The sequence below is a fragment of the Schistocerca americana genome, chromosome 3, assembly GCF_021461395.2.
Source record: "Schistocerca americana isolate TAMUIC-IGC-003095 chromosome 3, iqSchAmer2.1, whole genome shotgun sequence".
Classification (NCBI taxonomy): Eukaryota; Metazoa; Arthropoda; class Insecta; order Orthoptera; family Acrididae; genus Schistocerca; species Schistocerca americana.
Window position 1 is genome coordinate 660,977,808 of NC_060121.1, and position 72,089 is coordinate 661,049,896.

General features: G+C 42.0%; 1 protein-coding gene across 1 annotated transcript; it reads right to left on the minus strand.

Annotated features, from left to right (window-relative positions):
* Positions 1–16,892: 16,892 nt before the first annotated feature.
* On the minus strand, positions 16,893–41,735 carry LOC124606290 (trypsin delta-like). Its single transcript, XM_047138273.1, has 2 exons — positions 41,331–41,735; positions 16,893–17,422 (listed from the first exon to the last, which is right to left on the minus strand). The coding sequence occupies exons 1-2, from the start codon at positions 41,733–41,735 to the stop codon at positions 17,048–17,050; spliced, it is 780 nt and encodes a 259-aa protein (XP_046994229.1). The 3' UTR covers positions 16,893–17,047.
* Between the last annotated feature and the right edge of the window lie 30,354 nt (positions 41,736–72,089).

Consider the following 72,089-nt stretch of genomic DNA (forward strand, 5'->3'; position numbering starts at 1 on the left):
AGGGCTGCTTCAAAGACCTTTTGGAGGAGGCACAAGAGGAGGAAGAGGAAGCTGTACCATTGGAAGCTGTGGAGAAAGAACTAGAACAAGGAAATGACTCCGCTTTAAAGCTCTACAGGAGTTAACTACAGCTGACCATGCAGTAGTGAAGTATGCTGACAAAACCTAAATAAGACACGTGTGGGGAAGGTGCTCTAGTTTAATGCAGGTGAACCCATTTACAAGTTTTGGAAAAAAACTTCAGTGATCAATGGCCAAACCATATTCCAGACCTCTCCTAGAGATGACATCTGCTCAGTAGAAAAAAGTGATCTTGTAAATGTTCTTCCACGTCACAGCATAGGAAGAACAGGGGTCGTGACCTTTAACAGTGAATTCTTTAATTATTATTTGTAGTAATGTGTGTTTCAGTACATTTTGTTGTCATTTCTAGTTTTTTCATGATTGTAGTGCTTACAGTGAGGAGATACTCTACCACTTATGATTTTCCCCTCTATTGTAAGCTGTATCATGTGTAAATATGTACATTTTCACCCTTTAGTTTTTCTTTATCCTCATGGAATAAAGACTGATTTTCTATGATATAACATACTTGTATCGTATTTCCATGAGATCCACAAGCATCGTGACACATCAGGGCGTAAAAGTTGATAACAAAAAATTTTAACCGAGCAGTGGAGCTTCAGCCATAAAAATAAATGTCAGAATATGTACTATTGGGCGCTTCCCGCAGTATTACTCCCAACTAAAAAGAGAACTTTCACTAGATATTTTTGAAAAAGTTTTATGTTATCAAGAGTAAATTCATAGCAAAACTATCCATTGAATATATATCTTAAGAAAGGACAGACTCATTACCACAATTCAGAAAAATAAATTGGTATAACTCTACTAATAAAAGTTGTACGCTCATTTGGAGTAGATCTTCATGAATTTATCTGTGCACTTACCCCACTTTACCTTGCTTTCACAATTTCACATGTGTTCTTTATATCCAATTGAGAAGTTACTACCTATTTATTCAGCGTAAAATTGGTTACAAAAATCGCTCATGACTTCATAAATTTCATTATTCGAGAAATTTGAGATTTTTGTTAAGTGACAGTATTCTCGTTTGTAAAGTGTTACTAGTGATTGCTGGTGCAGAGCGCCATTTTCACCTTCGTGTTTCTAAAGATTTTATTGAGTTTTTCCGAATTTTGGTGAATGCATGTTGTTGTTACATGTTTTTTGTAAGTATTTCTTTCCTTAGCAGCGTTGTTTTTATATTGATGTTTTGTGCTTTTGGTTGTACACATTGAATGTATTATCTTAATACTATTGCTGGGTTAAAAGCATTCTGCTGTGCTATGTATAATTATGTTTCTATATTTTCTTTCTGTGTTGTGTCAGTGGCAAATGGGAAGTTGGCGATTTGGTTTGTCATTGATTAAAAGAATGCAAGTTAATGTGGTTTTAGGTGACAGGAGTGACTATTATTAATGATAATTTCTGTCATGGTAGGTTTTCTAGGCATCTCAAATCTCAGGTGTTTGTTATTATTGCTTATTGTTAGCTCCAGAAAGTTGATTGACTTGTTCTGTTCTACTTCTATTGTTAATTTTATTTTTGGATGTAAGCTGTATAATTTTGGGAGGGATCATGTCCATGTCATTTTCTTTACCAATTACAAGGAACCAAGTGTCATCAACGTGTCTGTGGTTGTATATAATTTTATCTAAAGTGGACTATTTTGAACTGAAAAATCCTTCTTCTAGTTGTGATATTCGCTATTTTTGGCTTAATTAAAACAGCAAATTCAGCCAGAAGGCAAATACTTGTTTATAAAGAATGATTAATATATAATAAGGCGTCGCATGGCGACGGTGGAATTTTCTAGATAATGTAATTCGTCGTCTTTGGGCGGCAATATAACCAGAAAAGTACTGATGGATATGCGATCCTTCACTATTTTGTTCGCTGGAGAACAAATGAAGCCTTGAGCGCTAAAAAGACTTTTACTGCTTTTCTCGAGTAAGACGGACGCAGATTTGTGGCGGTCTGATCTAATTATTTTTATTAAATAAATAAAAACGTGTTCCGTCTAAGTTTTGAGTGAAGTGTAGGAAGAAGAACTGTTGTAACTTACCGTGACGAAGCACGAGCGACTCAAGAGGACAATGGCTATATAAAAGAGCGCTCAATGGACATGATATGGACAGAAAAATCTACCGTCATTGTAGTATTAAGCTTAAGGTACGATATATGTTTTAGTTATAATAAATATTTGTTCTGGGAATACTGAATCATTTAGCAGTGCTCATTTCTATTATCTCCTCAGTATTATTTTCATTTTAATTATGCATTTTGCTAATATTACAGACTCCAAGATCAGCAGTCCAATGTGCGTGTTACCTTGATAAAAAGAAAACTGTTTTATCGTCTTCTTGCATCAGCTTTAATATTGAATTTCTCTTTTGTGTGATGTTACAGTTGTTTTTGCGCCCTTAAGAACTTTCTGGTCCCTTAGGAAATTTTTTTGTCATAACAATAACTTCACAACCGGGTATGATCGTATCTACGATCATGAAGTAATTAGAAAGACGATAACGCAACTTCTTAATCAATAGCACGCTAGTTGTGACTGCCTCAAGCCACGCGAAACCGCAAGTAAAAACTATTCACATCTCATAATGCAATATTTTATGACAATGGTCAATCCATGATTCTTACGCCAATTGTGATTGATAAAACAGTTAGTTAAATCTCAATTTGCAACTTTCCATTGAATAGCAACATCACTCTTATTTTGTAACATCACACTTGGCGCCCGAACAGGGACTTGACCAAAAATTAGTTCAAATTCTTGGAAAATTTTCTATGTGCTTGTGTTAATAAATGTTCTGTCGTTTCATGTACACATCGTTTCTCTGTGAGAATAACGGTCAATAATGCAGTTTAATTACCGAGAGAAAAGAAAAGAAAAGAGACGTGAATTTGCTGAGACAACATAGCGGTAATCAAGCCATCAAAAAGTAAGTCAGAATTTTGCATACGCAGTGTAGTGCTTCAGTAGCAACGTTGCTTTTCCAAGTCGATCCACATCCTTTCTATCTCCTTCCCGCTATAGAAAATCTGCTTTATTTTATCTTTCAAAGTAAAATTCTTCGTAGTCTGATAATAGAAATTATTTCTCCCCATTGTTAGTATACCTGTATTGCATTTTCAACATGGTGGATAGTGTGCGCAATTTGCAGTGAAGAGCATCTTCATTCATTTGTCTGAAACGGTTAGGTTCCATCTTGTCTTCTTGCCAGATAGAATTTCATTTGTTGCTCACGCGAGGGCGGTGCTCTTAGCGGACTCACCACGTCACTGACAAACGACGAAAGCCTTGCGTAGCACCTGATTTACTGACGAAAATGGCAGATAGTAAACAGAGACAGGTGACAACAGGAGACGGGAGTGAAGACGTTAATAGTATTCCATACCCTTTACGATCGCGAACGGTAGGTTCCCGTGTGAAAACTGAACTAACCATGTCTGTAACAGGGGAAAGTGACCCTGAAGTCCAAACTCGTGTTGCTGCAGCTACAAATGACCTCGGTGCGTTAATGGAAATGCTGAAACAACAGTTTGACGCAGTAAATGAGAATATAAAAACGCAAAATGACACTATAAAAACACAAAATGAGACTGTTAACGCCCGACTAGATGCTGTAAGCGAATCATTAAAAACAGAGCTAGGCACAATCAAAACATATCTGCGTAAAGAAATTACGGCTGAATTAAATACCCATTTGGGTGAGGTGCAAACTAAGATCAGTGATCAAATTCAGAAAATGCAGAAACAGGTGAAAAGTGAAATAGCTGAAGTATTTGGAACATTAAACACAAAAATTCAGGCAGCTACCAAAGAAATAAACTCAGTTAGAAATGCAGTATCTGACATTGAAGGTGTAGTAGAGGATCTGTCGAGGCAGATAGACTCAATCAATATCGAAGAACAGGTTAAGAGCACCGTGAAAGCACACGCGGAGGCATTGTCGGAACACTACAGTGAATGGATAAAGGGTAAAGATATTTTTATCGAAAAGAAGGTCAGGGAGGAGCTTAGGGAGACTGTCAAGGATGTAACTTATGAAATCTTAGCTGCTCCTGGTAAGTCGGGAGACACAGTAGTTTCTGAATTGGGACAGATTCGGAGGACACTTACACGGGATCTTCCCGAGTGGAAGCAGCAAGTAGTGGACGAAGTCAGAATGCTGAGAAACTGGGTAGAAAATCCGCACACACATACGCAAACTATAGGGAACAACTCTTTAGACGGTGACGAATGTCAGTCAACTCCTTATCGTTCACCGCCTGATTACATGCAAAACAACAGTCCTGTTGAGTCCCGAGTAGGGAAACTAAATGATCCGCCCACAATTGTGAGTTTAATGCAAGAGGAAAGTGTGATTAAGCATCGCACTTTTCCTGTTTTACATCCGCAGAAGCGAGAAATACACCCCATCGTGTTCCTAAAGAATTTTTCCGGCATATTTCCCAGGAGCTGGACAGACAGACAGCGTATTCAGTTCGTCACTGGCTTTATTTCTGGTGATGCAGCATTATGGGGAACGGAAATGGTAGACACGTGTAGGAATTATGAAGAGTTTGAGAAAATGTTCTTGGCAAAATTTTGGAGTAATGGGGTACAGCAAAGATTAAGGAAGGAGGTGTATGGTGCGGAAATTTTCAATGAGAAGCATGGAAGTCTCCGGCGATACTTTGAGAAGTATCTAGCAAAAATTAAATTCTGGGATTCTCCGATTTCTTCCAAGGACGTAATTATGATTCTCAAAAGCAAACTCCCTGTGTCTATTAGAGAGAAATTAGTAAATGTGTCCGAAGAAGACACGGATGTATTCCTTTCTGTGCTGGATTCCTTAGATTTAATTAGCGAGGATGTGCGCTCCAAGGTTGGCAGCGGCAAATTCTTCCCTGGCAGCCAGCAGAATGCATCGCACGCGGACAACAATGCGCCCAAGGAGAGAGCGAGCTACTGCGACCGCTGTTACCAACCTGCCAGCCGTTATGAAAACGCAAACGGCAATAACTTTAAACGGAAGCAGAAAACCAATTACAGTAATCAGCAGAGATACCACCCAATTTACAACCACCAGGTACAACATCAGTACGGAAACCCACCCTTTAATTCTGCGCCTGAGCAGTATGGAAATTCTCCACAAACTAGTGGTAATTTTTCAAATGGGCCAGTGTACAATCAAAGTTATAGGTCGAAATATAGCAAGTGGCATGGGCAAGGCGGAGGCCACCCAGCACAACATAAGAACAACTACTCACAGGATAGAGGACCGCGGAACAATTTTCAAATGGCACCAAATGCGAACTTTCCTTCACAAGGAAATGGTTTTGCCGGCAACCAAAAGATCGGGCGACATCAGCCTTCTCAAGTATTCTATTCACAAGTGAATGCACCCAGTGGATTTGACCCCTTTACACCGGCATCTGTACCACATAACCAGCACCAATATGAAACGGAACAAACACTTAAGGCCATGAATGACAAACAGGTTAAACATCCTGCGGAAAATTAGAGGCAGCGCCCTTCAGCCTCCTAGAGGTCGCTGCCGGTTCCAGTGGGGGTACTAACGAATACTCTGATTCTGAGTATGTTAATGCGATACGGTACGACCATGAGACCGACTTACGAGATGACCTTGCACCTGACCTAGAAGCTCAAGACATTAATGACATTTATGATGAACAGGTCCAGGCTTCGATTAAGATTTCTATTACTAACATTCCTGTCACAGCCATTGTTGATACAGGAGCAAACATCAATGTGATGTCATCATGTCGTTTCAGACAGGTGTCTTCTGTTTCAAAAGTTTTATCATTGCCGATTCAGGGTTGCTCCATATCGGGAGCGATTGGTCCATTGAAACAAAGAGTTAGTTTACAGACACAGCCTCAACTGCAGATAGAATCTGTTTTGGTTTCTTACCTCTTGCGTACTGGAAATTTCCTTGTGTGAACTGTTAATGATAAGTATTGTGTTGAACAGCACACTGACTACATGGTAACCGCTACTACATGTAAACTTTAAAGTATTAAATGTTAAGTATGGAAAAATTATTTATAGTAATGGACATTGAACTGATATTTCTTCAACAAGCTGAAGCAGGAAATTGAGGTTGCACCAAGAATTTCAATTTAATTTTAAGTTAGTAATAAGAAAAAAAATGTGCTTGCGAGGTGATTGCCCGGAGCTATATAAATATGTAAAGGTGAGAAATGGAGAAGGATGCGTAAATAAGCACTTCTCTCAAGGTACAAGAATATTTATAGATTTATTTTTAGTAATGTAAGTACTTGAAGTTCTGTAGTAAAAGCCCAAATTACCTGCTTAAAAAAAAGGGTACATGTTCCAACAGTCCAGACAGTGGACAGGAGTAGAAGAAATAGCTTAAAGTTCAGTTAAAGTGTGCTGTTAAATGGAAAAACAAGTGGTAACCCACATGTGTTCACGCAAGGAGACAATAAGCTGTAGTAAACTAAGTGAGGTGAAACACAGTACAAATAGAGGCAAACCATGAAGCATCAATAATGTAGCGTAAGTACTCCACGAGGCCAGTAATTGCTATGAAAGTAAACTATTTCCCTGTGATCTGAGCCCAATGTAAAGAGTATATGAGGAATGTTAGCTGACGAATTGATTTCAGTAGAATAAAGGTACTAAATAACCACACAGCAAGCCCCCTGTATCATAAATAAGTCCAAGTAAAGATCTTCAGAAGATTTGTAGTGTAATCTAGCGACCATTCAATACCCTAATTGAAGGCTAATCCAAAGAACAAGCAATTCAGTGATATTTAAACTTAATACTGACTATAACCAGAGTAAGACGTAGAAGCAGCAAAGCATGCTGTAATGAAAGACGTTGAAATTTATATATGTGCCTATGTTTATTATGATAATTTTATTTACATGCAGATTTTATTGTAAAAATGTCTCCTAAGACACTCCTCTTATGAAATCCATTTTCCTTGTGCCCGTTCCTTTTGATCCTGGTTCATTAACCCAGACCAAGGGTCGACTTGTAAAAGGCACGTGTGCTTCGAGGCAAAGCAGTGCTTATGAGAAATGAGACACGTAGCGTGATGAACTTCGCTAGCTTTGGTAATGTTTGTTATGGACCGGTTGCGTAAACCCAGTGAACTGTCGGTAATTCCATTCATGCGAAAAAAAAAAAGTAGACACGCGTTACCCTATTTTTTTTTAAAAACAGAGAACGATTGCTGAGTACATGAAGCGAAGAGGGAGAACTATTGTTATCCAGTCTGCCCTCAAATATAAAAAAATTTGGCAAGCACAAAGGAAAGCACAAAAAGAAAAAAAAAGATTCAGCGTTAAATGTGTACTCGTTAAGTAGTAGATATGCTGCGTGGCAGTAGAAAATGATCTTGGGTGCACTAAAGAATAAATGCAACGAGTGTTGCGAAACCTGTAGTTTTCATAATGAGGAGATGAGCACTTAAAAGAAAGTTTGAAAGAATATTTTTAGGTTCACTAGTGAAAGCAAATCTTGAGATATAAAGAGTCCATTCATAAAGCAGTTGTTCACTGGACTTAACAAAAGGAGTGACCATTAATTGTAAATATTAGCTCGTAAGTGATATTTTGTAAATAGTAGAATATAAGTCTTTCTATACCAGTGGAGGAAACGTGCAAAATTGATTGTTTTGTAAATGAACTCCATCGGCGAAGGAACTAAGCACGAATGCTGTGTGAAGATGCACACTAAAGTGCGACGTGCATAATAAAAATAACTGTTCACTGTATACTAGTGGTAGTGTTGTACTGCAAGTGTAAAAAAGAGAAGTCAAGGCTACGACAACAGGTGCAACGCAAAGTTCAGTGTTGTTCTAAGTGCAGCGACAGCTAAAACATTCGTCGTCACTTACCTGTGAGCCTCATGGGAGGCAGTTGACAGAGAAGTATGGAGGCAACTTCAGTGTCCGGCTCCTCCGATGGGAAACGCGCGCGAGGTGTTTGTATCGATGCACTCGTGTGATACGAAGTTCACAAAAAAAAAAAAAAAGGGAGCAATCGACGACCAGCAGCTCTGTTACAGCCTGAGCGCGAACGGATACTAAGTATTGGAGCTCACGCAACACTGTGCAGCCGCTGTGAGTGGCTGACGTGTGGGTGACGAAACAATCCAAACTTTAAACTGCTAACCGCCATGACTTCAATCGTACATACTGGAGGAAAGACATTTGTACACTTGTGTGACTACATTTTCATATGTCAATTAAGCAATTTTCTTGAGTTGAAGTTAAGATGAGTGAGAAGTAGATTGTTAGATTACTCAGACCTTAAAGCCATTAATACCGGCACTCCTGAACACTGCTAAAATGAATTATAATCCTGTCTCTTGATGGACAAAGAAAATGAATGTGCACTATAGGAAGACCCTAAACTCCAGACCAGTCCCGATCCTTAACAAATGTACCCAATAGGTTGTAAGTTATACTAATAATTTTCCACTTCTTCTGTTTCATATTGTAAATAAAAACCCGGGAAGCCACTTGAATTCCTGGCACCACAGTGGAAAGGACAGATGTACTGCATGATGAACGCCGTAGACAGCTAACACAGAAAGTGAAAGCATCACGAAGTGTAGTGCTACGTTATTAAACTGTAATTGAACCACAAGGAGTCAACAGATGCTCGAACATTGTCCACTCTAGTTTAGTGAAAATAAGCACTCACTGTACTCATGTATTAGTTGTTAAGCTCAAGAGAAAGTAATTCCTGAATTCTATCCCCTGAAGTGCGAAATGAACGTTCACTTATTGTTATAAGCAAATATGGACCAAACTTAAATATGCACATAAATGTTAATCTTGGTATTATGGAATGAAGTGACTGATGAACAAAGAATGAAAAACTTTATTTTGAAAAATGATAAATATCTGATATATGTTTATAAATGTGATTTCAATTTATGTACTTTGTACGCCAGTAACGTTATGTAAATGTCACACCAAAAATCACGAATATCTCATGAGGACATGAGGATCGAGGTAATCCTTCGGCATTCCCTCTCTCCTCATGGGAGGCAATGTGATATTCGCTATTTTTGGCTTAATTAAAACAGCAAATTCAGCCAGAAGGCAAATACTTGTTTATAAAGAATGATTAATATATAATAAGGCGTCGCATGGCGACGGTGGAATTTTCTAGATAATGTAATTCGTCGTCTTTGGGCGGCAATATAAACAGAAAAGTACGGATGGATATGTGATCCTTCACTATTTTGTTCGCTGGAGAACAAATGAAGCCTTGAGCGCTAAAACGACTTTTACTGTTTTTCTCGAGTAAGACGGACGCAGATTTGTGGCGGTCTGATCTAATTATTTTTATTAAATAAATAAAAACGTGTTCCGTCTAAGTTTTGAGTGAAGTGTAGGAAGAAGAACTGTTGTAACTTACCGTGACGAAGCACGAGCGACTCAAGAGGACAATGGCTATATAAAAGAGCGCTCAATGGACATGATATGGACAGAAAAATCTACCGTCATTGTAGTATTAAGCTTAAGGTACGATATATGTTTTAGTTATAATAAATATTTGTTCTGGGAATACTGAATCATTTAGCAGTGCTCATTTCTATTATCTCCTCAGTATTATTTTCATTTTAATTATGCATTTTGCTAATATTACAGACTCCAAGATCAGCAGTCCAATGTGCGTGTTACCTTGATAAAAAGAAAACTGTTTTATCGTCTTCTTGCATCAGCTTTAATATTGAATTTCTCTTTTGTGTGATGTTACAGTTGTTTTTGCGCCCTTAAGAACTTTCTGGTCCCTTAGGAAATTTTTTTGTCATAACAATAACTTCACAACCGGGTATGATCGTATCTACGATCATGAAGTAATTAGAAAGACGATAACGCAACTTCTTAATCAATAGCACGCTAGTTGTGACTGCCTCAAGCCACGCGAAACCGCAAGTAAAAACTATTCACATCTCATAATGCAATATTTTATGACAATGGTCAATCCATGATTCTTACGCCAATTGTGATTGATAAAACAGTTAGTTAAATCTCAATTTCCAACTTTCCATTGAATAGCAACATCACTTCTATTTTGTAACATCACATAGTGTATTAATACATTTATCAGCAATTGTACTTGCTAAGCAATTGCCCATTGCTACTCTGTGCAACTTTTGGTAAATTTTGTGTTAAAATTGGAAATAGTTTTGTGGTAGAGTGAGTTCCAGTAACTCAATCATTTCATACACTCCAATTGTAGATACGTTCCCTTGGCTTGTAAGGTTTTTGTTTAATATCTCGCCTGTTTCTGTGACTGGTATATCTCTGTAGAAGTTGGTTATATTGAACGATATAAATTTTCCTCCTTTGTGAAACTGTGTTTTTTATATTGTGAGCTAATATGCTAGAATTTTTATTGTTTATTTTTGTTGAAGGAATTTAACTTGATTATTAATGTACTAAAAGTTTTACTTAAGGTGGGCTATCAATGAATTTCAATATAAATCGTGCTGTGATCAATTTGGTATGTATTTTGGGTTTTGCTCTTGAGGATTTGGTTCAGGGGTTCATAACAATGCTTGATTTCTTATTTTGATATGAGAAGGTTACTTTACAATTTTGCGACCTTTGTTTGTCCTTTGCTTTGCTCCTGTTAGCTGGTTTATGGAGTATAGTTTTGATATTGTTATTTTTGAAGAAGCCTAGCATCTTTTCCACATAACTGTTGAATTTCAGAACAACCACAGTATTAAGCTCATCTGAATTCGCTGTTACTGCAATATGCGTCCTCAACTTACTGTTCCTATTTTCAAGAGTACACGCAATGGATACAATGTAACTGGATGAGTGTATATAGTGTGATTTGTGGTAAACATTATAAGATGACAACAACTGACAACTAAACTGGCGTAGATATGCATGGCACGAAGTTTTTTAATGTAGCGACAACAATATATCCACGTTGGTTGCTCTAAATTCATACGAGAATAGACAGTTCCCAAAACTACTTGTCAAAATAAAATATTCATAAAAAGCCTGGGTAAATAATGTCTGTATTTAGATTTAAAGACGCTGTGGGTCCCACCCAGAAGAAAACTAAAAAAAAAAGTATCTTGTCTTGTGAGTCCCAGCGAGGTTTCTGGCGTTACCTTTTGGATTCCTGGCGCCACTAGCTCGATCTGTCGTGTGATGTCCCTCTGGTCTGAGGCTACTAAGATCTTTGCTCGAGATTGTTGATGGGGTTGCGGTGGTGGTAACGGAGCGAGGAGGACGGTGTGTGAGTGTTTCGCCCGGCGAGTCAGGCAAGCTCTTGCGCAAGCGTCTTCGGCATGGAGTCCAGCGAGTGGTTGCTGGGCATATTTCTGGGCCGATTTGAATCAGTGGCTCATTCCGATTGCCATTTTCATGCGTAGCCTGCCCAGCCAGCTCTGGAACGTGGCACACTGATGAAAACGTTGAAGTCAGTTTCGCTGTGCTGAATACTGGGCCCGCTTTGTAACCGCCAAGCTTCAGCTTCGATTCGTGAATTTCACTTAAGTTTTGGATTTTGAGTCCTTAACTGTTATTTTCTTATTGATATCTATAGGTCTACTGCGATCACTGCGATTTCTTAGCTGATCTATTTCACTACCAGCCAGGCCCTTAAATTTTGGCTATTGTTTGGTTATCTTGAGTCGATACTGGCCTTGGTTGTTTGTTAATAGGATATCTTAAACTGTGTGACCCATGGTGTTCCCTGAGCGAGAGCAATAATGTGTTTCTCCTATGCTGTGGCAGGACTCCCTCCCCCAGTCGTCAAGCAGTACCTTGATTTCTGGATTTTAGCCGACCTTTTACTTAACTGAAGCTGTTACTATTGAAATCTTGCCTGTTGGTATTTTGTATTTTTACTTAACTGAAGCTTTTATCATTGAAGGTCTGCCTGTTTTCTATTTGCCGATTTTACTTAACTGAAGCTGAGATTATTGAAGGCCTGCCTATTCCCTTTTAATTGAGAGCCATTTCACAATTTGAGTTTTCTGAAACACTTATTAATCAAGGCCTATCTGGTTTTATTGCCTATTAGTGAGGTCAGATATCTTACTCTATTTGTCTTGCAATCAACTGAAATTGTGACTGTCAAAGACCTACCTGTTTCAGAGGTATTTGTGTCAATAAGGTAGTAACAGGAAATGACACATGATGCTACATGGGCCCTAACCTTTTGCCTTACATCCGTTTATCCATAATTGTACGTTCCCTATTATTTTAAACACATTTTCGACAATGTCTCCTCTCAGGATCATTGAAAAAACATCGTTATTTGACCCAACGTAAACAAATCACTGAACTCTTTTACTTTTCTGCATTATTCACTCTGACCTAGTTTATAGTATACATGCACATTAATTGATGCATGTCTCATGTCTGCACGAACTGTGAGTTGTGATTCGTAAATTATGACATTATTTGTGTGCATATGTGATGCAAGTAACCATCACATTTCGTTTTCTTTTTAATGTTTATTAACTATTTTACCCTATGCAATTCAGGGTTACTGACAGCTTCGAAATCTTCCTACTTTTTTCTGATGATGGTTTAGAAATTACAAACATTTTACTATTTACTTTAAAGCTATTAATATACATGTGACTTTAAAATTTTTCATAGAGAAACAAGGTTTATATTTTTTCATAATATTGGATGATAAAGCTGTATGACACAGATATAAATGTAAAGTCCATCTAGAGGACACTTGTTGAAATATAGAAGCTGCATTGGGGAAAAATTGTTTTGTAGGAGAAAGGTTCAATGAATTGTTACATGACTCTATAGACAACATGCACACAATAGAGCAAGGGGACTGAAATTTGTTGATAAGTGTTAAATGGGGGAGGGGTGGGCTTATCATTGCAAATCAGAGTAAATGAAGTATTACAACAGAAACTGGGCTACATTCAGAGAATGGAAAGAAAATTAGGAGGTGGTTGGGAACCTCTGAAGGAAAAAACGGAAAGGGGGTGGAGTATATTAGATAAGAAACTGACCTGGCAGTGGGAGATAGTTAAAAATTGCATTGGAAAACTCTTTCAGATGTCGAGGGAAGTAAAGACAGAGATGTGGGCTAAGTAGGATAACAGAAAAATCCACAGGACGTGTTGAGACCGTCGAGAATTAAGTGGTCCTGTTGGAGCTATTATATTGCTTTTACACTGAAATGGGAGACGAAACAAGAATTAGGAGTGATCTGTTGTGGGGAATGTTGCCTAATCAAGAAATGAACATATGACGGTTGTTATAAATCCTATGATGTTTCCAGAATGAGATTTTCACTCTGCAGCGGAGTGTGCGCTGATATGAAACTTCCTGGCAGATTAAAACTGTGTGCCCGACCGAGACTCGAACTCGGGACCTTTGCCTTTCGCGGGCAAGTGCTCTACCAACTGAGCTACCGAAGCACGACTCACGGCCGGTACTCACAGCTTCCAGTGTTGGAAGGTAGGAGACGAGATACTGGCAGAAGTAAAGCCGTGAGTACCGGCCGTGAGTCGTGCTTCGGTAGCTCAGTTGGTAGAGCACTGGTCCCGAGTTCGAGTCTCGGTCGGGCACACAGTTTTAATCTGCCAGGAAGTTTCAATCCTATGATGTGTTCGGCTCTTCAATATGAACTGTGTGACTTACTTGGACAGTTGAAATACTAATAGACTGCAATTGGAACATTCTTTCAGATTTAGTGGGAGACTTTTAGCTTTGCATCTAGAGAAATGTATGGGATAAATTTCATTTGTTGTAGTTTTGAATATATCTGAGGTTGGAACGCTGCAAAAAATTGGATGTTCCAATTATTATCACAATGAGCATTACAAACTATTACAAAAATAGATTTCCGCGTATTGGAAGGAAAAGTAAGTATGTGTTCTCAATGCAGTTAAGTAATGTGTGCTGGGTTTCCAATCCTGAATCGTACAACGCCTTTGTACATATAATTCAATCTGACAGTATATACGGAACGTATATTCTCGCTATACAGCTAGGAAGTTACTAGCTGAATTGGCGTACATCACAGTGACGGGAATCGAACTTTCAATCGCTAACGTGAAACACAAGACACTGAATATCTGTCTCACAGTTGTCACTCGCACTCAACACCACCATTTAAAGACCGCTGCCTACAAACTGTGGCTTGAAGAATGCAGAATTTGGCTGACGGTTGATGATCGTCGTAGAAAATTATGGAAGCGAACGTGTGCCACTCTATGAGTCGGGAATGCAATCCCGTGGGTTCAACAAGAAGATGTGTCTGTCGTGTTATGAGCCGCTGCAATGTACTAGCGTAGGAGGCCTCTCTGCTTCGTCTAGGATAATTCGAGGGTTGTGCAGCATTGCGATAGGAACTTTCAACACACTGTGCAGGTTTACAGTCAACTGTTCAATTACGGGTTTGGCTTTCAAAGCGATATTTCACAAAAACCCCGTACTCACCTTGTGGTCACCATTCTCTAGGAGGCGGGAGTCGAATGAATGGACGGGTTCGGCCTTCAAGGATATATATTTCACAAAAACCCCATACTCACCTTGTGGACACTGTTTTCCAGGAGGTGGGAGTTTAATGAATGGAATGGCCCGCACTATCTGCCAACAAGAACCTGACTGAGCGGCTGAAACTTCGAGTATGTCGTCGTGAAGCAATGGGTATAACTCAAGAGGGTGACCGTCGAAGAGTGAGACAGATCTGGGCATTAAAGTAGGTCTTGATCACCTTGTGTACAGTGTAGATCCAACCATGTTTCAACGGACGGTACTGAACAACACTGAATTGAATATCTTACCAGAAATCAGATTCTGAAGTCACAAATTGCCTCCTCTTTTTTTGTATTTCGCAGTAAAGCTACTTCTTTAGTTTCGTAAGATTTACACTTTCATTCCTTGCCCCACCTGCATCTAATCTCAGACAAGTTAACGTTGTGCTTGAAAGGTGCTCTGCTGAGGTGCTGTTTCCATTTTAGACATTTCCATTTTTCCCACTTTCGTGCATAAAATGGAGACATCCTGTAGAACACCCAAAACACACGATTAATCACTCACGCCGAGGAAAGCTGAAAGATTCCAGGTACCTTCGGAGTTACGCAGATGAAATGAAATGTCTTTTGAGCAGTTTGTGTAATACATTTTGGAACAACAGAACTCTAAATGTTATTTTATGGATTACATTTGTAAGGCGAAAGAATTGTTTTGTATGAAATATGAAATGTATAGACTAGCAAGTCCACAAATGTCATTAAGTACTTTCTGTGATAGTAAAGGAACGCGCAACCATCATATTTTTCTACGCCCAGTAAGGAGATGCCTCACTGTTTCGTATCGTCTCTTACTCTTTAGCTTTCGCTATTTAAACATCTATATGGATTGCTCTTACGAACCACAAATGTGCTTACGTTTATATAGAGTAACACCTTCCACATTTATTTCTTTAACAACCTGAGCGTATCACTTTATATTCTCTTGTAATTAAGCAGCTTTGTTTGCAGCTATTTGTGAAAGAAATGCAAAACTACTGAATTACACAATATATATAAATGACCTAGTAGATAGTGTCGGAAGTTCCATTCGGCTTTTCGCGGATGATGCTGTAGTATAAAGAGAAGTTGCAGCATTAGAAAACTGCAGCGAAATGCAGGAAGATCTGCAACGGATAGGCACCTGGTGCAGGGATTGGCAACTGACCCTTAACATAGACAAATGTAATGTATTGCGAATATATAGAAAGAAGGATCCTTTATTGTATGATTATACGGTAGCGGAACAAACACTGGTAGCAGTTACTTCTGTAAAATATCTGGGAGTATGCAGACAGAACGATTTGAAGTGGAATGATCATACACAATTAATTGTTGGTAAGGCGGGTGCCAGGTTGACATTCATTGGGAGAGTCCTTAGAAAATGTAGTCCATCAACAAAGAAGGTGGCTTACAAAACACTCTTTCGACCTATACTTTAGTATTGCTCATCGATGTGGGATCCGTACCAGGTCAGGTTGACAGAGGAGATAGAGAAGATCCAAAGAAGAGCGGCGCGTTTCGTCACAGGGTTATTTGGTAAGGGTTATAGCGTTACGGAGATGTTTATCAAACTTAAGTGGCAGACTCTGCAAGAGAGGCGCTCTGCATCGCGGTGTAGCTTGCTGTCCAGGTTTTGAGAGTGTGCGTTTCTGGATGAGGTATCGAATATATTGCTTCCCCCTACTTACACTTCCCGGAGAGATCACGAATGTAAAATTAGAGAGATTCGAGCGCGCACGGAGGCTTTCGGGCAGTCGTTCTTCCCGCGACTGGAACAGGAAAGTGACGTAATGACAGTGGCACGTGAAGTACCCTCCGCCACACACCGTTGGGTTGCTTGCGGAGTATAAATGTAGATGTAGATGTTGACATGGAGCCCGTCCGCCTGTGACATGATCGAAATACTGATTAGCAAATTATCAGATCTTTTTTTGTGCATCAATGAATCTGCAGTCTCTCAGAAGCGAAGTCCGACCTTCAATTAACCTTGCAACATAACGCGACTGACCGATCGCATTATGCACTCGCCTTTTCAGAATGACGTTGGGTCACGTCTGTAACTTTGCGTTTCTTTCCAACACCAGTCTGGAGTAATAGAAAGTCACAACAGGAACTAACAAGTACTACTCGTCTAATTTCAATTAACATTACTGAGTTGATGTTCTGCTGGGAAGTGGTGGGTGATTACGACTATATTCTTTACATTCTCTACCTTCCTTCCACATTCGGAAGCAGGCAAGGTAGGGGTTACAACTCAAAACCTAATAGCGACATTGATATGTAGGTGTGATGAGGAGACAGGTTTTACTAACAGTTTTATTTATTTCTTTATGCCAGAAAATTAATCCCTGGGGCATCCACAATAATGCATTTCTCAGAGAAGTTTCACAAGCCTTCATTGCTATCTCATACCCTGAAAACTTCAAGTGCCCTAGCGGCAGGGTCGAGTGTAACTCACCACACGCCTGTTGTTTCGCTGATCCAGGAGCGCAGAGCAGCGACGTTGGCGTAGACGCCCGGGTAATCGGCCAGAGCGCATTCGTGGCCCCAGGAAACGACGCCGTACTGCGTTGACCCCTCCACCAGGGGTCCGCCGCTGTCTCCAGAGCACGCGTCCCTGCCGCCCTCTGGATCGCCGGCACAGATCATGCGCTCCGTGATGTCGAGACCGAGGTTTGTGTAACTGGCGGCGCACGAGGCTCTGTCCACGATGGATGTCGTGACGGCCTGCAGGTGTTCGGCGGCCGGCCCGTCGTACCAGAGCGCGCCCCAGCCTGTGGCGGTCACCAGCGTGCCGGCTGCCGGCTCCGAGGTCGCTAGGCTCACAGGCTGCCAATATACAGGAAGTAAACATTCTGACTCAGATATCTGTGTTTAAGACCGATTACCTTCGTGTTTCCAGTGGATTTCATCTGAACGATCGGAATATACATAAACGAGGGGGAATCAAATGAAGAAACTTAAAAACATGATAAACAGAACGAATTTTCACTCCGGAGCGGATTGCGCGATGATTTGAAACCTACTTGCAGATTAAAACTATGTGGCGGACGGAGACTCGAACCTTGGACCTTCGCCTTTTTTTACCAGGCCGGCTCCTGTCCCAGTTGTTCATGCACAAAAAAGATCTTCGATCTGAAAATAATTATAAACTACAAAGCTATTAGGAATACTCCGATCATTTGCACTTTCATATATTTCAAGAAGCCGTACGGTTCTGTTGACCGATAACGCTTGTTCAACATTTTAGAAGAACGGAGACTCGACCACGTAACACTACGACTAATCAAACAGACATTGGCTGGCACAGTATCGAAAATTAAATTCATGGGTGACATCTCTGATCCCTTAGTGATCAAAATTGTAGTACGCCAAGGTGTACTGTTGTTCAACCTATTGCTGGACTAAGTAATGACGTAATGGGAAAAAGAACTGAAAATCCAAGGACACTGGAAACCAACACGACTAGGAAAATCCCAGGACAAAGAAATTTCAAACATAACTTTCACAGAAGAACCTGGCCATATTCTCGGATAACGAAGATACAGCAACTAAACAAACAGAAATATTAAAGAATTTGCAGAAGTAGTTGGTCTGCAAATCTCCTTCCGGAAGTCTGAATTCTATGCTCAAAATTAAACATACAAAAATTAGGCACAAAATACGACAAGATAAACAGAGTTACACATTTCAAATATTTAGGTCAATTTCTCGAACCAACAGGAGGAAAAAAGGCCTCACGGAAGACTCGACTGCAAAAAATAAAGAGAGCTTACAGCAGAACACTACACATATAATGAGGATATCATGTCCACACAAACAAAGGTCAGATACTACAACACAGTAAACAAACCTGAAATACTGCATGCAAGTGGGACTCTAACACTCTATACGAAAAGTCACATGGGTTGGCTAATGAAGGAAGAACGCAGAATCATGAGAAAAATTCTCGACCCAAAGCTGACAGAAAAGGCATACAGATTACACTTTGGGGAAAACACAGAGAAGATGTCAAACCAAGTAGCAGATATCAGAAAAAGAAGGTTAAAGTTCAACAGGCACATCAGAAGCCTACCTCCAACAAGACTCACCAAGAGAATTCTGACATACGTACGAGTGGTCTAGTCAACAGTGCCTTGGATCACACAAGTCAAACTTGACCGATAAAGAGCACATGTCGATCCAACAGAAACTGAAGACAGAAATATTTACAAGAAAAGATGTAAAAATGGAAGGTTAAATCAGAGAATGAAGTCCCAAAGAAACCAGGGACAAAGTGGACTGAAGATAGAAAAAGAAAAAAAATGGCTCTGAGCAGTATGGGACTTAACTTCTGAGGTCATCAGTCCCCTAGAACTTAGAACTATTTAAACATATCTAACCTAAGGACAGCACACACATCCATGCCCGAGGCAGGATTCGAACCTGCGACGGTAGCGGTCACGCAGCTCCAGACTGTAGCGCCTAGAACCGCTCGGCCACTCCGGACGGCATAGAAAGACTCCACAGAGAAAAACTGAGAAAATCGTGAAAGATCAGAAAGAATTCTCAAATGAGGCAGAATATTATACGTGATCGTAAAGGGTCTTGACACATATAATAATAATAATATACACGTGTATATATATGTAGATGATGTATTTATTATTTTTGCAGAACATTTTATTCTCTTCACTCAGAACTGTTTCCTTAAATTGCTAACCGCGATGACGACAGCACATCGTTCTGGGACGCATCGTGTTCGTAGAAGCTCCAGTATGCCATAAAATTAGCCGAAAACTTCAGTAGGTGCAGAATCCGAGCAATGAAGTCCACGCAAGTGTGGAATGCGGAATCACAAACTACATTCTTCATCGTCCAAGCACGATTTACGGCCCGCTCTCATAGCTTTACTTCTGCCAGTAGCTCATCTCCGACCACGCAAACTTCCCAGAAGTTCTTCCGCATAGCTTGCAGGACTAGCGCTCCTGGAAGAAAGGATATGGAAGAACATGACTTAATAACAGCCTGAGGGATTGTTTCCAGAATAAATTTTCACTCTGTAGTGGAGTGTATCTGATTTGAAACTTCCTGGCAGATAAAAACTTTGTGCTGTAACTATACTCGAACCTGGGACCTTTGCCTTTCGTGGGCACGTGCTCTACCTACGGAACCATCCAAGCTGCCAATTGTCCTCAGAGCCTTACTTCCAACAGTGCGTCATCTCCTACCTTTCAAACTTCATGGAAGTTCACCTTCATTCCTTGCAGGCCTACAGCTTATGTCCTCTTTCCCAGGAGTACTAGTCCCGCAAGGTATTCAGCAGAATATTTGTGAAGTTCGGTAGGTATGAGATGAGATACTGGCGGCTCTAAAGCTGTGAGGGTGGGTCAGGAGTCGCCCTCGGGTACCTCAGTCGGTAGAGCACTTGTCTGCAACAGGCAAAGGTTCAAGTCATGGTCCGGCAAAGGTAATAAACATTTGATTTCCCGCCATATCTTTCAATTAACTGCCGTACAGTTACCAGTGCTTTATTGAACGCCAAACGTGTGATAGCATACCACGGAGAAGTGAAATTCTGTCATAATGCCAGTTTACAATTGCTGCACTGCTTGCGACTTGTTCCAGTAAGAACAGGCTTTCTCCATTTTTTGAGCAGTGAGGTACGAATCCATCGGCGAATGATAGTGCAATATGGTGAGGCATGTTTTTCACTGCAGCGAGCCTAATCGTGGAGTATGAAGATCAGAAACTGTATGACGGGTGGCAGACGGTCACCGCCCACGTCAGACACACTACGCTGAGACACAACAATTTACTAGAGCATCTGAAGCCATTGTGATGGAAATGCCCTTGAACATGGCTGACGTCACATTTTCATGAACTACTTACTTTTTCAAAATGTCTGCAAGAGTCGTGTTACGACATATCAATCCAGAACTGGAAGTGCGATGCCTTGATGTCCACAAAGAACTTCTGTGGTGCTTAGAAGGGGAAGGTGATGTTGACAGTCGTTACAGGGATGAAAGATGAGTGCACTACCACCGACCCTAAACCGAGAGAGCTAGCAAGAAATGGCCCCACTCTTCATCTCCAAAACCCAAAAAATTCTGGATGCAACAATTTGCTAACTCTCTTTAGGGATGAACGAGCCATTACTTTTGAATGTCACACGCCTAGGAGAATCATCATCACCACTGTATCATAATGCGATTTGCTGAAGAATCATCTTCGACATGCAATTAGATCGAATTGTTGTGGATGTCTGACTTCAGATGTCATTTTGCAGCATGACAATACTCGACCTCATACTGCCCATGCAACAGTTGCAATCATTACAGATCTTCACTTTGATACTCTTCCTCATCCACCATACTCGCCAGACCATGTCCTAAATGATTACCACGTGTTTGGACCTCTCAAACAGGCTTATGGGAGGAAAGAAATTTCGCCCCGATGAAGAGCGCAACAGGCAGTCCACGAGTGGTTGCGCACACAACTACAGGAATTTCTTTCCTGAGGAACCCGTGTATTTCCTGTGCACTGGAGGAAGTGTGTTGAACATCAGGAAAAGACTGGGTCGAGAAATACTACCACTGGGTTCCATTTTCGTTCATTAAATAACATGTGAAAGTATTTTAAGATTTTTCTTTAACTCAACGTCGAACTGTAGAAGAAACGTCACATGGAGGCCCTTAATATTTCACAAATACACAAAATTATCGAAATCAGGATATGCATGGCCAATAGTATTCATAGTGCGAGCTCTGATCTCACAAATCTACCTATACAAAACAAGTATTCGCATCCGTAATTCCTACAGACTTGTTTAACAGCGACTGCATGTCGGGAGACAGGTCTAGGCCTGTGTGTGCCGCTAGGTAGATCTTTACCTTAATTCCTTGAAATCGCGATAAGAATATGTGTTTTGATTCGGTGCTAACTAACAAAATTAGAAGACCGAAATGCCTATTGGAAATTTAATTGGCTTAGCCATCGTGCTAAACACAACGATTTTTAACACTTCCACTTAAAATACAGGGTGATTCAAAAAGAATACCACAACTTTCAAAATGTGTATTTAATGAAAGAAACATAATATAACCTTCTGTTGTACATCATTACAAAGAGTATTTAAAAAGGTTTTTTTTCACTCAAAAACAAGTTCAGAGATGTTCAATATGGCCCCCTCCAGACACTCGAGCAATATCAACCAGATACTCCAACTCGTTCCACACTCTCTGTAGCATATCAGGCGTAACAGTTTGGATAGCTGCTGTTATTTCTCGTTTCAAATCATCAATGGTGGCTGGGAGAGGTGGCCGAAACACCATATCCTTAACATACCCCCATGGGCTGCGAACAAATGCTTGCTGGATGCGTGCTACATTTTCATCACTCGTTCTCGGCCGTCCAGAACTTTTCCCTTTGCACAAACACCCATTCTCTGTAAACTGTATATACCAACGTTTAATACACCACCTATCAGGAGGTTTAACACCATACTTCGTTCGAAATGCACGCTGAACAACTGTCGTCGATTCACTTCTGCCATACTCAATAACACAAAAAGCTTTCTGTTGAGCGGTCGCCATCTTAGCATCAACTGACGCTGACGCCTAGTCAACAGCGCCTCAAGCGAACAAATGTACAACTAAATGAAACTTTATAGCTCCCTTAATTCGCCGACAGATAGTGCTTAGCTCTGTCTTTTGTCGTTGCAGAGTTTTAAATTCCTAAAGTTGTGGTATTCTTTTTGAATCACCCTGTATACTGTCCACAATTTGAGCTGTTGTACACTTTATCAATGGAACAGTAAAAAAAAAAACGGTAGAATGAAGAAACGAACCGAACCCGTTTTGAGCGCCGACTTAACTGAAATTACACTTTGCCTCCCTGCAGCAGGACAAATGCATCTCCATACTGTTTTGGAAGTCTTTGCCAGATTCCAATCAAATATTTGATTGTCAGTTATTTCACATATTTTCTTATTTTTTTGGCTTTGTTGTAGGAACTCAAACAGCCATCAACTTACGTATTCTTGAACCAATATTCATAAGGTAATCTAAATGCACAGATTTATAGCTACCACCCGCCACGCGTAATCTCTTTCCTATAAACACACGCACACTAAGGCCCATATATAACACATATGTACACATTTTATACCATGATTATCATCGTCAACTTAAAAAGTAAACTACACTTCTATCACATCAACCAGCGTTCAACACGTAGGTTGATGCGCAGTAGCCTTTTTCCAAAGCGTTCAGTCATCTCTTCAGCTCTTTGTCGTTTCTGCAACCCTTTTCTTCTCTTTCCTGGTCAATGTATTTTAGCCTGGCTCAGCATACGATATTTTTCTGACTGATGTCCCTCATAAAATTGTCTTTAACTGTCTTCATGCCCTAGTACTGTATATAGTCAATCAATACATCCTTCCCCCAAGTTAATACCTTCGTTATGTCAGTCTTCACTCTCAACCATGCCAAGACTTTTTCTTTCGTTATCAGTCTACCCCCCAATACTTTCATTGTTCTCCTATTGCACCCTACTTCTAACGCAGCAATTACTTCCTATTCTGCTATTATTATTATTCGCATCTCAGTTTTCTATGGTATTACACTCCACATAAAAGTCTTACTTCAGTTATAATATTTTCTGAAGCAAACAATTTTCTTTTCTTGTTGAATGATAATTTTGATTGTTGTTTTTTACTAATAACAAAATGTTATCTTGCAAGTGTTTTTGTTTGTACTTATTAAATGACGCTGGCCTGCTTTTCTTGTTGTCCACATCTCAAAAGCCTAAACAAGCCCCAAATAAATCTATACATACAGGTTGAGTCTTTCACAGAAAACAAGTTAACGATACTTTTAAGAATGTTGACAGTTGCTTCCATTTCCGCAGGTATGTGTGAATTGATTACAATGATAGTGTCATCTGCAAAAGTAACTAATTTTGCTTGTTGTTTATTAAACTGAAACTCATTTACATATATGAGGAACAACAGTGGACTTAAGATTGAGCCTTGGGAAACCCCAAATGTGATTTCTCCCCCATCGGAATTATGTACCAAGAGTACATTTGGTGAATTATTAAACACAGCTTTTTGCATTCTTTTGGTTAGGTATGAGATTATCGTTGGTTGGCAATATCCTCAGTCCCATAAAATATCCATTTATCTAGGAGAATACCATCATTCACACATCAAATGCTTCAGGTAAGTAGTAGAAAATACCAGGCACCACTGTTTTATTATTTAATGCCTGCAAAATTCGGTGAGTAACATGAAATTTTACCATCATTAAATAATAATACAGCACCAGTTGATATTTTCTGCAATGGATATAAGGCATTGACTGCATGAATCTCAGTATTCCCCTAGACAAATTGAATTTTTTTGGGACTGATGGTACAGCCAGCCAATGGATAATGTCATATCTAACCAAAACAATGCAGAAAGTCGTACTTAGTAATTCAACCAATATAGTCTGGGGGCATAATTCTGTTTAGGACCACGTAGGGTAGCCATGCAGTCTGAGGTGCATTGTCACAGTCTGTGCAGCTCCCCCAGTTTGAGTTTTGAGATCTCCCTTGGGCGTGGGTGTGTGTGTTGTCTTTAGTGTAAGTTTAAGTTTGATTAAGTAGTGTGTAAGCTTAGGGACCGGTGACCCAGCAGTTTGGTCCCATAGGATCTTACCACAAATTTATAGTTTTCTGTCTAGGAAGAAATCACATGTAGGGTCCCCCAAGGCTCAATCTTAGGTCCACTATTGCTCCTCATATATGTAAAGGATCTTCAGTTTAATAGACAACAAGCAGAATTAGTTCTTTTTGCGGATGACACTAGCATTGTAATCAATCCAAGCATACATAGAGAAACTGAAGAAATTGTGAACGATGTTCTTAAAAGTATCATTCACTGGTTTTCTGTGAATGGTCTCACCCTCAGTTTTAAAAAGAGAGGACATATTCATTCTACATGTCTAGGGCTACTACATCAACGATATGTGTAACACATGGTGAGAAAATAATAATTTTGGGGAAAACTTCAAAATTCTTTAGTATCTATACTGATGAGAATTTAAACTGGAAAAAGCACATTTTGTAACTGTTAAAACATTTTAGTTCAGCCACTTTTGTACTTAGAATCATTACAAACCTGGGAGAGAGACAAGTCAGTAAGTTTATATATTTTGCACATTTTAAGTCAAGAATTTCATATGGAATAATGTTCTGGAGAAACTCATCTTTAAGAAAGGAAGTCTTCATTGCTGAAAAACGTGCTATAAGAATAATATAGGGTGCTCACTCACAATCATCTTGTAGACATCTGTTTAACGAGTGGGGCATTCTGACTGCCGATACTGTCATGACGTTAGTTGTAAATAACCCACTGCAGTATAAAAGGAACACTGATGTCTATACTTGCGATACCAGAAGGAAAAATGACATAGCCCTGAGCAGGCATACAGACACTGTACATTTATGCTTGCAAGAGTGGCACTATTGCTGGTAACTGTCTTTCTATACAAGGACCACAGCGCAATACTGTGCTGAGCTGCAAACCACACACACCCTATCACATATTCTGCATGTCAGCATTCCTGAAAACTGGTGCCATCACAGTAGGCAATGCGCCACCTGGTGCAACCGCGCCTACCACCTCACTGCCTCTATAAAACGTCCAGGAGGGTGTTGCCACCACTCAGTGTCACAATGAGTGTTGCAGTTTGCTCTTCAGTAAAATGTTTGATTATGATGTTCTTTTGAACAGCCATCAGCCATCATCCTGACAACCACTCACCATTTCATTGCAACCCTGCCAATGTAGAGGCCATCCACCCCAGGCCTCTGTACCAGTAGTGGAGTAGGCAGGTTCTGGGACACTTTTTATATCAAATTTATATGTTAATTAATTAAACTGGTCAATTAAACCACCATTCTCCCTCCTCATCCCCTCTCCTTAACCTTTTGCTCTGCTAAGTGGTTCTTCACTCATCCTCATCCCATTGGTCCCTTATCCTATTGTTCTGCTAAGTTCCCCTTCCCTCTTCCCTCTCAGCCTTAACCTATTATTATGCTAATTGATTTATGACACCTTTGAGTTGACTTGTGATCCCCTGGGAATAATCCATCCTTCTGAGGAAACCCCTCATCACTCAACTTCCCCTTTCTCCTCCCCAACCCCTCTGGGAAAAAGGACACTTTTGTTGTCAGCCACTCCCCAGTTCAGTTCCGAGTTCCTTCTCCTCATCCAAGGGAATTCCCCAAAGCTCCCCTCTCCAACGCCAGTTCCTCCCTCCCTTGCTAATCTGGAAATTGGCAGGAAAAAGACTCAGTCTGCACTGAACTGCTGGAAAGCAAGGATCTCACAAAACTAAATTCAAATCAGTGTCAACTGACATAATACTATATTGTTAAACTCAGTCTGTGTGTTCTTTATTTAATCAGTTTGCAGAAGACAGGGCTCTCCCCCCCCCCCCTCCAACTCTCCTGTCCAACTTGGGTACATCTGCAGCTACATCTACACCAATACTCCACAATCCACCTTAAGGCTCATGGCGGAGGGTACGCTGTACCACTGCCAGTCATTTCCTTTCTAGTTCAACTCGCAAACAGACTGAAGGAAAAACGTCTACCTATACACCTCTGTTTGAGCCATAATTTCTCGTATCTTATCTTCATGGTCGTTACGCGAAATGTATGTTGGCGGTGGTAGAATCCATCTGCACTCAGTTTCAAATATCGATTCTCTAAATTTTCTCAATAGTGTTCCTCGAAAAGAACGTCACCTCCTCTTAAAGGATTCCAATTTGAGTTCCTGAGGAATCTCCGTAACACTTGTATGTTGTTCAGCTCTACCAGTTACAAATCTAGCTGTCTGCCTGTGAATTGCTTCGGTGTCTCTCTTTAATCCGACCTGGTATGGATCTCAAACACTTGGGTAGTTTTCAATAATAGGTAGCACTAGTGTCCTATTTGCGGCCTCCCTTACAGATGATCCACAAGTATCTAGAATTCTCCTAATAAACTTAAGGCAAACATTCGCCTTTCCCATCACAATCCTTACAAGCTCGTTCTGTTCAGTATCGCTTTGGAATGTTACATCCAGATATTTAAATGACAGGACTGTGTCTAGCAGGACACTACTAATACTGAATCCGAAAATTAAGGTTCGTTTTTCCTACTCATACGAATTAACTCATATTTTTCTCCATTTAGAGCTAGCTGTCATTCATCACACCAACTAGACATTTTGTCTAAGGGATCTTATCCTCCTACAGTCACTCAACATACACACATTATATATATCACAGCATCATCAGCAAACAAAAACAGATTGCTGCAAACCCTGCATGTCAAATCGTTTATGTATATAGAGAATCACAGCCATCCTATTACACTTCCCTAGGGCGCTCCTGATGATACCCTTGTCCCTGATGAATATTCGCCAGCGAGGAAAACATACTAACTTCTGTAACTAAAGAAGTCTTCGAACCACTCACATATCTGTGACCCTATTCCACTTACTCGTACCTTCTGTAACAGTTTACAATGCGGCACCATGTGAAATGCTTTTCGGAAACTATAAATATGGCATCTGCATGTTGCCATAATTCTCAGTATATCATTTGAGAAAAGGGCGAGCTGAGTTTTGTATGAGAGATGCTTTCTAAACAATGCTGATTCGTGGATAAAAGCTTCTCAGTCTCAAGAAAATTTATTATATGCGAACTGAGAATATGTTGAAGAATTCTGAAGCAAACCAGTATTAGGAAGATTGGTCTGTAATTTTGCGGGTCCATTCTTTTGCCCTTCTTATACACAGGAGTCTATGACGTTCTTTTCCAGTCGCCTGGGACACCGTGGTGAGTGAGGGATTCACAATAAATGCAAGCAAGTAAGGGGCCAATGCCACCGAGTACTCTTTGAGAAACTGAATTGGGATTCCATGCGGACCTGGTCACTTGTTTGTTTTTAATTCCTTTGGTTGTTTCTCTATGCCAGGGAAGCTTATTACCATGTCGTCCATATGGGACTCTGTTTGATAGTCAAACGACAGTATGTTGGCACGGTTCTACCATGTGAACAATTTCTTGAATGTGAAATTTGCTGTCTTCAACTACCACTCCAGATTGTTCAACAAGTGACTGGACGAAGGTCTTAGAACCAACTCAGCGATTTTAAATTTGACCAGAATTTTTTTTGGGCTCTCTGCTAGCTCTTTTCACGATGTATGGCGTTAGCAGTACTTGTATGCTTAATACATTGATATTTTCAGAGATGCACGAATCTCTACTAGCCCTGGCAGACATATTGCGTGCACATTGGCTTTCTTTCCAGCTCTGAACTCTGTCTGCCTAATGGGCTCCATAATACACCTACACATTGGAGCTCCCAGTAACTAGTAAACCTCTCCTCCCACGTGGTGGTTGGACCCTGCTGAAAGAGCGGACACCTGTCCACCCACAGGGTGAATGGGTGAGGCCAGACAACCAGTCTCCACAATGCCCCTCCAACTCGAGTGACACAAACGTCTTACCACCCATCGTTAACTCTGCTATGAGGACAAATGCACTGTGTCAGGTGTACTAGGAGAAGCCTCAGTAGCAGATCCCAAAGAAGAAAGAAGCGACACTTGAGGTGTCCCATGCAACACACCAAATACTCCACCACCGCTAAACCCCAAAGCAGTGGCCTGAAGGTGACTGTCCATAGCCAAACGTGCATTCAGCTCTTCACATTTGCACCCCCACCACCCACTTTCTATGATGTAACAACTGTAAGCTCCAAGGAATGGAATGAAGTGCGTTACATTAGCCGCTGTTTTGTGTTTCCCACATATATGTCTGCCAGGTGGGCACTGGGTGCACTATCATCAATATCTGCAGGCTAGGCACTGGTGGCGTGAGGTCGAGCACTGAGTGCCAACAGCTCCATTCACTGCAGACGACTAATGGCTAATGAAGCACTCCGAGACTCTAAGTCCCAGCACACACCACTAACATCGCTATGCGTTGGCATGCGTGTAGTGCCCATCCTCCATACTGACTGTAAGATGGCAGAGAAACTGCTGTTAGGGGCTACATAGCCCGCTAACGCTGGGAGTCACACACACTGATACAGGTCCAATTTTTTGCATGCCAAGCCACCCAAGAGTCACCCAACTGTTCTCGTGGCCTCCAAACAAAGCATCAGGTCACAGAAACCCTTTGACTATGAAATTTCAGTCTTTCTTCCAGTCTGTCTGTCTGTCTGTCTTTCTCTCACTCTCTCAAGTGTGAACACCTGCATGAATCAACATGCCCAACCACACTGAGTGAGGTTTCCATCCCTCATCAGAATATTGTATTCCTACTGGCTAATGCTGGAGACAAAGGAGGAGCTGGCACAATTGCGATATCAAAAAAGGTGGGAAATAGTCCATATGCCCTGCCCTATTAAATCAATTTTTGACTACTTACGGGGTACAAGGAAGGGAAAAAAGCTCTTGAAGCTGTAAGTCACATAGCATGCTTAAACTCTCCACCACATTACGATACTTCTTCTTTGTAATAACACATATTTTTCAGACATATACATATTGCAAATCAATTAATCAAATTTCTGCCACATGTAGATCGTAGAGCCAAATATATCTGATGCCTTGTATGCACCGAGCTTGAGAACGCAAGCACCCTCCTCCATGCGCTGTAAAACCCAACTCCACCACAACTGTTCCACCTTACGCTAAACATATCTGGTGAAAACAACTTTCCAATCGGACACGACCTCCCGACTGCAGGAGTGCCAGGCGCGGACTAGAGACCCGCAAGTACGTCAGCCATGCTGGCAGTTGGGCGCCCATTTCCTGGTATCCACACCCCAGTTGTACCTTATGCATATAAGCTGGAGAGACTGTCACCATGACCACCGTCAACCGATCAATTTACATGGGGGAAATAATAATCGAGCGCAAACACCTTCAATATTGAATCTTCACACACATACGTTTCTGTCGCCACTTAGCATAATGGTTAGTTCGCTATTCGGCCACCCAGAAGGTGCCACAAGCGCCGCCACCAATTTTTCCCACGGTTGAGGACGAGGGCTGACAGTTTGGAGTATTCCTTGTATCTGTTGGTTGCACAAGATTAAACCACGACTTCCAGTCGACCAAAGCCTCGTGGCCACTTCTACAGCTGGCTGTGGCGCACTGCGAGACAAGCAGGTGCGACTTGGACATACAGCTCTAACTGCAACTGCACCCCTAACATAGAGGCCCCAGTTTAAAAATCCACTTTACCCAATCCGAAATGGGTATGTTTTTGTCCATACATCTTGAATTTCTCACGTGAAATGTAGATTCACCCTTTTTATACGAGTTATTTTCGAAGTCGGAAGAAATCAGAGCATACCCATGTTATCACATTGCTAAAGTATCGTTACTTATTGTGAAAATTTTGTAAAACAGTATGTCATACGCTATATTTCCTCTAAATATCCTCTCATCAGGTAAAAAAATCTGTTCTTATCAACTTAATAACTGTTACGTCCTGCACCACAGGACTAGAATATTAAACCTGTTATTTACTCATGACGGAGTGCTAATAGCACAGGAAATCTCCTCACTTTCGAACTCTCCTAACGTTGACAAATGCCTCATCACTAATGAAGCATCTTAAAGTAGCAGCATAGAGGAGTTGGAAATATCAGGTTAATGTTGTGTATCACTTTATAAATTCGGTAATGCTGCTGATTTCATTATGATCGGCACCTCTTCCTATGTAGGTGGGAGACTGATATTTCATTAAAAGGTTTCGCTGCAACTCAAAAACGCGTGATTACCATTCCACGTCGCGAATCATATCCATGGTACTCTCGCACTCCCTTCTAGCCACCCAGCAGCGCGTCATTGACATCAAATTGACTGACAATTAAATTGATCATGACAGCCTCTTTGCATGGTGAGTAACATTTTTCATGTAGTTTGATTACGCTCCAGACACTTCCGTGATGTCTCCGAGGGCTTCCCAACAGGGTAGGTAGTCGCTTCCTCCGATACTAAAATGGATGGCAATCGTCGTCAAATAGCTAAAGATATCTAATGCTAATTATGTTCTGTGTGTTGGTTGCTTTGTCATGCTGATGGAAGTACACTGAAGAGCCAGAATACATCGTCACCTGTTCATATCATGCCGGCCGAAGTGGCCGTGCGGTTAAAGGCGCTGCAGTCTGGAACCGCAAGACCGCTACGGTCGCAGGTTCGAATCCTGCCTCGGGCATGGATGTTTGTAATGTCCTTAGGTTAGTTAGGTTTAACTAGTTCTAAGTTCTAGGGGACTAATGACCTCAGCAGTTGAGTCCCATAGTGCTCAGAGCCATTTGAACCATTTTTTTTGTTCATATCATGTTTGCTCATCCTTGGATCGAAATACATCACTGATTCGGCATATCAGGTATCCGACAGTTTGTTGGTAGGTTTGTGGAGGAATATGGTATTAGATGTCTAAACAATGATCATGTAATTCGTTTAAATAATGGGCTGCTGATTTGTGAATGCAGTGGTGGCGCCGGATAGCGACCCAGATGGATTCCATAGGATTTACTTCAGGCGAATTAAGTCGCTGAGGCATCAGCGTGAGTTCATTACAGTGCCCTCAGACCACTATAGCATGGTTCTGGCTCCGAGAAACGGACAATTATACTGCTAGGGATAACATCGCCATCGGGGAAAACATCAAGCTTTAAGGGATACAGGTGGTTCGCAGCTGTCAGTTGTCTTTGATTACCACCACAGGTCACATCCAAGTGCAGGAGAATGTCTCCCATAACATAATACTGCTGTCAGCGGCCTGTGTCCATGGCGCACTGTACTTTTCTCATCTCGATGACGGCGTTTGTTGATATGACCATCTACCTCGCGTAGCAAAATTGTGATTCACTTGAAGAGCCAACACATTTCAATTGAGTGACGGTCGAATCCCGATTATCCTGAGCCCACTGCAACCTTAACTGACGATGTCGCTGGGTCAACATGTGAACACGTAGGGGAGGTCTACTGCAGGGCTCCAAGTTTAACAATGTAACTTGAACGGCGTGCTTTGAAACACTTGTGCTTTCACCAGCATTGTGCTCTTTCGGCAGAGGTGCCACAGATCACCAACCATCCTGCATTCTGAGCAGTCAATCCTCTGAACCTCGTATTCTGTGAAGAGTCGTGGACGTCCAACCATTTAGCGCCTAGTGGCTGTTTCACTGTCCTTCTTCCTCTTTCCACAGATACTCACGACAGCAGAATGCGAACATTCCACCAGCTTCGCCATTTACAGGATACTCGTTCACATGCTCTGCGTGGTAGTAATCTACCCTTTATCAAAGAAGCTTATCTCAATGAATTTCCCCATTTGCATTGCATATCTTTGCTTGGGTGATTACCTGTCTGTGTCTGCTCCACTTGTATATGTCTGTTAAAAATTCACGTGCTGGCAACGCCACCAGGCCACATCCAACATCGCGGTGGACAGTGGTCATAATGCTTTCGCTTATAACGAATCCTGCTGCACCCTGATGGTCAATGGAGCAGCAGCATGTTTCACTCTCTTCTCCACCCCCGCTACACCTCTTCCGCTGTCTCCTCCACCGCAGCCAGGTTGCATGCGAACAGCTGCCACCACTGCCACTAGATCGCGAACCTCCGCCTGCACATTGGGGCTGTACTACTCTCAGCCGACAAGCCACCACTCACCACGCCCGACAGATGTTAATGACTCCAAACTCGCAAAAGTTGTCCTATATTTTTCAGAAGGACTGGGTACTTAAATGGCACTGGGGTAAATATCAAGATTTTGAACAATACGCTTCCTCTCCTCCCACATGCAAACCGGAACTTTCTGAGACGTGTTTCCGAAACATGCCAGAAAGGCTGACCCAGATAACAATAGCAAAATAACTGTCTGCTGACCACCCCATCCCAAACGCGTATGAGACTAACGACCTGGGTTTTCCTCAGAATAAGCCCTGTAGAACAGTTCCTACTGGCTCCTGCAAAATTAGTGGGCGGATACTTCGAGAACTCAAATGGGAACACCCAGAGGGAAGGCGATGTTCTTTACAAGGAACACTACTGAGAAAATTTAGAGAACCGACATTTGAAACTGAGTGCAGAAGTCTGCTGCCGCCGCATTACACACAAGGACCACGAACATAAGATACGAGAAATTAACATTCATACAGAGGCATAGAGATAGACTTTTTTCCCTCGCTCTGTTTGTAAGTGGAACAGGAAAGGAAAAGTCTTGTAATGGTACCAAAAAACACTTCGCCACAAATCGTGCAATGGCTTGCGAAGTATGCATGTAAAGATACTGGTTACACATGCCTAATATCATGTACGGCCCCCGCGAGCACACAGAAGTGCAGCAACAGGACGTAGCGTGGACTCCGATTAATGTCTGAAGTAGTGCTGGAGGGAAATGACACCATGAATCCTGCAGGGTTGTCCATAAATCCATAAGCGTATGAGGGGATGGAGATGTCTTCCGAACAGCACGTTGCAAGGCCTCACGGATTTGCTCAATAATGTTGATGTCTGGGGTGTCTAGTGCCCATCGGAAGTGTTTAAACTCAGAAGGGTGTTACTGGAGATACTCTGTAGCAATTCTGGACGTGTGGGGTATCGGACTGTTCTGTTGGAATTTCCCAAATCCGTCGGAATGCACAATAGACATGAATGGATTCAGTTCATCAACAGGCTGCTTACATACGTGTCACCTATCAGAGTCGTATCTAGACGTACCAGGGGTCCCATATCACTCCAACTGCACACCCCCTACACCATTACCGAGCCTCCACCAGCTTGAACAATCCCCTGCTGACATGCAGGGTCCATGAATCCATGAGGTTGTCTCGATACCCGTGCACGTCCGTCCGTTCGATATGATTTTAAACGAGACTCGTGCGACCAGACGATATGTTTCCAGTCACCAACAGTCCAATGTCGGTACTGACGGGCCCAGGCTAGGCGTAAAGCTTTTTGTGGTGCAGTCGTCATGGTACACGATAGGGCATTTGGCTCCAAAGCCTATATCGATTATGTTTCGTTGAATGGTTCGCACGCTCACACTTGTTGATGCCCAGCATTGAAATCTGCAGCAATTTGCGGAAGAGTTGCACTTCAGACACGTTGAAAGATTCCCTTGAATCATCGTTGGTCCCGTTCTTGCAGAATCTTTTTCCAGCCGAAGCGACGTCTGAGATCTGATATTCACGGCACACTCGTGATATGGTCGTACGGGAAAATCCTCACTTCATCGCTATCTCGGAGATGCTGTGTCCCATCGCTCAGGCGCCGACTATAACACCACGTTCAAACTCCCTTAAATCTTGATTACCTGTCATTGTAGCAGCAGTAACCGATCTAACAATTGTGATAGACACTTGTTGTCTTATATAGGCGTTGCCGACCGCAACACCGTATTCTGCCTCTTTACATATCTCTGTATTTAAATACGTATGCCTATACCAGTTGCTTTGGCGCTTCAGTGTAGATGTAGATGTAAATTTAATCTACCCATTGAGACGTCAGTCCATCGATTTATAGACACAAAAACTCATAGAAGAATGTTGTCTCTTATTTATCTAGAAAACAAAAGACATAACCTCAGTTACTGACTGTTTCTCGGCAAAAATCTTCGTATTAGCCCCCATTTTTCTCATTGCAGTCAGTTCGGAAGACGTATGTGAGAGGTCGTAATGTGTTTCCCCATAAAACTTAGAAGAAGCGATGTAGAGCTCACCTCTCGACTGCCCTTTCGTCACAGTATCTATTACATGCCATATTATCAAACCAAATCTCTCTGAGCACTATGGGACTTAACTGCTGTGGTCATCAGTCCCCTAGAACTTAGAACTACTTAAACCTAACTAACCTAAGGACATCACACACATCCATGCCCGAGGCAGGATTCGAACCTGCGACCGTAGCGGTCGCGCGGTTACAGACTGTAGCGCCTATAACCGCTCGGCCACAGGGGCCGGCGCCATATTACCACGAATCTCGAAATCCCTTTACGTTCCGACAGCAGTTAGAGGGCTGTCTAGCCCTTCACCGTCACTGAATTGGTATAGACCTATCACAACGAGAAATGTAGCACACTAACGTATGATTGACGTTAAAAATTGCTGTTCTGACGAGGCAGATTTCTGGAACACCGCAGTAGCTGCCAGTTCTTACAGTTCTTTTTCCTATAGCTTATATTTGTTTTCTTAACATTTCGAACATCTATTCACCACCTCATCGGAAATCCACCTTCCTCGCAGCGATTGTGTCACAGACTTTCCCCACTTCTGTTAGAATGTGATAAGGAGATCCTTGATAATGCTCGTATGTTGGAAAAAACTGTAAGAAGCTGTACCAGAAAATATAACTCTTAGATCTTTCAGTGTAGCAGTACAGGGGTCGATGTAGACCAGAAATAGTATCCTTCGTCAAGTAGTTGGAATGTAGAAAAAGTGATAACTCTATATGTCATTGTAGCAGCTGAACTGTTAAACTCCACCTCATTTAAAATGTGGTAGCAGGAAAGCATCTAAAGCCCTGCGATCAAAACATAAAGGCTGGAAATGGCTGACGTTAAAAATTATTATTCTTATGAAGCAGCTGTTTAGAATACCGCAGGAGCTTCCAGTTCTTACAGTTCTTTTTCTATAGCTTCTGATTATTTGCTCCGAATTTCAAACATGTAGTCACCATCTCATCGGTAATCTGCCTTCTTGATAGTGTCAGTACCGCAGGCTCTTCCCCCTTCTGTAGGAATTTGACAGGAAGGTCCCTCCGCTAAAAAAGGACTAGGTTTCAGAGCTATGGTTTATAACTGTGGAAATGGACTGTTCAAGTTTGATCCTATCTGAATGCTAGCGACATGGAAGTACATTTCAAAAATCAGTATGGGATGTATACGAGGCAAGACTATAGTTTTATTGGACAATTTGTTAATTAGGGAAGTAAGTACCCTACACAGCATTATTTTACTTAAATACCTTGACAGTCGTTTGGGACCTATGTAACATGCATCTGATTCCAATGCAGCGTAGTATTGTAACACGGAAAATGCAGATTAAGATACCTTCTGCACCATCCAAAATGTTTGCCGTTTAATAACCGTTGATAACGTGCTCTCTTGCGCTATACTTTTGATTCTGAAGCTGTAATGCAGGAACTATATTTAAAACGAAACCGTTGTACTAGTGTATTTATTTTTGACTGTATATAATTAATCGTAATTATAATGAAAATGTTGTAAATTTCTGGGTAAAAGCCAAGAGAACTTTATTGAAACGTATCGATAGCAACGTGGAAATGGTACTAGCTGTGCCGTTGTTTATCTCTGTCACGTTGCGAGCAGAGAGGAAGCAGAGCAGCTTGAGTCATGAAAGAGGGCGGAAGTGTTAGTTGCGCGCTCCCGCCGCCATGGAGTGCGGCCATGCTCGCGCCAAAGTAGACGCGCCTCATTTGTTAACCCACGAATATTGAGAGCACGGTAGGAGTGGACAGGCGGAGGAAGCTACTATTGCCTGTCCCATAACTATCCGTAGCTCTGCGGACTACTCGGGGTTCTCATCGAACAGCAGCAGCAACAACGGCACCTCAGCATTGTCGTCGGCTACATTCTTCCTGGTCCGCACAGCTACAACAACGTAAGTCTGTTAAGTACAAAATCATAAACTCACGTTGGCAGTGCCCAGCAACATTTCTTTCACAAAGTATGAATAACTTGCAATAGTTAGAACTTGTAGGGCACCTGTGTTGTCATTGTCCTCAGACATTATTTTCCCTTTCTTTCCATACAATCACCGAGTGTCGCAAAAATATGAAAAGTAACTATTTACGCCGGCTGAGGTGGCCGAGCGGTTCTAGGCGCTACAGTTTGGAACCGCGCGACTGCTACGGTCGCAGGTTCGAATCCTGCCTCGGGCATGGATGTGTGTGATGTCCTTAGGTTAGTTAGGTTTAAGTAGTTCTAAGTTCTAGGGGACTGATGACCTTAGAAGTTAAGTCCCATAGTGCTCAGAGCCATTTGAACCATTTTTAGTAACTACTTACTGCCAGTTAGAGTGTTTACTAGAGACCAGTTTCTGCCTAGATTTTCTTCCACATCAACTGTTCATTCTTCTATTGCATAGCAAAGGCTACTTGAAGTAACGTATAATTTCACTGGAAAAACTAGTTACTAGGGATACATCACAAATTAAGAGTGCGCAGTTTCATTTCTTCTGTATTTAGCTTAGCGAGTGACTTCTGCTGGCTTGGTATGTATTTCATTGTTGTTATTTTAAAAGTGAAACCAACTGCTCATTTGCGTAAAGTAAATTCAGTTCAATCTTTCAATAATCAAAAGTAAATTGCTTGCCTTTTTCTAAATTTTTCGTCGCGTTGCTCTGAGGTTACTGAAAGTTATTTGTTTACATAACGAAGTTTAAGTTAAGCCAGTCATTTATTTAACCAGTAATTTCATTTAATGTTACTTTCAAAATTTGGTACTTCAGAGAAAGCAACTGCAAACTCAGTGCTTCCCGATTCATTTATGTTCTCGTGGACTGTTGTGCTGCGCAGTAGTGTGACGACCTTCTGTTGCCACGCCAGTGATTAATGGCTGAAATATCTTTGCCATTACCTTCCTCAAGATTCTGGAGATTCTTTGCCCCAGCGGGCTGGCGACCGTTTATTATCCCTTTTTAGCTAATCAGTGTTGTCCTTGTGTTATCAGTGATTTTTGTAGTATGAAATGGAAATGAGCGTACGGCATTGTGGGCCGGGAGTCCCCCATTCGGGGAAGTTCGGTCGCCGAGGGCAAGTACTTATTGCATTCGACGCCACATTGGGCGACTTGCGCGTCAGAGATGGGGATGAAATGATGATGAGGACAACACAATACCCAGTCCCTGAGCGGAGAAAATCTCCTGCCCCAGCCGGAAATCGGACCCGGGCCCCTTGGCGATTTTTGTAGTAAATAATGCGTGAGTGAGCTGAAGTAGAATGTAAATGTCTGGTTTGGATTCGTTTGGTGGAATCCTAAGGGAAGCAATCAAACACTAAGAACTGACAAGTCGGTGAGCTAAAGCAGAAGAATTTTTCAGGCTCAGATTCATCTGCATGGATTTTTAAGGGGGAGGAGATACACCCATTTAGATGTGACGTTGTAGGAGACGAGTGGCCCCAAATCCCTTCCGTATGTCTCCTAGAGACTGTTGCACTACAGTTCGGTTCGAGATAAAAGGTACTAAGGTGACTGGTGTTGCCGGAGGAGACATTGAGATTGATTTGGTCTCGCTTGTACTTGGTGAACTGGATAGTTGGCTAAGCGTGTAAGTACTGGGTTCGCATCTAAATAAGTAACTAGCACTACGCATATGTGTGTTACCCATGTGGATTTACTCTGCTCTAGATGGAATAGTGTCATTGTCGGTTCACTATAAAACAGAAAAGGAGGGTAAAAATATGAGCAAAGCTGTGATTAAGTCCTGAATCTCCCCTACTTTTGCAGTAGCTCTGACTTATGCATAGAGGTGAGTCTGTTGCACCGTTGTACGTAAACGATTCAATGGATAGAGTATTGGAAGTTCTGTGATACTATTAGTTTTGTGTTACGGAGTGATGTATTCCTCATGAAACTCTATAGTATCAACGAAGGCTCTGACAACATAACACTGCTGTATGTGTAGCTCAGTAATCACAGGAAAACGAGAAACGGGATTAGGACACGTACAGTGGCATAATTATCCACAGTCATTTGATATAGATGAATTCTAGGTGTTATGCTTCTGAATTTCTTTGTGTAGTTCACGTATACTCCACATGATTGGGACTTTCCTCCTGGACGTTAGCGTGTTATTTTTCTCGTGTGATAGTTCCATACCTAAACAGTGACACGTGGAGGACTAGACAGGCTTCTTACTAATGGAAATTTGCTGTCAGAACGTGATGAGATTTACAGAAAAAAAATAGTAGATATCTGTGACTTGATGGGAGAGATCCCTTACTTGTCGAAATCAGGTAGATTCAACTGCTATATATCGAAGACTGGAAGATTCGTGACCATATGGCAACTAAGAGATACTGTGACGAAAGGGCAGTTAAGAGCTGAGCTCTATACCGCTCCTTGTAAGTGTTATGGGCAAACATTTTACAACCTCTCACATACATCTTGCGAACTGACTGCAATGAAAAAATTAGAGGCTAATACGAAGATATATTACTGAGAGACAATCAGTAGCAGGGATTCCGTCTTTTGATTTCTCGATAAATAAGAGACAACATTCTTCTGTGAGTTTTGTGTGCCTATAAATTGATGGACTGATAGCTTAATAGGTAGACTAAATTTACATCTACATCTACACAGATGAGCCAAAACATTATGACCGGCGGGGTCAGGGATTTTCTCTGCCTCGTGATGGCTGGGTGTTGTGTGATGTCCTTAGCTTAGTTAGGTTTAAGTAGTTCTAAGTTCTAGGGGACTGATGACCATAGATGTTAAGTCCCATAGTGCTCAGAGCCATTTGAACCATTATGACCGCCTGTTAATAGCTTGTTTGTCCATCCTTGGAACAAAATACATCACTGATTCTACGTATCAGGGAGCCGACAGTTTGTTGGTAGTTTGTGGAGGTATGTGGTATTAGATGTTTACGCATAGGTCATGCAATTCGCATAATAACGAACCGCTGATTTGCGTGTGCGATGATGGCGCCCGTTAGCGACACAATTGGGTTCCATGGGATTTACATCAGACGAATTTGCAGCCCAGACATCAACGTAAATTCTCTATAAAACTCCTAAAACCACTACAGCACGGTTGTGGCTTCGAGACACGGACAGTTATACTGTTGAAAGATAACATCAGCCATAGGGGAAGACACCAAGCATGAAGAGATGCAGGTGGCTCGCAGCTGTCAGGGTTTCTTCGATTACCAACGCAGTTCCATGTATGTGCATGAGAATGTCTCGACGACCGAATGCCGATAGTCCTGTGCCCACTGCAGTCGTAATTGTCGATGTCGTTGGTCAACATGTGAACACATAGGAGTGGTCTGCTGCGGAGCTCCAAGTTCGATAATGTACGATGTGCCCCGAAACACTTGTGCGTGCACCAGCATTGTGGTTCAAATGGCTCTGAGCACTATAGGACCCAACTTCTAAGGTCATTAGTCCCCTAGAACTTAGAACTAATTGAACCCAACCAACCTAAGGACATCACACACATCGATGCCCGAGGCAGGATTCGAACCTGCGACCGTAGCGGTCTCGCGGTTCCAGACTGCAGCGCCTAGAACCGCACGCCCAGCATTGTGCTCTTTTGGCATGGCTACCATAGATCACCATCTATCCTACGTTACAGACCAGACAAGCCTTCAAACCCCATGTTTGTGAAGAGTCGCTGAATATTGTCATCAAGAAAGCTGCAAAAATCTAGGAAATATTCCTTTCTGACTGAAGCTATTGATTCCAAAACAATATTTTGAGACACGTGACATGATTAAACATATTTTCTTAAAGTGTTAAAAAGACGAGTGAATGGAATACTGATAGCGGAAATCAGTGCCACTTTGCGCTTAACATGAAGACCAATGTGTGAAGAGACATGATAACGTGTGTGGTCATGTTACTGATGGCAATGCAGATAATAGATTAAGTGATCTGATATCAAGATAGATTGCAAAAGCACCGTTCTGACAAACAAAATATTTAAACCCAGAACAAATTTTCAGTCTGCAGCGTAGTTTATGCTGATTTGAAACATCCTAACATATTAAAATTAATCAAAATATCCACGGGTGTACTGCCGGTCTACAGTGTCCAACGGGCACAATCTTTCGGCGATCATACATGTCGTCATCATCAGGTGAACTGACGGACTGAGTTCCTGTGAACGTGCCGGTACGGAGATCCGTACGCTATGGCTGCTCAGGGGGAACTGTGTTCGGTCACGGCGGCGGCCGATTTAAATACCCTCCGCCCGCGGCGCACTCCCTCCGCCGTCCGCGCCCCACGGCACGGTCGCGCGGTGGAACAGATTGCGACGGCGTCTGAGATGACGTCGGTGTGATGGCTCTGTCCGCCGTGGTCGTCACAACTATACGTTTCCTCGATTTACTCTTGATTAACCCAATCGCTGGTTCCCAAGCCTTGCTAAGATTATAGCCACAGTCACGGTTTATGAAGTCGTCATTGGTGCGAATTTCGATGGCCTCTCTAACAACGCTGTCCCAGTATCTCGACGTCTGTACCAGAATCCTCGTGCGTTCACACTCCATAGCGTGATTTTCTGACAATCTTTTCCATCGCGTGACCGTGGCGCGGGGCTCGGACGGCGGAGGGAATGCGCCGCGGGCGGAGGGTATTTAAATCGGCCGCCGCCGCGACCGAACCCAGTTCCCCCTGAGCAGCCATAGCGTACGGATCTCCGTACCGGCACGTTCATAGGAGCTCAGTCCGTCAGTTCACCTGATGATGGCAACATGTATGATCGCCGAAATATTGTGCCCGTTGGACACTGTAGACCGGCAGTACACCCGTGGATATTTTGATTATCAAATACACCGGGAAAAACTCAAGAATCATATTAAAATTGTTTGCCAGATGTGGACTCAAACCTGGGACCTTTGATTTCCCTGGGCAGTGCTGTGTATTTAAAGCAGGAATGCAGCTGAGCGCTGACGAAGAACTGCATTTTACGTTTATTATCTCTTACTGCACACGAGTGAAACATGTTACCTGGATTCTGTCGTTGAACGGAATTTCGGCCAAGATGTCGACAACGCCGATGTCGTAGTCCGCCGTGTCTTCGCTGTAGCTGGAGTGGAAGATCACTGTGTAGGCGTCAAACACGCTGCCGCCGGTGCCGCGCGTCGAGCTGCCGACCCGGGCTCCGTACGAGGTGCTGCTGCCGGTGAGGCAGTGCGCCGCCGTCAGCACCCACCTGACGCTGAGGATGGAGCCGCCGCAGACGTCCGCGCCGCTGTACACCACAGCGACCGTCCACGGGTACTGGGTGATGTCCACCGCCTCGCCGCCCACTATACGGCCGGCCGGGTCGTCTCGCACTCTTCGCGACTTCCAGGAAGGCGCAGCGCTGCAGACGGCAGCCAGCAGGCACAGGGCGAGTGTCGGCTTGATCATCTCTCGTTCCAGCTCTGCTCACCTCCGGTTGTCAGTCGTTTTTTTATACCCACCTGTTTAATCAGTTATCGAGATCAGTACAGTGGCACCGCAAACAAAATACTTCAGATTACCAGTATACAGCTTTGGCCTTTAAAATTCACTGCGTCATCACAAATTGCTAATTGCTGCACGGATAAATTGTTTCTCTTTTTACTTCAGTTTTCCTGTATTTTTGATATTGCAGTTAGTCTAATATTTTTAGAAAACTGAATAAACTTGTGAGAAAAAGAATTATATGTACCAGTTTTGCATTGCTGCAAAGAGCGCTCCTGTTGCCTCAGTGAAGGGAAAACTTCACCATACGGGGCCAAGTACTAGACTTCATTTGAAAAGGCCGTCTTCATCACATAAATTGCACATTTCGCGATTACCAGCCTCAGACATCTTCAGATCTGTTACAACTAAGTTCAGTTAGCTGAAGTAAAATCTGCAACAAGCCTATTGATACATAAGAAAAAATACGTGACTAGCAGTCGTGCATACCAGATATACAGACTACAAATATTCTGATGTAGCTATCAACCCTAAATCAATACGTCTACGTACATATAAAATGCTAGCGATGGCCTGAATACGTCCAGTTATTTGTATAAATACTGGACATATACTCTAATTCTCAGGTACATGTGTAATCTCCATCCGAACAGTCCTCGGAAGGCCCAACAGTACTGACTGACCACGGTGTCGTCCCTAGCCCATAGAAATCACTAGTTGTGGATGTGGAGCACATCTCTCCCCTGCCCATTGTCAGCTTCGGTCACTGCAGCCTGTACTTCCTAATCAGGTAGCTCCTCAATTTGCCTCACAAGGCCTGAGTGCACTTCGCTTACCAACAGCGCTCGGCAAACCTGGATGGTCACCCATCCAAGTCTTAGCAAAGCCACACAGCACTCAATTTCGGTGATCTGACGGGAACCGGTGCTACCACTGCGGCAAAGCCATTGAATGTACGTGTGTAAACAGTGTCGTAATTTCAGTAGTTAAAAATACAGTATCTGTAGTCATTATTTAAAATTGACCAGTTACCCGTGCACCCAAGCATTAGTGCCATCTATTGGCCTCATGTACTTCCATGAATACTGACGTATCCAGGCCATCACCAGCATTTACTATATACCTAGACATATAGATTTGACGTAGACACCTAAATCAGAATATGTATGCTGTGTATGGCTGGTATGCATGGTATTATTTTCCTTACGTATCACTACGTCTGTTGTAGATTTTGCTTCAGCTAATTGAATTCAGTTGGTTAGACCACTGTTTTCTATTTGTAACAGATCTGAAGATGGTAATGGCCGAAACTGGTTCAAAAATGGTTCAAATGGCTCTGAGCACGATGGGAGGTCATCAGTCCCCCAGAACTTAGAACTACTTAAACCTGACTAACGTAAGGACATCACACACATCCATGCTCGAGGCAGGATTCGAACCTGCGACCGTAGCGGTCGCGCGGTTTCTGACTGTAGCGCCTAGAACCGCTCGGCCACTACGGCCGGCCGCCGAAAACTGGTACTTGTGAATATAGATTTAATGTAATGAAGATGGATCTCTAGAAAAAAAAATGCCGTTACTTAATCACGAACTAATTTACAGACTTAATGTCTTCATTTGACGAGTATTAGCCATCCACGTGACAGACTAGCACATAACGGCGGAGGCATACGATATCAGCGTATTTCATTGCCGCCAGAGTGTGAATACCCGACACATGCCATCTCATCCCAGATATCGTGCAGGCACTGCCACTATGACAAGGATGTATCGTCATTATATCGATTTCTGGAAAACTGTCGCATCCACTTGACTGCTCACATGGATCACTGTCAAGTGGTTCAAATGGCTCTGAGCACTATGGGACTCAACTGCTGTGGTCATAAGTCCCCTAGAACTTAGACCTACTTAAACCTAACTAACCTAAGGACATCACACACTTCCATGCCCGAGGCAGGATTCGAACCTGCGACCGTAGCGGTCGTGCGGTTCCAGACTGTAGCGCCTTTAACCGCTCGGCCACTTCGGCCGGCTGGATCACTGTCAACTATCGTGTTTTGCAATAGCGGGTGGGTGGACCAGAATGAAAAAAACTCACTTGCCAATTCAGAGTTGGATAACAACAATCTTTGATCACTCATGGTACTGAGAACCATCTTCTCGCTATAGCTTACCAAAGCCACCGTCCCACATGGGTGATTCTCTTCACAGTACATCTGAGATTAGGATGGGTGCAGGAGCACCAAAACTGGACGCTGCAATTATGGAAAAATGCGTGCATGACGGTACACGTTTTTACACACTGATGGTGGGAAATTTAGCGCCGAAAACTGGATGAGACGATTCATTGCACTCACCAGCAGGGCACTGTACGGGTAAGTGGTAAATATATCAGAAATATCGGTACTTTGTGAAAATAATATCGAAATTCGGGAGTCAAATAGGGTAGTGATACGTAAAATATGACTCTAAGCAAGTGGATGTCACTTAGCCTCTCCTGCTCAGTCCCGTCTCTGACCTCCAAGTTGGTGAGCCCATCGAACCTGAGCAACTGTGCGGAGGATTGGGCACCCTGCCTCAGTGGAAAACAGTCTGGGCAAACGAGAGCAGGAGCACTGAACAACTACTGATGGGATTTAAAGCAATAAGTCCACGGATATGTTATACATGAGTAGAGAGAAAATAATTTAACTACAGTCTCCTAAATGCGCATGCACCTGCTGAGGAGAAGATAGCAGAACAGAAGCAGATGTCCTATGAAGAACGGGAGCAAGCTTATCATCAATATCGAAAACATGATGTAAAAATGGCGACAGGAGATATGCCTGCTAAGGTAGTGCAGGAGTGGGTCTTCTCTCCTAACATTGATAAATACAGCCTTCATAATAGTAACTGTGGATTTCGCCTGATAAATTTTTGCAGCAGCACTCAACACGACAGTTTCTAGCATGTGGTTCCAGCATAAGAATATACATAAAATGACTGGGTATCACCAGACGACAGTACTAGGAACCAAACCGACAATATATTAAAAGATACCAGGTATGGCTCTGATGCACTAGACTGCCGTAGTGCCAGAGGTACTACTATGGACTCCGATCATTACCTCCTCACAGCAAAAAGAGGTGTACCGTGGCAGCTTTTTGCTAGTTGTCAACCTGCGTTGAAAGCGTGGCTTGCCGTGGAGCTGAGAGGGGAGCAGATTTGGTTCTCACACTGGCACAACTGACGCTGGCTACTGGGCCAAGTGACCTTCCTACTTGCTTAACGTAGTGTGCAGTACGTTACACACACCCTGTATGAATCTGGAGAAGTACTAGTAAATAGCAATTGATATTTTTCATACTTAATATACCAGATTCTATGGATAATATGACCATACCGTTAAAATTTCAAATCAATAACAAAACTTTCGGACATATAGATTTTTACCTAAAACACATAGTAACCGTGCTGGCATTGTGAAACCGAGTTAGAGACCGTAATGTATTCATCTATAGTATCTATTGAAACTGCAACAAGAGGATAGGTTCATATAATCCAATTTTCTGGAACTTTCATTAGTTTCAATACCACAAATTCCTGACGTATTTAAAAGTGCTTTGCAAAATTATTATTTCATTGTATTTTGGCTGCGTGTTTTGGAGAGACTGAGAGAGTGAATGGTGGACATACGTACAGTGAAAATATGATATTTTATCAAAACTATGTAAATCTATGCGTGTGAAAGTTGTTGTGCAGTAGGAAAATTTGTGTGTCCTAGTGAGTTATAATTCGTAAAATGTAGCCAGAAGGGTCGCTGAGTATTAAATTTATTAGTAATTTATACTGCGAAAAGGAATTATACTTTTTTTCATTAGATTATATTTAGCTTCGGAACTACGAGATTTCTAGTCTAAATTATAGGTGGCAATCTGATTGCCTGACACTAGAAATACCTCGAGTACAGAAGTGCTCGAGATGATCTGATAGGCTGTCTAACATATTAGCTAATAGGAATTCAGCATTTCCCGCGCATTTGAATGGGGCTTTGTGCCTCAGCTCTACCAGTCGAGAGAATCGCTTGGAAGCCACCTTCTGTTAAACACCTACCAACTTTTTACCAAAATCGGGAAATTCGCGTGACTCATCGGTTCCCGTGTCGTTGACGAAAAACGACTATAACATTGAGTGTTTTTTGAAAGTTTGAGCTTTGTGAGTGATTAGTTTAGGAGAGATTCGCGTGCGAACATTTCATGTCGTCCATAAACTCCGCGTGGCGTATTTCGTGCAGTTTGTGACATTATGGCGAGCACTACTTTACAGGAAGCCTACTGAACGACTGAATGTGTTAATTCGCAAGTAGTCGTGGGTCAGTGACAGTTTACGGCGTTCAAAATATCGAGTCGGACTAAATATCTTCCGGCTGCTTTCAGGTGTGAACTTGTAACAGAGATAGTCAGTAACGTTCCATAACTGATGTTGGGATATTAAATACGGACTTGATGGCCATTTTCCATGTTTTAAAGACAATAAACGAATTAAAACGAAATTTTAGATATTTTTTTCAAATTAGTCATGCAAGAATCGCGAACGTTAGATAGTTTAACTTTCAGCTACTGCCCATGGACTGGAGTTCTGTGGTGTTTGCGTGCTAGGTATTTAGTCGAATTTTCGTCAGCGCTGCTTTTCAGAATGAGATTTTCACTCTGCAGTGGAGTGTGCGCTGATATGAAACTTCCTGGCAGATTAAAACTGTGTGCCAGACCGAGACTCGAACTCGGGACCTTTGCCTTTCGCGTGCAAGTGCTCTACCATCTGAGCTACCGAAGCACGACTCACGCACGGTACTCACAGCTTTACTTCTGCCCGTACCTCGTCTCCTACCTTCCAAACTTTACAGAAGCTCTCCTGCGAACCTTGCAGAACTAGCACTCCTGAAAGAAAGGATATTGCGGAGACATGGCTTAGCCACAGCCTGGGGGAGGTTTCCAGAATGAGATTTTCATATCAGCGCACACTCCGCACTCCGCTGTCGGAACGTCGATACTGTCAATGACGTCCTGAATGGTTGTTGTTTATTTTGCCCAAAACTATTAAAAGATCCACCATTATTTCTCCCACAATTCTTTTCCCATCTCATGGGCCTATTTCCTGCATGGTTTATTGTCCCAAATTGGACCCTGTGTGGAACAAATCTCAGCTTAAAGAATTTTGTCCCTGTGGTCCCCTTGCATTAATTTCTCCTCTCCGATCTCTGTGTTCCTCCATTGGCCTTTGATCACTCCTGTTCCCATTTCCCATGCACCTCTCTTGTACCTGACATCACCACTAAATCTTTTTCTGTTATCCCTCCAAGTTTCATTTTGAATTCTATCTTTGTTTTCTCTCCAGTTACCATTCTGATTTCCTTCTCTGCTTGAATTATGATGGTTATTACCCCAACTCACATTATTTCTTCTCTCTCCATAATTCCTCTGATTATTCCCTGAATTATTACCCACTGAGTTTGACTTATGGCACATTGCTGGGTCCATCCTCTCAATAAATTCCAAGAAATTTTCTGTAGATCTGTTGGACGATGTATCAGTTCCCACTGTACATTTTCGAGTAATCTTCTCCTTAGAGTAGACACCTCAGTCAAAATTCCCAAAGGCCTATCCAAATGTACCATTTTTCTTAATTCCTCCTGACAAAATTCTCTCATAGCTTGCCTACCTCCTCTGTAAACTGGCCCATCCAAAAACTCATTCTGTAATCTGCATTGTTTTGCTTGGCTCCAATACCTATTTAGAAACATCTGTTCAAATATACTATATGATTTAAATTGTTCACTACATTGATTTGCCCATGTCTGAGCAGAACCCTCAAACAATCTTTTTACCAGTTTAATTTTGCTGATGTCACTCATACCATCACTAAATCAATTCTTGCATACTGCCAGAAAATCTAGAGCACAGAACTTGCTTTCCCCTGAAAAATTCTTACCACTGGGTACTTGTACCATGGGCCACCCCATACTTCCATTAGCCCTACATAATTCTGTATTACTTAATCTACTGTTAACTTTGTCAATTTCTACATTACTCTTCATAGTAACAGCAGCCACATTTTCAGTTTCCTTCCTTAGTTCGTTAGCTGCCCCTGCCAGTTGATCTAATAATAAAGTTCTCATTTTATCACAACTAGCAACAATTTTCTGACCCACATCAATCAGAGCTTGCCTTGTCACATCATTCTTTGTCTCACACGACTGCCTGCCTGAATCAATTCAAGCCCTTAATTCAACAGGAAATGCATCAATCTTAGCATTCAAATTTCCTTCTACCTCTTCAAATTTTTCTGACAAATCCTCCAATTGATCATTTAATTCTCTGATTTTTGCCCCCAGAGAATTTTTCCATATCCTTGATACCAGTTTTTAATTCAGTCTTTAAATCTCCCATATCAGTTTTTAATTCAGTTCTATATTCCCCCATTTTGCTCATTAATGATCTAAGCATAGCCACTAAATTAGCTTCTTCTTCTTCTTCTTCTCGCTGTCCATGTCAGCTCTGAGGCTCACTCCCACACACTGTAGACTCAACATCACCAGCTGACTTCATCACCATATCATTAAATATGGACTCCATAGCTAAACTGGCTGTGAGACAGAGAACTGAGAAATTACTGCACCTGCTACCAACACTTAGCTTTGTTGAGACTGCTGCTGCTTGACAGCTGCTGCCTGATGCTGTAGGCTGCTGTGTGGTGAGGTGCGGTATGGCCCGGAATGATTTGCAAGTTGGTGGCAGAAGCACGCCCAGCTCCGGAGTGCGGCGGAGAAGTGGGATCGTCGATGTTTGGCGGCCAGCACCGCTTCAGCTCCCACTTTGGTGGTCGTCAGACTCAGACTACTGCTCAGTGATCGGCAATGCATTTCTCCCAATCTTCTTCGCTCTTAAACGCAATCCTGCACTGCCTACTGAGCCTGTTAAGACAATCCAAGTTGAGAAACCCCATATTATGACTGTACTGGGCACTATAAATTACAGTTTGAATAGTTTGGCTTGAACCACCACAAGCTATATATATATATATATATATATATATATATATATATATATATATATATATATACTCAGCTTAATTGAGCAGCCCAGGGAGGTGGCTGGTCTCAATGTTTGGCTACATTTTTTCGTCACAGCGTGACAGCTCACACCTGTCGTAAACTCTCAGTTTTTAAGCAAAAATAAAAATATTAAATACACAGAGCAGGCAGGAATTGTGGTGAAATTTAAAAATATTGAGTCACTGAACAAGTAGTTTATTTTGCTTCAATATATTCATTAAACCCTTAGAATGCAGTCTGATGGGCTCTTACATAAGGGTGGCCATTAATAACTGATGCTACAACACTTCACTATAAAATTCATATGTCACGATCATGACACATGACACATTGTTCACAGAATACACTCTTGTCTGCTGTCCTAAGTCACTATATTGTGCTCCACTTGATCACTTTCGAATGTCGCTACATACATACTTGTCTCCGGACGTGGCTACCAACCCACTACTACTCCCAGATACATGGCACATCTGGCTCTTAGCGTCACTCAGAACCAACTCCTTGTCACCAAAATGGTCATCCTATCCACCCTCGAAACGACTGTCTAACTCAAAACATTTTTTGACAAAAATTACGATTCTAAAACTAAACACAAAAACATATATGATATATTGAAATATATGGAAATTTTCTGGGTAATAACAATATAAAGTCCAATTTTTTGTATTATCTGCCTCCGTTTTTTCACAAATAATGTTCCTGTGGCGTGATTTTGCTTTTCCGAATTTTTTTATACTAAACATAAATAAATAAATAAACATACATACTTAAGTACTTGTCTACCTCTTTAAACTTTAGAATGCTGCTGCTAGTTTCGTCTCTTTAAATTTATTTATTACCAAAAACACAGTTTCTCTCAGTCGAATCCCATATTCCAACCTCTCATTCAAAATTGGTACACATTTTGCTAAATCGGCTATGATTGCTCGATACAGCTCTACTAGCCGCATCCGTAGACACTTTGTTTATATTAATCAGCCAAAGTATTGCCGAAATATTAGCTTTTGAACTTTCATAAATTTACAATTTTTGAGAGAACAATAGCCTTTATACTATTATATATTTTTGTGGCGCGTCTAGCTAATTTAGCTTTACATATTTTTCTGAATATGAGTGCTAACTCGCATCTCTGCGTCACTCTGTTACCTTTTTATCAATTTTTCTGGAATATAAATTCCTGCAAGCACACAAACAACCATACGTGCCCCTGCCAAGTGCTTGCCTTTTTCCAAGGCTGTGTAAACACTAGCCACTCTGCGAGGCCCCATAGCAACCGCCAGCAATGTGCTCCGCGGCAGGAAACTGCCGCTCTAATCTCCCGCCACAGCTTGTATGCTCACAGAGGCATGGTGCTCATTCTGCATGTCAGAATCATTAATATCTATGAGCCCTCCAGGTCAGGACGATGCCGTGAACAGTCAACTTTCATAGCAAATAGAGTCACACCCCTCTTTATAGGACACCAGGATGACCTAATCTTTGGTGAGGATTTTAACTCCACTCAGGTGCAGAAGGACCAATTGCCACACTACGTTCCATGTCTGGCACTCTCCACCATCATAACCAACCTTCAACTCATGGACACATGAGTACTGTGCCGACTGTTCGCCCACGGTCATGCCCCCTCCTGCAACTGAAACTGCTGCAGCCACCAAACTTCTGCCACCGCCACTGGCGATGAACCTTCCACAGGAAAGGCAACCACACTACCCGTACTGTTACTTCCACACACAGTTTGGTGAGGCAGCACGGAACTGCAGACCACCCTGCTACTTCCCAAACGCCAATCGCAGGTATGTCCAGGTGTCGCCTCCTGTACACAACATGACAGGCACCCCCCAGTGCTTCATTCTGTCCGGGAGTGACTGGATAATTACGGACATCTTTACATTAAAGACATTTCGTCGGGATACCTTTTCCTAGTGGACACAGGCGCCGATGTTTCGCTGCTGCCTATGTCCTTAGCATCGTCGAACATCCGCCATCATCATACTTCACTGCAAGCTGTGAATTCAACTAAACTATAATGCTTGGGTTCAACTTCCCACATCGTCTCACTCTCCACAAACTGCAAACTCGAGTGGACTTTTTTAATGTACGAAATTGACGAACCTATATTAGGTATTGACTTCTTGTGACACCACAAACTTTCACTGGACCTAGTGCAAAACACCGTGTTTCATCATCTGTCCAAGACTCACTTCCCCTGTGCTCCATCGAGCAAACCCCCCTGTGACACATTGGTCCAGGCTCATCTCATCCATACATGCTCGTCTCTGTCGACGACTTTACAAGAAACCACGCACAAGTGCCTTGTTGAGCTTGAACACATCGCTCGCCAATGCAAGGAAAACTTCAAGTTCTCCCTCCGGCTCCACGAAAAACAACACCAGCTCTCCAATGCTGCAAAGGAATTACAGACACTACAGCAAGGACAAAGCAAGGTCACTAAGTGCGCCAAATCTGCTTGCAATCCCAGCAATTGAGCCTTCGTGTGTTGACTTCCCGCTACCCCTCGCAACTGTGTTATCAAAACTGCCATAACGTGCACTGACAGTTCCGCAGGGCCACACACTCCTAACACGGAAGCGTTTGACACTCAGCCAGACACAAGTGCGCATGCGCGACGAGCGTCACGTGTTCCCTAACTGACGGCTCCTACCCTGCCCCTCGCGGACAGCACCACAAACTATGCCGCCGTGTGACCGCCACTGACAACACAAACTGTGCACTCGTGCCAAGCATTTCGCCTGCGACCGTGCTGCCACAGGCCACGCCCTCAGACAATGGACTCACTAACGGCTCACGAGCTCTACCAAGCTCACATGACCACGATGCCACTGCTTTGGGCCGGCGGCCATCTTGTCGCGTTGACTCCTGGTAAACTTCCCCACCTCGGCTCCTGTCGGATCCGCCAAGTGGCTCCAAACACCACGACCACGCCTCGCCTGCCCTGCCCACCACACATTGTAAACAAACCACCTCCAGTGCCATCAGCAACATTACCGTAGTCACCAATGGCATGGTTCACAAGCTTCGCCTCACGCCAGGTTCCCCGATCTCCAGTAAACCACGTCGACTTTGTCCCGAGCGCCTCTTCGACCTTAAAAATCAGATTTCTTAACTACTAAGATCCGGCGTCATTGAACCCTCTGCCAGTAGCTGGTCTATGCCCATACATATGACACCCAAGAAAGACGGGTCCTGGCGCATGTGCGGAGACTACCATCGACTAATCGCACAAACTATTATGGACACCTACCCCATACCCAACATTGCCAACTCAACCAGTTCCCTTGCAGGTGCAACCACGTTCTCTGTCATTGATTGTAAACAGGCCTACCACCAGATCCCCATGGTAGCTGGCGACATCGAGAAGACAGCAATCACCACCCCAATTGGGTTATTTCAGTTTCAATTCATGCCCTTCGGTCTGAAAAACGCAATCCAGACCTGGCAACGCTTCAGCAATGAAGTGCTATCGACCTAAAATTATGCTTTGCATATCTTGATGACATTCTTGTGTTCAGCTCCTCCGTCAAGGACAACATTTGACATGTGCAAACTGTTATGAACACTCTCGTGGCAGCAGGCATCGAGACCAACCAAGACAAATTGCAGCTACATCAGCCCGCTGCCACCTTTCTTGGTTTTTGGGTCTCTGCCGACGGCATTTCACCACCCCCTGAGAAAGTACAAACAATACTAAACCTACCCAGACCTTCATCATTCAAAGAGCTCCAGTGCTTTTTGGGGATTGTTAATTACTATCATCAACATCTACCTCGGACTGCGGAGATTCAGGCTCCAATGATGGACGCCTTGGCAGGCACCAACACTTCTGGATCTCGACCTGTTCCATGGACCCCTGCTATGACCGACTCTTTCACTGCCCTCAAAAAGCTTCTTGCCATGGCCTGCACCATCAGACATCCTCATCCCAATGCACAGCTTTTCATCACCACAGATGTGAGCGATACTGCCATTGGGGCTGTCCTTAGCCAGACAATCGACGGCCAAACTTTGCCTCTGCAGTTCTTCTCGTGCAAGCTCACCAATGCATAACGGAAATACGAGTATTCCGCGTTTGACAGGGAGTTGTTCACGGTCTATGAAGCGATTAGGAAATTTTAAGACTGACGTTGAGGGATGCCCTTTCTATGTTTTAATGGACCACAAACCCCTGGCTGCGTCCATTAAAAACCCGCCAGCTGATCTGTCTCCTCGCCACTTCAGATACATGGACTTCATATCTCAGTTCACCACTGATGTCAGACACATAAAGGGTGTTGACAATATTGTTGCTGATTTCCTTTCACGAGTCGACACTGTCCATTTGCCGTTAGACCTCTCTGAACTGTTTAACCTCCAACCCGCTGACGAGGAAACACAAAACCTGATTTCAGACTCTACTTCTTCACTACACTGCATCCGCACCACCTTCCCTGGCATTTCTGGTGAGATCTGGTTGCTCGAGCTTTTGTCGAGTCATGGGTATTACGTTTCGGATGTCCAGCTATCATCACAACTGACCAGGGCAGACAATTTGAGTCAGCTCTGTTCAACGGGATTTGTAACATTTGCTGCATCCAGCGCATCCATACCACAGCATATCACCCGCAAAGTAATGGGCTAGTCAAGCGCTGGCACTGCACTTTCAAGGTGGCTCTTTGATGCCACGACTCTCTATGGACAGATGCCCTTCCCCTTGTGCTACTCGGCATTCGTGCAATCTATAAGGAAGACCTCAAAGGCACAATAGCCGAGTTTGTATATGGCCAGAACATTGTTCTTCCTGGCAAACTTGTGAGCCCTTCTGCTTCTCTCCCTCAGTCTGACTTACCTTCCTTCATGGACCACGTCAGACACCACTTCATCAACCTCCATATCCCTCCACCCGTCAGCCATTCCCACCATAAGGTTCACCTCCTGAAATCTCTGGACAGTTGCAAGTATGTCATGCTCTGAGATGACACTGTCTGTGCTCCCTTCCAACCTCCATATGCCAGCCCGTTCCGAGTTCTCCAGCGCTCAGCCAACACCTATGACATCCAGATGAAAGATTCAGCTGGTACAGTCTATCTCAACAGACTTAAGCCTGCGCATGTCGAGCCTTCTTCTACCCCCCTTCAGGCCACAACCATGCCATTCACTGTCGTGGCTCATGACACTCCAACCACTCCTTCCACGTCGGACTTACACACTCGATCGAGTGACTTCCAGCTCAATTCGTTGAGATCTCCTCCAACCTCGCCCTCTACTCCAGTCTCACGTACTCCTTCGAGTGACCACATGCTCCCCACATCGAGCTTACCTACAATCACGCCCTCGCCGCTGGGCCCTTCGTCAGTCCCTTCGACCTCTCCACCGTCATCTGCCTCACCCTGTCGAGGTTTCCCATGTCCCCCCATCTTGAACGTGCCCTCGCTTGAGGTGTTTGTGCCTGTCCCCCCAGAAATAATCCCTGACATCTCAATAATACTGCACAATTATACACTGTTGGCCGTGTGTTTCTCTTCATCCAGTGCTCATGACACAACCTCCGCCATTCCCTGCCACCTGGTGAAATGTGTTCCCCTCCCACCCAACATCACCCTGGACATGTTTCGTGTGTTCGCCACACCCACCGGAGACATCTTCATCGGCGCTCTGTTCCACCCACAAACCACTGGCCTACCTGTCGCCGCACAACCAGCATGCCCAGTGTGACGCCTGGCTCACTTCAACGACTTCCAGGTTCGGTGCCCGAACCTTCCTCCCACACAGCTCCCCAGTGACGCTGTCGAGCTGACTGTGGTCTGACTCCTGTAGACCACCCCTGCTGACACCATAGTCCTCCCCCCCCCCCCTGGGTCACTCAAGAGTACTCCGTACTGCAGGGGAGGGGGGGGGGGGGGTGGCTATGTGGCGCCAATGGAATCAACACCAACATCGATATGCATTTATCTTTGGCTGTTCCGCCATGTTCAGTTCAGTTCTGTGTGATCCTTGTATGTGTTAAGGTTAATAAATGAACTATTGCTAAATGGGTGTCATTATTGCTGCAACCAACCTGGTAATCCTCCTCAGCTGTCAATAGAAGTGAATGTACACACAGACAGGCAGACAGACAGACACACAGACACACAGACACACACACACACACACACACACACACACACACACACACACACACACACACACACACAAACTATTGTTCTATAAATGAGCTGCAACTACTGTGAATTAAAAATTACATAAAATGGAAAATGCATACCATTCCTTACATTATTTATGTTGATTATCATATGAGATAGTTTAATAGAATTTTTAAATGAAACACTGAAGTGTGGTTAATTAGAACTCAACAGTCATTTTGACAGTAGTTTAATTTAAAGGCTTACAAATCAGGTGCTGAGAAGCTGTTGCCAATACAATTTGCGGAAGAATAAAATTTATTTCCGTATGCCGTTGTTCCCTTTGGAATATCATCATGAAATTTGGCACACACTTTAACAAATAGTGCATGATTAATGCATGGGTTTTTTTTCTCTTTTTTTATCAAAAAATCTGATTTTGAAACTTTCAAAATTTAAAAACCTTTTGGTTAGGGAAAATTTAGCATTTCATGTAATTTTGTCAAAAAGCAGATAGTTTTAAAGCCTATAATAACCTGAATAAAATGGTATAAATTTTAGGTACATGTGTCACACACTTCTTGAGATGTGGTCATTTTAAGGTTTCAAAGTGTGGCAAAAATCTCACTTTTTGAGAACTGTAAAAATTAAAAACTCAAAAATAAAGTGTCTAAAAAACTTTGTAACTTTGGATTTTGTGTTATTTTGATAAGTGCAATAAAATAAGAAAAAATTACAAAATTCTAAATCATCAAGGTACAAATTTATTTTTATCTTGGTTGATTTCATATGGAACGACCCATTACTCACCTTTATGAGAGCACAACTTGTGTGTCACACTTGGTATAGGGATGCCAACATAAAATACCTTTGACACTCTACTTGCGGCCAAAGGATAGAAAAAAGGCAGGAAATTTACCACAAAGAAACATTCAGTCCTATTGGATGTTATGATGGTATTTGAACCATGTTGGAAGTGGCTGCTGCACAGAAAATGAACCTTGACCAGTTTTTCATCAAAGCAACTTTTCTAAATAGTGTACTCCAAGATGGTGTACACATGGAACAAACTGAAGATTTTGAAGGTGATACTGGTGTGACTGTTATCAAAGAAGAACCTGTATATGGTTGGAACATATGTTTCCTAGAATTTAGACAAAAGCCACATTTGAAAACAACAATGCTGATCAATTTGTCTTCTACTTTGAGAGAAATAAGAATTGTTTATATGTCACAATCCATGTCGAGGATAATCCTGTGGTCTAAGGTAGCATATTTGATTAGTAATCAAAATGTCCTCGATTCCAGTTTGAAAACCCACCACTGCTTACATTTTGATTAATAATCAGCTTGTCAGCTGAAGACTTCCGTCATAAGAAGTCACCCTCATTCTGCAAATGGCCTTGTCAAAGAGGGCAAAGGAGCAGACACACGCTCAAGGCATTCTCTTTCCCTTGGGATGGGAAACTGCCCCTAAAGGCAGAAGAATCAGCAATGATCAAAGGCATTAGGATGAATTAGGACGAAGAAGGCAATGGAAACACCTGCATTAAAGACACAAAACATGTATCCATAGGGAATGTGGCCTGTAATTGAAAAAGTGTCATGATCTTTCCATTGGCAAAAGATTCCAGACTAGTCCCCCATTTGGATCTCCAGGAGAGGAATGCCGAAGGGAAGGAGACCATGAGTAAAACTGAAGAAAGGATAACATTCTCTAAGTTGAGGCACGGAATTTCAGAAGCTTGAATGTGGTAGGAAAGCTAGAAAATCTGAAAAGGGAAATGCAAAGGCTCAATCTAGATACAGTAGAGGACAAAGAAGTGAAATGGAAAGAAGATGAGGGTTTCTGTTCAGATAAGTATAGAGTAATATCAACAGCAGCAGAATATGTTGTAACAGCAGTATGATTCATTATGAATAGGAAGATAGGGCAGTGAGTGTGTTACTCTGAACAATTCAGTGATAGGGTTGCTCTATCAGGATCAACAGCATACCAACACCAACAACAATAGCTCAGGTATATATGCTGAAGTCGCAAGATGGAGACGAAGAGATAGAGTGAGTATATGAGGAAATTGAAAGGTTATGAACCATGGACCTTGCCGTTGGTGGGGAGGCTTGCGTGCCTTAATGACACAGATAGCCGTACCGTAGGAGCAACCACAACTGAGGGGTATCTGTTGAGAGGCCAGACAAACATACGGTTCCTGAAGATGGGCAGCAGCCTCTTCAGTAGTTGCAGGGGCAACAGTCTGGATGATTGACTGATCTGGCCTTGTAACACTAATCAAAATGGCCTTGCTGTGCTGGTACTGCGAATGGCTCAAAGCAAGGGAAAACTACAGCCATAATTTTTCCCGAGGGCATGTACCTTTACTGTATGATTAAATGATGATGGCGTCCTCTTGGGTAAAATATTCCGGAGGTAAAATAGTCCCCCATTCGGATCTCTGGGCGGGGACTACTCAGGAGGACGCCGTAATCAGGAGAAAGAAAATTGGCGTCCTACGGATCGGAGCGTGGAATGTCAGATCCCTTAATCAGGCAGGTAGGTTAGAAAATTTAAAAAGGGAAATGGATAGGTTAAAGTTAGATATAGTGGGAATTAGTGAAGTTCGGTGGCAGGAGGAACAAGACTTTTGGTCAGGTGAATACAGGGTTATAAATACAAAATCAAATAGGGGTAATGCAGGAGTAGGTTTAATAATGAATAAAAAAATAGGAGTGTGGGTAAGCTACTACAAACAGCACAGTGAACACATTATTGTGGCCAAGATAGACATGAAGCACATGCCTACTACAGTAGTAAAAATTTATATGCCAACTAGCTCTGCAGATGATGAAGAAATTGATGAAATGTATGATGAGATAAAAGAAATTATTCAGGTAGTGAAGGGAGACGAAAATTTAATAGTCATGGGTGACTGGAATTCGAGAGTAGGAAAAGGGAGAGAAGGAAACATAGTGGGTGAATATGGATTGGGGGATGGAAATGAAAGAGGAAGCCGTCTGGTAGAATTTTGCACAGAGCATAATTTAATCATAAAGAAGGTTGTATACATGGAAGAATCCTGGAGATACTAGAAGATTATATAATGGTAAGACAGAGATTTAGGAACCAGGTTTTAAATTGTAAGATATTTCCAGGGGCAGATGTGGACTCTGACCACAATCTATTGGTTATGAACTGTAGATTAAAACTAAAGAAACTGCAAAAAGGTGGGAATTTAAGGAGATGGGACCTGGATAAACTGAAAGAACCAGAGGTTGTACAGAGTTTCAGGGAGAGCATAAAGGAACAATTGACATTAATGGGGAAAAGAAATACAGTAGAAGAAGAATCGGTAGCTTGGAGAAATGAAATAGTGAAGGCAGCAGAGGATCAAGTAGGTAAAAAGACGAGGGCTAGTAGAAATCCTTGGGTAACAGAAGAGATACTGAATTTAATTGATGAAAGGAGAAGATACAAAAATGCAGTAATTGAGGCAGGCAAAAAGAAATACAAACGTCTCAAAAATGAGATCGACAGGAAGTGCAAAATGGCTAAGCAGGGATGGCTAGAGGACAAATGTAAGGATGTAGCGGCTTATCTCATGAGGGGTAAGACAGATACTGCCTACAGGAAAATTAAAGAGACCTTTGGAGAAACTAGAACCACTTGCATGAATACCAAGAGCTCAGATGGAAACCCAGTTCTAAGCAAAGAAGGGAAGGCAGAAAGGTGGAAGGAGTATATAGAGGGTCTATACAGGGGCGATGTTCTTGAGGAATATATCATGGAAATGGAAGAGGATGTAGATGAAGATGAAATGGGAGATATGATACTGCGTGAAGAGTTTGACAGAGCACTGAAAGACTTAAGTTGAAAGAAGGCCCTGGGAGCGGACAACAAATGGTTTAAATGGCTCTGAGCACTATGGGACTTAACATCTATGGTCATCAGTCCCCTCGAACTTAGAACTACTTAAACCTAACTAACCTAAGGACAGCACACAACACCCAGTCATCACGAGGCAGAGAAAATCCCTGACCCCGCCGGGAATCGAACCCGGCAACCTGGACGTGGGAAGCGAGAACGCTACCGCATGACCACGAGCTGCGGATGAGTAGACAACATTCCATTAGAACTACTGACAGCCTTGGGAGAGCCAGCCCTGACAAAACTCTACCATCTGGTGAGCAAGATGTATGAGACAGGCGAAATTCCCTCAGACTTCAAGAAGCATATAATAATTACAAACCCAAAGAAAGCAGGTGTTGACAGATGTGAAAATTACCGAACTATCAGTTTAATAAGTCACAGCTGCAAAATACTAATGCGAATTCTTTACAGACGAATGAAAAAACTGGTAGAAGCCGACCTTGGGGAAGATCAGTTTGAATTCCATAGAAATGTTGGAACATATGAGGCAATACTGACCCTACAACTTATCTTAGAAGAAAGATTAAGGAAAGGCAAACCTACGTTTCTGGCATTTGTAGACTTAGAGAAAGCTTTTCACAATGTTGACTAGAATACTTTCTTTCAAATTCTCAAGGTGGCAGGGGTAAAATACAGGGAACAAAAGGCTATTTACAATTTGTACAGAAACCAGATGGCAGTTATAAGAGTCGACAGACATGAAAGGGAAGCAGTGGTTGGGAAGGGAGTGAGACAGGGTTGTAGCCTCTCCCCAATGCTATTCAATCTGTATATTGAGCAAGCAGTAAAGGAAACAAAAGAAAAGTTTGGAGTAGGTATTAAAATCCATGGAGAAGAAATAAAAACTTTGAGGTTCACCAATGATATTGTAATTCTGTCAGAAACAGCAAAGACTTGGAAGAGCAGTTGAACGAAATGGACAATGTCTTGCAAGGAGGGTATAAGATGAACATCAATAAAAGCAAAATGAGGATAATGGAATGTAGTCAAATTAAGTCAGGTGAGGCTGAGGGAATTAGATTCGGAAATGAGACACGTAAAAGTAGTAAAGGAGTTTTGCTATTTCGGGAGCAAAATAACTGATGATGGTCGAAGTAGAGAGGATATAAAATGTAGACTGGCAATGGCACAGAAACCTGTTCTGAAGAAGAGAAATTTGTTAACATTGAGTATTGATTTAGTATTAGGAAGTTGTTTCTGAAAGTATTTGTATGGAGTGTAGCCATGTATGGAAGTGAAACATGGACGATAAATAGTTTAGACAAGAAGAGAATAGAAGCTTTCGAAATGTGGTGCTAGAGAAGAATGCTGAAGATTAGATGGGTAGATCACATACCTGATGAGGAGGTATTGAATAGAATTGGGGAGAAGAGGAGTTTGTGGCACAATTTGACTAGAAGAAGGGATTGGTTTGTAGGACATGTTCTGAGGCATCAAGGGCAGCGTAGAGGGTAAAAATCGTAGAGGGAGACCAAGAGATGAGTACACTAAGCAGATGTAGGCTGCAGTAGGTACGGGGAGATGAAGAGGTTGGGTTGGGGTTGGGTTGTTTGGGGGAAGAGACCAGGCAGCAAGGTCATTGGTCTCATCGGATTAGGGAAGGACAAGGAAGGAAGTCAGCCGTGCCCTTTCAAAGGAACCATCCCGGCATTTGCCTGGAGCGATTTAGGGAAATCACGGAAAACCTAAATCAGGATGGCCGGATGCGGGATTGAACTGTCGTCCTCCTGAATGTGAGTCCAGTGTGCTAGCCACTGCGCCACCTCGCTCGGTGGAGATGAAGAAGCTTGCACAGGATAGAGTAGCATGGAGAGCTGCATCAAACCAGTCTCAGAACTGAAGACCATAACAACAACAGTGTGTAAAGGGAGATGTAAATCTGGAATGCAGTTGTAAGGAAAGGATTAGAGGAAAAGTGAACACTCTCTTTAAGAATCACAGGAGGAGGAATAGTTGGACAAGACCAGGTGATATGGGAAGATTTCTCTCTCTCTCTCCTCTCTCTCTCTCTCTCTCTCTCTCTCTCTCTCTCTCTCTCTCTCTCTCTCTCTCCCCCTCCCTCTCCCCCCCCTTGCACACCTCAATGATCACAGGCCCTGTAGACTGTAGACCACGCGCTGCATCAACGATCTGCTTCCATCACCTTCTATCTCTCGCAGCCTCTCTCCAAGCTGTGGAAATTCCTAACACCCTTCTCTATGTCATCTTTCCACCTTGTACGAGGTCGGCCCAATGGTCTTGTTGCCTGGAGAGTTTCTTCAAATGCTTTCTTGGTGATTCTGTTGTTTTCAATTCTAGCCACATGTCCAGCCCATTGCTTCATTAACTGATAAATTTCGTTGTTCTTTCAAATTCTCCATACACCATTCTCCAACACAGGTCCCCAGATTTTTCTAATTATTTTTCTTTCGAAAACATTCAGTTTTTCTCTTTCATTCTTTGTAAGCATCCAGCTTTCTGAACCATACAGTACTATGGGGCGGATGATAGTGTTGTATATCTTCATCTTTGTGGTGATTGCCAAAGCTTTACTTTTGAGTGGGTTGCTTAGTGAGTACAGACATCTTTACCCTTAGGCTATTCTTTCATTTATATCCATTGTTATATGTTTACTGTTGAAATGTGATCCAAGGTATTTAAACTGGAGAACTTTTCTGAATTTAGAATGCTGATCAATTTAAAAGTAAGGATTTGGGTTTATGACTCGACCTATTTCCATATATTCAGTTTTCTCTTGGTTAATCAAAAGCCACATTTTGCTGGCACTGTGCCTGAGAGATATGTACATGTCATTCAGTTCTTCTTCAGTTTCACTCAGCAACACTGTATCATCTGCATAAGCCAGGAGTTTTACTTCACTGTGTTTGAATCAAAGACCATAGTATAGATGTAAATTACTCTCCCAAACCACTTTCTCTAATGCAAGGTTGAAGAGGACACGTGAAAGAGTGTCTCCCTGTCGTAAGCCTGTTTTAATTGGAAAGGTGGGGGATATGGACCTCTGAAATTCACCGCTGCCTGGGAGCCATCCAGGCACAGTGGTATCATCCTAATGATTTTACTGGGTGTACTAAATTCTCATAACGTGTTGTAGAGGCTACTTTTGTGGATACTGTTGTAGGCTCGCTGGAAGTCAATGAAGAGACAGTGGATGTTTTTGTTAAATTACCAGTATTTCTCAAAGATCTGTTGTATAGTAAACAAATTATCAGTTGTGGAATGGTCTGTTCAAAATCCAGCCTGGTGTTTTCTGCGTAAGGTTTAAGTTTTCACAGAATAATCATTGAGAGGATTTTGTACATTATATTCAGCAAACTGAGTCCTCTGTAATTTCCACATTCCATTCTGTTTCTTTTCTTGTGTATTATGCAGTTTTCCAATCTTCCGGCAGTGTTTCAGTTTTCCAGATCATTGTGATAAGGTTATAAATTTCTTTACGTAGTTTGCTTCTGCTCTCTTTTAACGTCTCTGCTGATATCTGGTCCTCACCTGCTGCCTCATTGTTTTTGAGCTTTTGAATGGTGTGGATCACTTCCTGTTCTGTGACTCTACATTTGTCATTATTAATGCTGTCACTCTCAGACCTTGAGTAACTGGAGGTTATGTGCAGATCAATGCAATTTAACATTTCTGCGAAATACTCTTTCCATCTTTCTAGAATATCTTCCAGCTGCGTTAGCAGATTTCAGTTAGATTAAATCATGGTCAGACAGGGACTCCAAAATTAGATACTGAATTGTAAGGCATTCCCATGAGCAGATATCGACTCCGATCACAAAACAGTTATGATGAAGAATAGTCTGAAGTTTAAGAGATTAGTAAGGAGGAATCAGTATGCAAAGAAGTTGAATATAGAAGTACTAAGGAATGATGAGATACACTTGAAGTTTTCTAAGGCAATAGATATAGCAATAACAAATAGCTCAGGAGGCAGTACAGTTGAAGAGGAATGGATACCTCTAAAAAGGTCAATCACAGAGGTTGGAAAGAAAGACATAGGTACAAAGAAGGTAACTGATAAGAAACCATGGGTAACAGAAGAAACAGTGCAGTTGATCGATGAAAGAAGGAAGTACAAAAATGTTCAGGGAAATTCAGGAATACAGAAATAAAAGTCACTGGGAATGAAATAAATAGTAAGTGCAGGGAAGTTAAGATGAAATGGCTGTATGAAAAATGTGAAGAAATCGAAAAAGAAATGATTGTTGGAAGGACTGACTCAGCACGCAGAAAAGTCAAAATAACCTTCATTGAAATTAAAAGCAATGGTGGTAAAATTAAGAGTGCAGTGGGAATTCCACTGTTAAATGCAGAGGAGAGAGCTGATAGGTGGAAAGAGTACATTGAAGGCCTATATGAGGGGGAACATTTGTCTGAGGTGATAGAAGAATAAACTAGGGTTGATATAGAATTGATAAGGGATCCACTATTAGAATCAGATTTAAGAGAGCTTTGGAAGACTTAAGAGCAAATAAGGTAAAAGGGATCGATAACATTCAATTGGAATTTCTAAAACCATTGGAGAAAGTGGAAACAAAATGACTATTCATGTTGCTGTGTAGAATGTATGAGTCTGGTGACATACCATCTGACTTGTGCAATCTGAGAAGTGTGAGACTTATCGCACAATCAGCTTAACAGCTGATGCATCCAAGCTGCTGACAAGAATAATATATAGAAGAATGGAAAAGAAAATTGAGTAAATGTTAGATAATGATCAGCTTGGCTTTAGGAAATGTAACAGCACCAGAGAGGCAATTCTGACATTGCAGTTCATAATGGAAGCAAGACTAAAGAAAAATCAAGACACATTCATATGATTTGTCAACCTGGAAAAAGTGTTCAACAATGTAAAATTGTGTAAAATGTTCAAAATTTTGAGAAAAATAGGGGAGAGCTATAGGGAGAGATGAGTAATATGCAGTATGTACAAGAGCAAAGAGGGAATAATAAGAGTGGATGACCAAGAATGAAGTGCTCAGATTAAAAAGGGTGTAAGACATGGATGCAGTCTTTCACCCACACTGTTCAATCTGTACAACAAAGAAGCAATGATGGAAATATAAGACAGATTCAGCAGTAGAATTAAAATTCAAGGTGGAAGGATATCAATATGACTCACTGATGACTTTGCTATCCTGAGTGAAAGTGAAAAAGAGTTACATGATCTGCTGAATGGAATGAACAGTCTAATGAGCGTAGTATATGGATTGAGGGTAAATTGAAGAAAGACAAAAGTAATGATAAGTAGCAGAAATGAATGCGAGAAACTTAACATGGGGATTGATAGTCACAAAGTAGATGAAGTTAAGGAATTCTACTACTCAGGCAGCAAAATAACCACTAATGAATGGAGCCAGCAGGACATCAAAAGCACACTAACACTGGTAAAAAGGGCATTGCTGGCCAAGAGAAGTCTTCTAGTATCAAACATAGGCCTTAATTTGAGGAACAAATTTCAGAGAATGTATTTTTGGAGTACCACATTGAATGGTAGAGAAACATGGACTGTGGTGACAACCAGAACAGAAGAGAATCAAAGCATTTGAGATGTGCCACCACAGATGAATGTTGAAAATTGAATGGACTGATAAGATAAGGAATGAGGTGATTCTGAGCAGAATCAGAGAGGAAAGGAAAATGGTGAAGCTGGAGTTTCATACAACTAGGGGGCCTCTCAACAATTTTTTGGGTAAGAAGGTACAGCAAAATGGAGATGAAACTGACTGGTTAGCTGATCTACTAACCAGGATATTAGAAAGAATCTGACTCCAGATGCTGTGTGAAAGAATAGGAGCACAGAAGATGAAATCCATGTGAAATTCAGTACTCACTTCTTATTATTCTTTGAGTGGAATGTAAACATTAAAGTTAAAAATATGAAACGTATTGTATCTGAGTAATGTGTGTTTTCATATCTTTATTATGCAAATGCAATGGAATCCTTATACTGGTATAATGTGTTTTGGTGTTATACTGTGTGTGTGTGTGTGCGTGTGTGAGTCTAAGAAACCTAGCTTTGTAAGTTTTTTGTAGTCTATTTTACTGGTGAGATTCTAACCTAGTTGTAAAAAAAACACAGGGGGCTACAAATATGTTTTGTAGCATATCTTGGAATGCTGAATTCAGTGGGTGTTGTGTACATAGTTCCGCGTATTCAGCACATACACAACTTTTCCACTAGAGAGCGCCCTGCTAAGCACAACAGCGCAGGCGCAGCGCTCGTCCATCTCCGCACTACGAGATGGCGCTGTCTTAGAGACGGACCAAACTCTGCTTCCGCCGATCCATGTATTAATATGTAACACAGGCAATTAGATTGCTCCTAACGTAGAACCTTTTCTCCTTGCGGATCACACTCGCTCAGTGATACCTGAACGCGCGAGGTATTATAACGAGTGTACAGACCTCCGATTAGTCAGTCTGCATATGTCTGCACCAGTCTGTACCAGTCTGCATTAGTCTGTACCAGTATATAGTCAAGTTCCAGTCTGCACCTAATAATATTATCATATTCCTGTGCATAGCCATGAAGAGAAATGTATAGACACTTTGTCAAGTATCAGAGATATGTGAGAATAAGATTAACGTACCAAGACCAAAGGAACTTCAGATTGTCCATTGTAAACAGCATCCAGAATCAAGTTAAGTTATTTTATGCTTGCTATTATTTTAATAAATGTGTGTGAAAATTAATCAAGTTCTGTTTAAAGTTGGTCACCGTCAATCTGCTACTCTAAGCATGCAAGTGGCATTTCTATCGTCTGACCTAATGGCAGAAGATAAACACGCCACAATAAGACCATGAGACGTATTGCTGACACTCGCCTACTTCATTAGAGCGACAAGTCAAATAATCTGATGGTGTGTGTACCGAAGGTCTTACAGTACGCACACCACATTGGCGACGAGGCACTAAGGAAACAGATGATTTCAGCACAATTACGGATGACCACATGTGAGCCTGAAATAAAATAGATTACGGTGGACTTCTGGAAGATACATCCTTGACTGTTAACCTGCTCTCTTGCAGCTAAAATATCATTATTGCAGTAATCTAGTTGCACTTGGAATTTTCAGATAACCATGGACCTCACAATGCAGATCGTAAATCTCATGGCACATATACAACAGATGCAACAGACGTTGCTTACAAGAGTGGAACATTTGGAGCCGCAGCCTGCCATAGCGTCTCCGCTACAAATTAAACTTCCACCACCACCTTTCGCAGTTTACAACAGCAAGGAAGAAGCGTGGCTGGACTATGCAGCACGCCTGGAACAGCACTTCCTCACCCACCAGATATCAGGTGACGTAGAAAAAAGATCTTATTTTTTGGCACATTGTGGCGCAGCTATCTACAACCTTCTCTTAAAACTGAGTCTGACTTGTGAACCGACAAATTTGTCATTCCCAGCTATTAAAGACTTGCTCAAAAAATACTTCGACAAGCAAACGCATGTTGCTGCTGCAAGGCATAAATTTTACTTATGCAGGAAAAAGGCACAGCAGACATACACAGAATAGATTACACAGTTATGAGGATTAACTAGGAACTGCAAATTTATTTGTGAAAACGAAAAGTGTAAAAAGTCCTATGCAGATTCTTTAATACGTGACATGCTCATAATGCATTCACCAGATGAGAAATTAAGGAAACAGCTCCTTAGTTTAATCAATGCATCCTTGCAAGATTGTTTACCACTCATTCGAGCACATGACCAAGGCCAAGCTTCTGTGAGTGTGGTACCAGACGATGGCTGTGGCGTGTTCGCGACACAGGCACGCGACACGGGGCAACGCGACCCGCATACCCAAGGCCGTAAACAGGACAGCAAGGCTAGGCTCACACGATCTAAGAACAGATCACACACCCAAACTAAAAGACTAAAGTTGAAATCATGTCTTAAATGTGAAATCAATCATCACAGAGACAATTGTTACTATCGTAACGCACATTGTGACTTTTGCAACCGAAAAGGGCACAAATCAGAAGTGTGTAATAAGAAAAGTGTACAGTCTAGAAATAAGTTCAGCAATAAGAAAGTGCTTAATTTTAAGAAGTATACCTCCAATGCGTGTGACAATATGAATAGGTAAGACTATATTCAGGTTTCAAAAGTTAAACATGAAGTTAATGCTATTGTACAAAACAGGAACAAGTTTTTGTATGTCACATTACTGGTGAACAAAATACCTATCAAATTCCAGATTGACACAGGATCGTCGATCTCTGTCTTAAATCTGCACTCACATAAATGACTAGGTTCTCCTAAATTGCAGCATTTTGAAAGCTCACTGTACAGCTACAGTAATGAACACATTCCAGTCAAAGGTGCACTGATGACGGAAGTAACTTACAAACAGTTTACCAAGACAGCTACTTTAGCAGTAGTTAACACTCATAAGGCATCAAACTTGCTGGGTCTGGATCTCTTTAACGAATTAGGCTTCACAATCCATGAAGCGAAACAGGTCACACATAAAGTTCCGAAAGGAAAATTACAAACAGTGTTGCAGAAGTACGAAGATATTTTTTCCTCCGCAACAGGCAGTGTAACTGATTACCAGGCACAAGTTATGCTGACACCGAATGCAGTGCCGAAGTTTTGCAACGCTGGAACTGTCCCTCACGCAATGAAAGAATGCGTAAAACAAGAACTTGACCATTTAGAAGGCAATGGTATTATCAAACCAGTCACATGTAGCGCCTGAGCAACACCAATCGTGGTCATAGAAAAGCCAAATGGATCATTATGTATCTGTGGAGATTTCAAGAATACTGTCAATTCACAGTGCATAGATACATACCTGATCCCGAAACTGGAAGAACTGATGAATAAATTAGCAGGGGGTGTGTATTTCGCCAAACTGGATTTAACAGAAGCATATCTGCAGATCCCTTTAGACAAAGATACACGAAAGTTTATGGTCATAAATACTCCATTTGGATTGTACAGATACAAGCACTTACCATTTGGTATCACTAGTGCACCAAGCATCTTTCAACGTTACTTGGAACAATTAATTATAAACTGTCCTAATGCAGTTAACTATCTCAATGACATAATCGTCTCGGGAAAATCTCCACAAGATTTACTAGATAACCTGGAAGAACTGTTCAAGGTTCTCAGAAAGGCCAATCTCAGGTGCAACAAGGACAAATGTATATTTTTTGCCAAGAAAATTCAGTATTTAGGACATATATTGTCAAATAACGGAATCAGTCCGACACCACAGCATATAGAAGCAATACAGAAATTACCAGCTTCGTAAGACTTAAAGCAACCATGAGCTTTATTAGGCCAAATTAATTATTACCGGAAATTCATACCAAAAGCAGCTGAAATTTCCGAACCGTTGCACAGATTGCTTCACAAAGGAGTCGGGTGGAATTGGTCCAAAGAATGCCAGCGGGCATTCGACAAACTGAAACAAAGTTTAGTAGACGCAAAATGTCTTAAGACTTATGACCCGCAAAAGTTGATCACTATTGCGGCGGACTCGTCAGATTATGGGATCGGTGCAGTGTTGTCCCATAAACATCAAGGAATTGAATGACTGATTGCATACGCGTTGAAAACATTAAACTCAAGTCAATGAAACTATAGCCAAGTAGAAAAAGAGGCACTAGCAATTATCTTTGCCATGAAGAAGTTTCATGACTACATATACAGACGAAAATTTATTCTGGTCACAGACCATAAGCCATTGGCGACAATATTCGGACCACATAATAGTGTATCCACTAAGGCAGCACAGCGTTTATGACATTCGGCATTGCTACTGTCTAATTACAACTACGAGATCTTATATAGATCAACGGCAAAACATGCCAACGGCGATGTACTTTCACGTCTACCAGCAGGTCAAGATGAACGTTTTGACAAATCAGAGGATGTATGTTTTCAGATAGACATAATTAATGAGAACGTCGTGGGAAATTTCCCCGTCAATGCCACCTTAAATAGCTAAGTTAGTGCCCAAAGATCCAGTGTTATCAAAGATAAAGCAGTATATTCTTACAGAATGGCAACCGATAAGAACATGTTAGCTCAGCCAGAAGTGAAATCTTATTGGAACATGAGACATGCTCTCACAGTGCACAAAGGTGTCATATTAGTTCACAGTGAAACGGGAAAAACAAGAGTAGTTATACCCAAAGCTCTCAGGAATAAAGTGCTAAAAATGTTACACCAATGTCATTGGGGCATAGTACGCACAAAACGCATGGCCAGAGAACATTGCTACTGGAAGAACATTGATAAAGATATTGAAACAATGCCTTCTAACTGTAAATTATGTCAGACACATCAATCAGCTCCGCCACGACAATATTTTCCGTGGCCACAGGCAACAGAAGCTTGGTCAAGATTGCATATTGACTATGCAGGTTATTTTCTTGGAACTTCTTGGTTAATTGTCATTGATGCATTTTCAAAATTCCCTTTTGTACTACAATTGCGTACAACTTCTTCAGCGACAACAATTCAAGCGTTGTCAAAGATATTTTCCATTGAAGGATTGCCTCAAACCATAGTGACCGATAATGGCACACAATTTACGTCGGAAGAATTCCAGTCATTCTGTCAGATGAACGAATTGCCCATTACAGGACGGCACCATTTCACCCTGAGGCTAATGGACTTGCCGAACAATTCGTACAAACGTTCAAGGCACACATGACAAAGTTGGTGCAACAGTACAACAAAAAGACTTCCTTATTAATTTTTCTGTCACAATACAGAGCTACTCCGCATGAGGCACAGTCACCAGCAGGAAAACTGCATGGGCGACAACACAGGACTTTGATGCCTATCCTAAAACCCACAATGCATCCAGAAAATGATCAACAAACGTCGAAATGACGCCGATTCCATGTAAACGACAAAGTCTTCGTAACTGTCTACAGTTGAGGAAAGTGTACGTGGACACAAGGCATCATTGTAGAATGCATTGGAAATGTCATGTATAGAATAAGAATGCAAAGCAGCATAGTTATCCGCCATACTAATCAATTACGGCAGCAAAGACAGCAGTCACATATAGCCAGAACTCCTAGGCTGTTTCATTTTGCAGACTCAAAAGCAGGTGTCAACCCCGAGCAGCTCACAGGATTTCAGAGGTCGTCACCAGCAGCAGACACTGCCGCCGCCGCCGCCACCGCCGCAGCCAATGCAGCCACCACTGCCAACGCTGACGCAGCACCTTCAGGGGCAGCCGACTACACCAGCTGTCCACAGCCGACACCCCCAGAGAAGATGGACATCGAAGAAGAACTAGATTTAAACTATGACCAATGTACCGATGTTGAAATGCAATTATGTAATAAAATTTTTGCTTCTCCAGTTCCCTGTTCCGTAGGTTTTGAGTAGGTTTTCCTAGCGGACCGCAGGCGAATGCCACGGGGAGCAACATGTGTGCACCCACAGACATACGCACACCGGAAAGTAAGGAAGCAGAAAATAAAGGCTTTTCAAGCAAACTTCAAAAGCTTTTTTTCTTCCCCCAGAAGGGAGGGATGTTGTGTACGTAGTTCCGCGTAGTCAGCACATACACAACTTTCCCACTAGAGCGCGCCCCGCTAAGCACAACAGCCCAGGCGCAGCGCTCGTCCATCTCCGCACTACGAGATGGCGCTGACTTAGAGACGGACCAAATTCTGCTTCCGCCGATTCGCGTATTAATATGTAACACAGCCAATGAGATTGCTGCTAATGTAGAACCTTTTCTCCTCGTGGATCACACTCGGGCAGTGATACCTGAACGCGCGATGTATTATAACGAGTGTACAGACCTCCGATTAGTCAGTCTGCATTTGTCTGCACCAGTCTGTATCAGTCTGCATTAGTCTGTACCAATATATAGTCAAGTTTCAGTCTGCCCCTAATAAGATTATCATATTCCTGTACATAGCCATAAAGAGAAATGTATAGACACTTTGTCAAGTATCAGAGATATGTGAGAATAAGATTGAGGTACCAAGACCTAAGGAACTTCAGATTGTCCATTGTAAACAGCATCCAGAATCAAGTTAAGTAATTTTATGCTTGTTATTATTTTAATAAACATGTGCGAAAATTAATCAAGTTCTGTTTAAAGTTGGTCACCGTCAATCTGCTACTCTAAGCGTGCAAGTGGCATTTCTATCGTCTCACCTAACGGCAGAAGATAAACACGCCACAATAAGACCATGAGACATATTGCTGACACTCGCCTACTTCGTTAGAGCGACAAGTCAGATAATCTGATGGTGTGTGTACCAAAGGTCTTACAGTACGCACACCACAGTGGGTAAATCCAATATGCTAAAAAACTTCTTCTCATCACTTTTGAATTCTCGAGTTTTGAAAAAAACGATTGTTTTTTCAAACCAGTAATTGAAGTTGTTGGCTATCACAGAATGTATTCACAAACTGAGTTTGAGCAAAAAATGTTTCAAATTGTGGAGGAGTGGCATTTTTTAATTGTGGCCATTTTGAACTTTTTTCAGTCAAGTTGAAGTAGTTTTTTGTCATTAGATAAATATGTACACCGCAGAAATTTAATTGAAACATTAAATTTATACGAATATGTTGTATATATGCATAAACTGTACATACATCCATAATTGTGTTTGTATATGTATATGTATATTTATATGTGCCTAATTGATGTACACATCCAAAATTATTGTAAAGAAATAAGTGTAACTACAATTTATACATTTTTTGCAATTTTTGGAGATAATGATTTACGTTTGCAGTGGAATGTGTTGTGAAATGGAAAGCAAATATTTATAAAAGTTTCTAATCCAGAATGCGTGATGGTTTGGTGTAAGGTTCTTAGGGTAAGCAGGTGATCAACCTTCAAACAACATTTTCGTTACTTTACCCAATTTCATTCATACCATGACATATATATACACTGTAGTAGTAACACACCTGCAGTCTACCAACTCTAATGTGATGTGAAAGCCTGCAATCGATGACAGCATGATGCCCGGTGGCCAGAAAAGGCTCACTTTTATTCCACTTGGTCAGCTGTACCCACAGCCAACAACCTGCTCGTGTAGACGCAGCAGAGATGGGAATGTGTGATGTAATATACACTCTGAAAATAAAGAATACCATTTCCAAACATATCAAGTCATCTTTTATTTATTTTTCTGTCATACTGGGCCATACATTGTGTAGTGTCATAGTAAC

Coding starts and splice junctions, on each gene's coding strand:
- LOC124606290 (XM_047138273.1), bottom strand. CDS start 41,735: ATGATCAAGCCGACACTCGCCCTGTGCCTGCTGGCTGCCGTCTGCAGC. Junction 17,423..41,330: donor CGTTCAACGACAGAATCCAG/GTAACATGTTTC, acceptor GTATATTGGCAG/CCTGTGAGCCTAGCGACCTC.